Source organism: Talpa europaea (genome assembly GCF_964194135.1).
Source record: "Talpa europaea genome assembly, chromosome: 12".
Taxonomy (NCBI): Eukaryota; Metazoa; Chordata; class Mammalia; order Eulipotyphla; family Talpidae; genus Talpa; species Talpa europaea.
In genome coordinates, this window is record NC_140079.1 from 86435012 (window position 1) to 86500767 (window position 65756).

At 51.4% G+C, this 65756-nt stretch overlaps 6 protein-coding genes across 6 annotated transcripts; 4 read left to right on the forward strand and 2 right to left on the reverse strand.

The window, feature by feature from the left end:
• Positions 1 to 7405: 7405 nt before the first annotated feature.
• CORO1A (coronin 1A) lies at positions 7406 to 11510 on the forward strand (the record flags this gene model as incomplete). Its single annotated transcript, XM_084250901.1, has 10 exons — positions 7406 to 7603; positions 8804 to 8926; positions 9025 to 9154; positions 9244 to 9428; positions 9565 to 9684; positions 9920 to 10024; positions 10130 to 10275; positions 10371 to 10428; positions 10539 to 10754; positions 11079 to 11510. 10 exons carry the CDS (start codon positions 7406 to 7408, stop codon positions 11181 to 11183), a joined length of 1386 nt encoding a protein of 461 aa, XP_084107027.1. The 3' UTR covers positions 11184 to 11510.
• An 8101-nt stretch (positions 11511 to 19611) lies between these two features.
• BOLA2B (bolA family member 2B) lies at positions 19612 to 20287 on the reverse strand. The gene is made up of 3 exons (XM_084251565.1): positions 20222 to 20287; positions 20035 to 20132; positions 19612 to 19755 (listed from the first exon to the last, which is right to left on the reverse strand). The coding sequence occupies exons 1-3, from the start codon at positions 20282 to 20284 to the stop codon at positions 19656 to 19658; spliced, it is 261 nt and encodes an 86-aa protein (XP_084107691.1). The 5' UTR covers positions 20285 to 20287; the 3' UTR covers positions 19612 to 19655.
• Positions 20288 to 20733: 446 nt separating this feature from the next.
• SLX1A (SLX1 homolog A, structure-specific endonuclease subunit) lies at positions 20734 to 23348 on the forward strand (the record flags this gene model as incomplete). The annotated part of the gene is made up of 6 exons (XM_084248782.1): positions 20734 to 20921; positions 21390 to 21441; positions 21531 to 21845; positions 22758 to 22885; positions 23063 to 23150; positions 23232 to 23348. 6 exons carry the CDS (start codon positions 20734 to 20736, stop codon positions 23259 to 23261), a joined length of 801 nt encoding a protein of 266 aa, XP_084104908.1. The 3' UTR covers positions 23262 to 23348.
• Positions 23349 to 25674: 2326 nt separating this feature from the next.
• On the forward strand, positions 25675 to 28220 carry LOC311181197 (sulfotransferase 1A1). Its single transcript, XM_084249503.1, has 7 exons — positions 25675 to 25893; positions 25999 to 26124; positions 26217 to 26314; positions 26769 to 26895; positions 26971 to 27065; positions 27793 to 27973; positions 28061 to 28220. The coding sequence occupies exons 1-7, from the start codon at positions 25746 to 25748 to the stop codon at positions 28171 to 28173; spliced, it is 888 nt and encodes a 295-aa protein (XP_084105629.1). The 5' UTR covers positions 25675 to 25745; the 3' UTR covers positions 28174 to 28220.
• Positions 28221 to 28460: 240 nt separating this feature from the next.
• SGF29 (SAGA complex associated factor 29) lies at positions 28461 to 40048 on the reverse strand (the record flags this gene model as incomplete). Its single annotated transcript, XM_084250376.1, has 9 exons — positions 28461 to 28600; positions 29296 to 29458; positions 29559 to 29594; positions 29797 to 29943; positions 30013 to 30142; positions 30905 to 30969; positions 35543 to 35615; positions 36240 to 36315; positions 39974 to 40048. 9 exons carry the CDS (start codon positions 40046 to 40048, stop codon positions 28484 to 28486), a joined length of 882 nt encoding a protein of 293 aa, XP_084106502.1. The 3' UTR covers positions 28461 to 28483.
• Positions 40049 to 56673: 16625 nt separating this feature from the next.
• NUPR1 (nuclear protein 1, transcriptional regulator) lies at positions 56674 to 58555 on the forward strand. Its single transcript, XM_084249504.1, has 3 exons — positions 56674 to 56807; positions 57213 to 57362; positions 58246 to 58555. Exons 1-2 carry the CDS (start codon positions 56696 to 56698, stop codon positions 57347 to 57349), a joined length of 249 nt encoding a protein of 82 aa, XP_084105630.1. The 5' UTR covers positions 56674 to 56695; the 3' UTR covers positions 57350 to 57362; positions 58246 to 58555.
• The last annotated feature ends 7201 nt before the right edge of the window (positions 58556 to 65756 follow it).

The window sequence follows — 65756 nt, forward strand, 5'->3', positions numbered from 1 at the left end:
GAGTAAGCAGGAAACAAGGAAGTGGAGCTAGTGAGTGTAAATAGCTCTTTTAAGAGACTTGACTGTGAACATAGGGGTGAGATAGGGAAGTGGTTTGAGGTTGCCCAGTAGAGAGAGGTTCTCCAAAGACAGCAGGGGCTTGGGCATGTGTTTCTGTACTGAAAGGAGTGGGCCTGTGAAGAGGTGACGGGGCAGTGCAGGAGAAAGGGGTGCAGGAATGGGGTGAGGTCACTGAGGAAATGGAAAGGGCTGTGTCTTAAGAAGGGAGAATCAGCCTTAGGTCCAAGGGGGATGCCTCCTCTGAGATAACAGCTCAAGGCCCGTCATGGGAGCCCAAGAAACCATTGCTGGTGGGAGGAGAGGGGTTGAAATTGTTCTCACTTCTTTTCTCCATAAAGTAGGAGCACTGGCCAGCTGTCAAGGCGAGGAAGGCAGTCTAGAGTAGATGGCACGTGAGAAGTAGTGGGCAAGGTTGGCTTAGCCTGGGCCTATGGACGGGGCATCCTTATATGCCTCCTGTCTGTGCTGGGTTTGGTTCCTGACCGTGGGTCAGAGCTGAGCCTGGCGGGCATGGCAGACCACAGCTGAGAGACGGAGTGGAGGCCGTCAGGGGACCAGGCTGGCAGGGTACCTTCTTGCAAATTCGACCCCATCACTTCTCTATAGAGCTGGTGTGGGCTTCTGCTCCCTCCGAACAAATTCCTTGAGAAGACGTAGGTCGAGGCCTCTCACTGCCTGCCTCCTGCTGACCTTCCTCATTTTTTCCCCAGCATCTAAGGCCCCCATCATGGTGCAGAGCCCATCCTTTCCTCAATATCATCGCCGTGGTCTGGCCTTTATCACAGTTGCTTTTCTCCCTCTCCCCTCCCTTCTCTGCCTTGCCAACTATCATTCAAGATCCAGTTTAAATGTAACTTCATTCATCCCACCCACGTCTGGGACGTCTCTTAGGCTGTGGTGCTGCCTCACCCGGACCCATCTTCCCACCTGGGCACACCTCTGCTTCCAGAGGCCATCTGGACAGTGTGAATGGACTCTTGGGTTTCAGAGTCAAGCAGACTTGTATTTGAATTCCGGTTTATGTGACTTCAGGTGGGTCACATTCTGGTGGAGAGAAGTCTTAATAAGTCTTCTCCTCTGAACCTCCATTTCATCATCTGAAAAGAGGGACAGTGAACTACCTCTCAGCGCTGTTCGCATTGCTGTGGTGGAAAGTCAGCATGCTCCTAGTGCTGCCTGGGTGGTCAGGAGTCTTGGTGGGACATCCTAGCTAAAGAAGTCTTTTGAATCAGGACCCACATATTAAATGGTTGTTCTATTTCTCAAGACTCTTTTGCTATGTATCCCCTCTTTTTAATATAGTTGATTTGTTGAAGCCAGGTCGTTTGTCCTATTAAAATTTTCACATTCTAGATTTAGATAATTGCTTCCTTCTGGTGTTATTTAACCTGTTCTTCTGTCCCCCCAAGTTCCTATAAACTAGATCCAGTGACTTGATTAGATTCAGGATGATGATGAAGATGATGGTCACTATCATGGCAAGAACATCTCAAAGGTACTACTGCCTGCTTCATACTTACCACAGTTACGTAGGAGACACATGGATCCTGTTGTCCTACTTTGGGTGATGTTAAGTTAGACCACTGGCTTCTTTCTCTGAGGGAATCTTGGAAATTTGAACATAACCTACATATTCAGTCATGTTAAGAAATTATTGCTAATTTCTTAAATATAATTAAATATGGGCCTCCCTGGTGGCGCAGCGGTTGAGCGCTGGGTTGTGAAGCTGCCCGTAGCCTCTGCAGCGCCAGTTTGATCCCCAACCTCTGGGTGAGGGTCCCACATGGTGCGCAGACCTCTCCTGCCACCTGCTGCTCCCCTCAGCAGTGTACTTCGTCAGTCTGCCTGTTCTACTCTCTGCTCTGTCTCTGGTGAATTCTTTCACTCTCCCTCTCTTCTGACTATACCCAGTGCTTGTATAAATAAATAAATATTTAAATATATATATATATAATTAAATACTTCATAATGGCATTATGCTTAGGTAAAATAGAAATCCTTATCTGACATGGGTGAGTCTCAAAATATCATGTTGGCTAAAAAAACTCAAATCCATACGGTATAATTTCTCTTATATGGAACATTCTGGAACAGACAAAATTAATCTATACTGAAAGAAAACAGTGATTGCCTGGGGCCAAGGCAGGGGGGCACTGATTACAGAAGTGAATGAGGATACTTTCAGGGGCGATGGAAATATTTTGTATCTTTATTATGGTGGCAACTACATGGATATATACATTTGTCAAAATAGAACCATAGACTTGAAATATTTTATTGTATATAAATAATGTTGTTTTAGAAGGAAATAAAGAGGGCTGGGTAAATCAGGTAAAAGGGGTTCATTGAATGGTGACAGATGGAAATGGACTTTTATTGGTGAACTTAATGTAGTGTATACACATGTTGATTTTTAATAATGCACATCTGAAACTTACAGAATGTCATAATGCAATGTTATTTCAATAAAAAGAGAGAAAAATGAAATAAGGTTACAACTAGAGTAAAAATAATCCATTGGAAATAGCCAGAAAACAATAATGTATCTATGGGGGGGGGAAGATCTAATGATATATAATACCTTTACAGAGAGACATATAAAATTATAGTAAAAGACATAAAAGAAGACATAAACATATGGAGAAACATACCATAACTTTCATGGACGTAAGTCTTAATAACCGTCTCCAGTTATAAAGTTAATTCTTTTTTTTTTTTTTAAACAAACTCTAAGGGGTTTTTCTTTTAAGCCTGTTAGAAGTGAATACTGACTCATTTAAGTTGAAGTGCTGTGACATCTGGGATTTGTTTTAATAGATTTGTTTAATAGATCTATTTGTTTTAATAGATTCAAAGAAAATAATGGAGAAGAAGTGACTCAGTAGCCATTGATAATTGTTGAGGCTGGCAGATGCGCATCTCCGGGAGACAGTGAGCAGCGCTGTGCACCTTTCACTGGTGAGAGAACATAATAAGGCCCAGGGGGCAGGAGATGGTGAGCTAAGGTCCTCCTCCATCATGATCTATATAGTCTTTTCAGGGTGGACAGATCAGAGACGGCCTTACAAGCTTTGCAAAGGAGTCTGGACTTGATCCTGTGTTCAGATTTCAGTCCCTCTTTATTGTGTGTTCTGGTACCTTGGAAAGACATCAGGTCCTATCTCCCTCCCCGGAGGGTGTACGAGACCCTTTCAGTTGCAAGCACCAGAAATCCAACTCAAACTTACTGGTTTATGGGGGAAAAGGAACTGATACCTTACGTAACAAGCAAAGGGATTCAGCTTGATCCAGATACTCGACTGAGGTCAAGACTGTCCTCAAATCTTGCTTCTGTAGTCCTCTGTGTGGGCTCATTCTGGCAGCTTTTCCTATATGACAGGGTGGTTGCTACTCCTGCTGGCCTTTCCCCCTATTGGTTAACTAATCCCCAGTGGAAAGAGGGCTTTTTTCCAGACTCCAGAGAGTCTGCTTGTGATTCCATAGACTTGGTTCAAGTGCCTATTCTTAAACTGATCAGAACAGCTTGCTCTGACTGGGGAAGCATGGGCCCAGCACCTGCGCTGTACCCACTCAGGGAGGACCAGTGAGAAAAAGTTGGTTCCACAAAGGAAAATGCAGGTGCGGTCACCAGTAATGGGGGGATGGTGAGATGTTGGCCACCCTGCAGGAACTCCCTCCCAGCACCCCTCTCGAGACGCGCAGCCCCTTCTCAGAGGCATGGAGGCCACGTGGCAGGGCCTTCACCACCCACCACCAAAGTCACCCTCACGCTTGCGTTCACCGACATCTGCTTCCCTCTAACTTCTGCCACTGGCCTTGCCTCCATCTTCCGCAGCAGCCCCATGCCTGCCGGCCCCATCCTGTGCAGACCAACTAGAAGCTGAAAGCATCACCTCACCTCGCCCACCAGGCCTGTCAGGCTCATGGTCTCCAGGGACACAGCTTCTACGTGCTTCTTCAACATGAAGGTCCCTCACAACCTCGTCCTCTGCTTGGAAAGGAGGCACCCCAGAGCTGAAGGTAGTGTGTCCTCAGGCCCCTCTCTGTAAAACGGAGGTGGTTTCTGCCACCAGGGCGTTGTGGAGATTAAAGGGGTGTGGCGTGTGCATCAAGTTAGGACAGTTATTACACCTTCAGCCAGAGGCAGCACTCTGCAGTCCTCGCACACCCCACCCGGTGCTCTCCAGCAGCCGGGTACCACTCAGCCCACTGGTTTGTACAACTGGATAATCAGAGGAACATTCTCCCATGCATTGTATCTTTAGAGTCTCCTAACTTTGTGAGGTGGGCAGAATAAATTGGATTTGTTCCTCACTCACAGCTGACGAAACAGGTTCAGAGAGGTTAGGCCTTTGGCTCAAGATCACACAGCATCAGTGGTGGAGGTAGGATTGGAACCAGTCCCTGGAAGAATCATGTGCCTGGCCTTTACTCGGCTACCTGCCCAGACCGCCTCAGTCTTGCCTGTGGGCTCTTCCCGCCCTTCCAGGTCCAGCCCAGATGCCGTGTGAACAGCTGCACTGCTGAGTGCCAACAGCACTCCTGCCAGGCCAGGCCCATGCATGGGCTTTCCCTTCCTGTTGAGCTCGTGAAGGAGGTTTGACTCTGTTAAACAGGGTCAAATTGAGGCTGAGAGGGGTGAAGTGGCCTGTCCAAGGTCACTCGGTAGGAGTGCCAGCCAGTAATCAAAAACTCACAGTGCCGGGCCTCCCCGGTGGCGCAGCGGTAGAGCGCTGGGTTGCGAAGCTGCCCGCGGCCTCTGCGGTGCCGGTTCGGTCCCCGGCTGCTCCCCGGCCACCGGAGGAGGGTCCCACATGGCGCGCAGACCTCTCCTGCCGCCCGCTGCTCCCCTCAGCAGTGTACTTCGGTCCTTCTGCCTGCTCTGCCCCTCGCTCTGGCTCTGGTGAATTCTCTCACCCTCCCGCGCTTCTGACTGTACCCAGTGCATGTATAAACAAAACAAACAAGCAAACAAATAAAGAAAAACATGCCTCTATTAAAAAAAAAAAAAAAAAAAAACCCACAGTGCCCTCTGCCCCCGGAGCAGCCTTTCCTGCCCTCTGCCTCTACCTCCGTGAGGCAGGAGAACGACTCCTCCTTCCTCTGAGCGCCCTGCCTCTGCCTCTTCAGAAGCAGCGCTCTCCTTCCGGTAGGCTTCCTGGAGGGACAGGCCTGATGCATTCAGACCCCCGCAGACAACTGCCCGAGGAGCCTCTGTTATCCATATTACCCCATTTGTTCCCGGCCCCCGCAGAGCAGAGGCGCTCCTAGATGAAGGCTGAGTGCCGCTCCCCAGGCCTCGCGGCCGGAATTGCGGGACCTGGACCAGCCCCTTGGTCTGTGGGTGCAGGTGGGCGCGTGGCTCTCCCTCCTCCCCTCCAGTCGACCACGGGGTGGGGGGTGGAGAGCAGCCCCGGGCCCGGTGGGCGGGCCTGATGGGCGCCTTTCGGGTGTCGGGAAGGGATGGTGAGCAGGCTGGGGGTGGACTGAAGGAGGCAAGACGGAACAGGGTATTTTTGCATTTTGACATTAAGAAAGTGCAGATTAGCTTCGCGGCGCCCGGGCAGCAGCATCTGTTTCTGTTTGGAATTGGCAGAGCCGGGCGCTGAGCGGCGCGGCGGAGGGAGGGAGGACGCGGCGGGGCCGGGGAGGTGGTGCTCGGGAGGCCGGGCTCTGCTGGAGAGCTCCGCCCCTAAAGGGGCGCTGCCACCCTAAGGAGGCGGGCGCCGCGCTTCTCATTCATTGTCTTGACAAGAGCATCCTCGGCGGCCGTCCTGGGCTCCTGTAGCTGCTTCCTCCTCCTCCTCCTCCTGCCCGCCCTCCTCCATTTGGGGGTGTCCTTCATCTCAGCAGCAGGTAAGACTGGGCTCCTGGAAAGGGACAAGGCACCCCTGGCCTGGGCCACCTGTGGGGCAGACGTGAGCTTGTGAGAAGCCACTGTGGGGGCGGACAGGCTGTCAGAGCGATGTGGCGCTTGCACGGGGACAGCGCCGGTCCACTCCGAGTGGAGGGGACTCGCGGAGCTGAGGGCGGGCGTGGGAGGGCCCCTCTGTGTGTTGAATAGCTGGGGAGAGAGAAGGGTGAGGGGCCACCGCAGCCAAGATGGAGGTGGGGGAGTGAGGGTCAGGACACACAGGGGCCCTGACTGTCCCCAGAATGGGAATCTTCGGTGATGGTGGAGGTGTAGGGTGTGATAAGCCAGCAGCTGCTCTCAGCTTGGGGACAGGAAAGGGCTGAGAGCAAAACAAGTTCCCCTTTTAGTGGTTTCCGGGCCTGGTACCTGCAGTGGGGAACGCAGGGTGGGGCAATGGCTTCCTGTCCCCCAATCTCTGGTTTGGGGCTCCCCTCTTCCCAGAGCAGGTTTCTCACCTGGGACCGACCCTCACACCCCCCAGCCCCAAGACTGCTTCTCCTGAGCACATGCGCCTCCAGAGCAAGCAGGGGCTGGGGAGCCTTCTGAAGGGTCTAGGATGGGCAAGTGGGCCTGGAGCCCCAGTGAGAAGGGCCAGGCCTGAAAGGGGGCAAATGGGTAAAGCTGGGGAGGGGGAGTACAGGCCCTGTGGAGGTGCCCCCAGCTGGCAGCACTGGCCCTACATTGGGCAGGAGGGGATGCGGTTGGTTGCCTGATCAGGTCCTGGAGTCCAGGGAGCCAGGGTCGATTCCCTGCTCTCTGCTTGCTCTCTGCCCTGCCACCCACCCCAGCTGGACCTCAGAGAAATCAGCCTCTCCCTCCCTGCGTGTAGTTTCAATGGGAGTGGAGATGGCACCAGGGCACCTGACCAAGCAGAGGTGATAGGCAGAGGTGTGGGGCGGAGATACTGGGACCCGAGCCACTGCCTGTTTCTGGTGCCCGGAGACCTGCTGGGGAAGCCACCTTGCTGTTCACAGCCTCCTGGGCAGGTCCACATGCCCAGCCCTCATGCCCAGCCCTGTGCCAGGAAGCGAGGGAGGGCCAGCCTTTAGGGAGGGAGGTCTGGACGCTAAGAGAGAGAGAACCTCCCTTCCCTTCGCTGCCCATCAGCAGAAAGGAAGGGCTGAGCAGGGGCAGTCAATTGGCAGATGGGCACTTGGCTGCCTCCCGCCGGGCTCTGCGCTAGAGGCTGAGTGTACAGAGGGGGGCCTGGGGGCTGGCGGTGGGCTTGCAGGTTAGTGGGGAGTGAGGGCATGGGAGGCCGCCCTGGGGATATCAGGATGTGTCAGTTACAGAGCAGAGATGATGCTGGGGAAGGTAGCTGAGCCACAAACCCCACCTGGGGCTGAGGTGTGTCCTGGGGGAGAAGGGAGTCGCTGAGAGGTCATAGTTGACCTGAAGGGAGAAGAGGTCTCAACCCCTGCATTCCCCAGGATGAGCCGGCAGGTGGTCCGCTCCAGCAAGTTCCGCCATGTGTTTGGACAGCCGGCCAAGGCCGACCAGTGCTATGAGGACGTGCGTGTCTCACAGACCACCTGGGACAGTGGTTTCTGTGCTGTCAACCCGAAGTTTGTGGCCCTAATCTGTGAGGCCAGTGGGGGAGGGGCCTTCCTGGTGCTGCCCCTGTGCAAGGTGAGTCCCCGGAGCCTGGAGCAGCGGTCCTCCATCCAGCCGCCCCTCTGGTCCAGATTAGGTGCTTGTCACCAAAGCCCTTTGGCAGATGACAAGGGCTGCAGCACTGTCATCTGTAATATGGAGCTGAGTCAGATAAGCCTCGACTTCAGTCAGCTCATACATGCAGCGCCCCTATAAAAACTGAGGCGCAGTGGGAGAGGTTATGAGAGGGGTCACACAGGGAGTCCTACGGTGCCAGAGCCAGGTCTCCCAATCTCAGCCCGGTACTTTCTCCCTCTGGAGCACAAAGAGGGCTAGAATGAGGTCTGGGTAGGCCCAGCAGTGTTCTCGGCTTGGGAGGGACTCCGGTCTGGGCCTGTGTGAGCCCTTGGGAACCCAGGAAGCTCTGGCCCCCAGCTCACAGGGGATGATGATGTAAGAGGTCTCTCCTCCCCATCCCTGCCCTCCTTCTGCTTTTGTTTCCCTCCCTACCTGCTATCTGCTGACCCCCACCCCCAGCACACTCCTGTGCCCTTGATGGGTGAGACAGGAAGAGGAGATGAGTTCTAAGTTGTTACCTTAAAAGGGCCGATGGAAGCAAAGAAAAGAGGAAGTGGTTGTCGGGGTGAGAGCTGGGCCTGCTTTTCACACAGGAAGCCCTACTAAAGCAGCTGTCCCCGGAAGCAGCCATTTCTAAACCTCTGCTCTCGTCTAAGGGCCAGTTACAACAGACTTCCCAGGCCCCCTCCTTTTGCACCAACCCATGCTCACAGCACCATCATTCACACATTCGCCCTTGGGAAACTCACCCCACGGCAGTCTACTCCCTCAGTTTCTTGGGTGCAGGGCCTTGTAGCCTCTGGTGCCCATGGGAGCCTCAATCTGAGAAGCTGGGGTGAAGGGGGTGAGATGGCCCTCAGGGAATGGATGAGAGCCTGAGATGGAGACCCAGGATCTCTGCCAGGGTCTGATAGTGAGGTAGCACCAGGACCCGGCATGACCCTGGCGCCCAGCCCCACACCCCATCCTGCCCCTGTGGCCAGCATTCTTGAGTTGCCTAGACAGTTCTGGCCTGGGGCACAGGACAAACTCTCCCACCTAGTGTCTCCTCCCAGAGACTCCACAGTCTTCTCTGTGCCTCACTGAGGGGTATGGGAGGTGGGATTGGGTTTGGAGGGCAAAGCACCTCGGCCTCAACAGCCCTGCTGTGTCCTCTAGACTGGGCGTGTGGACAAGAATGTGCCCATGGTCTGCGGCCACACAGCCCCGGTGCTGGACATTGCCTGGTGCCCACACAATGATAACGTCATTGCCAGTGGTTCTGAGGATTGCACAGTCATGGTAAGTGGGGATGAGGGGGGCTCAGGAGGGGACAGGAGAGGCTCTGGGACCCAACCTGACATTTACAGCTAAGACTCACTTACCCCCCTTCCCTGCAGGTGTGGGAGATCCCTGACGGGGGCCTCACATTGCCCCTGCGGGAGCCCGTCGTCACTCTGGAGGGCCACACCAAGCGTGTGGGCATCGTGGCCTGGCACCCCACCGCTCAGAATGTGCTGCTCAGTGCAGGTGCCTGGGGGCAGGTGTGAGGGGTGGGCTGGTGCCTGACCAGGAAGGGCAGGAGGCTCATGGCTTCTGACATTGGGGGCATCACCCAGGTTGTGACAACGTGATCCTGGTGTGGGACGTCGGTACTGGGGCGGCCGTGCTGACGCTGGGCGCAGATGTGCACCCGGACACAATCTACAGCGTGGACTGGAGCCGAGACGGAGGCCTCATCTGCACCTCCTGCCGCGATAAGCGCGTGCGCATCATCGAGCCGCGCAAAGGCACTATTGTAGCTGTAAGTGCCCATGAACCCCTATCCTGCGACCACTGCCTGCCTACCCACCACCAACCATGCCCCTAGTAGCTGCCCCCAACTGGAGTCTGGCCCTGGTGTGTGGGGGGGCTGACCGTCCACCTCCCTGTCCTTCCAGGAGAAGGACCGGCCCCATGAGGGTACTCGGCCGGTGCGCGCTGTGTTTGTGTCGGATGGAAAGATCCTGACCACCGGCTTCAGTCGCATGAGTGAGCGGCAGGTGGCGCTGTGGGACACGGTGAGTGCGGCGCCGGGAGCAGGGAATCAGGTTGGAGAGTCTGGCCCTATTGCCAGACTATTGGGCCAAACTCTTCTCCGGCCCTATTGCCAAGGGTCACAGTTTACCTACCATGAGGTGGGGGTTTCTGTCAGTTGATCTGTGAGCCCCCCACCCTGGTCACTACTCAGTGACAAGCACCACCCACAGGCCTGACATAGTCCAGCTCACTGTTACTTCCCACCCGCCTCTGCAGAAGCACCTGGAAGAGCCGCTGTCCCTGCAGGAGCTGGACACGAGCAGCGGCGTCCTGCTGCCCTTCTTTGACCCCGACACCAACATTGTCTACCTCTGTGGCAAGGTGGCCTACTCAGGCATGGGTTTATGGTGGGAAGGTGGGGGTAGGGTTGCTTGGAAAGGCCCGCAGCTGGAGGCTTCTGATCTTCCCTTTGCATTCCACCTGCAGGGTGACAGCTCTATCCGTTACTTTGAGATCACTTCCGAGGCCCCCTTCCTGCACTATCTCTCCATGTTCAGTTCCAAGGAGTCCCAGCGTGGCATGGGCTACATGCCCAAACGCGGCCTGGAGGTGAACAAGTGTGAGATTGCCAGGTGACTGACCCTCACTCTGACCTGAGCTTGCACGCTCCCTGCTCACCCCTGGCCCAGCCATGCTGTGGGCGCTGCTCACCTCCCTGTTTCCACAGATTCTACAAGCTGCATGAGCGGAGATGTGAACCCATTGCCATGACAGTGCCTAGGAAGGTGAGAGTTCTGCACCCCTCTGGACTCCAGGCTGGTCGCTAACCTGGGGGCGTTGCAGGGTGGCCGTGTGGCCTGACCACTCTCTTAACCAATCTTGGCCTTATCCACAGTCGGACCTGTTCCAGGAAGACCTTTACCCACCCACTGCAGGGCCTGACGCTGCCCTCACTGCTGAGGAGTGGCTGGGGGGTCGGGATGCAGGACCCCTCCTCATTTCCCTCAAGGATGGCTACGTACCCCCCAAAAGCCGGGAGCTGAGAGTCAACCGGGGTCTGGACACAGGGCGCAGGAAGACAGCGCCAGAGGCCAGTGGCACTCTAAGCTCGGTGAGAGGCAGATGGGAACAGAATCAAAAGGAGAGATGGGGCCGGGCTGGGAGCATTGATACGGCCGTCATCCCAGGGAAGGAGATCAGTGTCTGGAACACCCTAAACTCACAATGCTGGGATTCCTTTGGGGACCAGGAGTGGGCAATCCTGGGGCCTCAGAAAAGAGTTCCAGGCCTATAGGTCTGTAATTATCTGGGCAGCAACTGGTGGAGAGACATAAGGGTCCAGGCCTTGGGCTCTTAGAAAGAGGCTTAAGGGATGTCAGGGAAAGGGGGAGTCTTGGGTTGGAGCTGGGGCTTAATAAAGCGTTGGATCCCCCAGGATGCTGTATCCCGGCTGGAGGAAGAGATAAGAAAGCTCCAGGCCACGGTGCAGGAGCTGCAGAAACGACTGGAGAGACTGGAGGAGACGGTCCAGGCCAAGTAAAGGCCCCAGGGCCTTCAGCTGGGACCAGCAGCATCCCTCCCCCGACTCCCACTTTACTCTTCAGACTGCCATTACTCATAAAGAAATAATAATAATAAAATGGCTTTATTTTCTGGTACCTCTCAGACTCTGAAGACTGGTCACCTGAACTGACCTGCCCTTGAGCTTCCCACTAGGTAGCCTTGAAGGTACTGCCATTTGGCAGGGGCTAAGGGACACCCCCAAAGGCCCTAGACTGCAGAACAGGTCTCGGTAGGCAGGGCTTGCCCCATGAGCTCGTGGGTTTGGAGTCTGCTGTTTCCCAGCTTCTTCTCAGGGCGAGTAGGTCTGAGCTACTCAAGCATCTAACCTGGCACTCTGTAGTCCCGTGTTTACCCAGAGCCGCCTTCCCTGGACAGCCACCACATCAGGTTGCCTGCAGATGGCCTGACCGGGTTGTTTGTGGGGAAATGAAGCACTAGCACTCACATGACTTTCAAACTGTCATGTTTCATCTTTCAAACTAGGCGCAAGGGATCAAAATAAGGGGAGGTTTTGTGAGATAAATCTCAGCACCAAAGCAGCCACGCAACCCTCGTTTACAGGAGATGGAGGCACAGCCTGGAAAGGGGTTGCTGAGGGCAGATCCTGAGTCCTCCCTCCCCTGCTAGAGCAGAGCCCTCCCCCAGTGCTGCTACCTCTATGAGAGTGGGACCCACACAACTGCTAGGCCCAACAGAGCGGGCCTCGGAGGGGCTTTCCAGTGCCAGCTGAGCAGGTAAACTGCTAAGGTCCAAAGTCCCTATCTGCCCATCTGCGTTTTGCCCTCTCCACAAGCCACGTGACCCTGGGCAACTCACTTCTCTCCAAGCCTCCAAGCCCACCTGTAAAATGGGCAGGAATACCCAATGTCACATAAGGTGAGTGGATCCAGTCAGGGTGTGGACGAGAGAATCGGAAAAGCAGGACCTAACTTCTTAAAGAGGTTCCTTCTCTAAGCCTCTACTGCTCCGTGGGGAGGATGGGCCCTTCAGGGTCTAGTAGACTCAGTCATGTCTTCTCCTGGCCCAGGGGACTGAGAAACAAAAACTCAGGAGAGGATCCCAGAACCCAGAAGGGTTAAGTGGTCATCACCATGACATCAGCGTCACCAGCTCATTCTCCCTCTGATGGGAACAAGAGAGGGAGGTGAGGTGGAGGTAAATTAGAGGCTAAGAAACTGACCTTGAAAACACTGGAGAACAGGGTAGGTGGGATGGCTGAAACCTGCAATTTCTCACTCCCAAAGGGCTCTGGTTCTAACTGGCTGTCACTTGCTGTCGCTCCTGGGTCTTGGGGACCTCACCTGTGCAAGGCCTCACCACCCCGGCACCTGTGTCTCAGATGGGTACTAGGAGCGATCATGTCTGAGTGGCAGGTGGTGGGGGCCAGGGAGGTGTGTGCTGTGGACGTGATGCTTCAGGGTCAGAGTCTCTGTGAGATGTGAGGGTGTAAACCCGCCCCTGACATCTGGGCTTGTGGCTCTGGCTCCGATTGTGTAGGCGAGGCCCAGTTTGTGTTATTGTGTGTGTGTGAGGACAAACCATTGTTTTGTGGGGCACACTAGCTTTGTGGGATGTGCCCTTATATGTGAGTGTGGGGGAACCAGTGGTTTTGTATGTGTGGTTTTGTTCACAATGATGCTTTAGCTGTGGCTGCTTTTGCCCAATGGCAGAATTGAGTCGTTGCAACAAAACCCAAATGCCCCACAAATCCTAAAATCTTTACTGTCTGACCCTTTAGACCCCAGTTTTGGGGATTCTATACTTGTGGGGGTAACCACAGATATAGTAAATGTATCTATGTATGTGGTAGGGGGAACAAAATTGCCACCCCCCAAATATGTCTCTTTGGCATAAGGATCATTTCATAGGCGGGCTCTGAAGGCTGGATGGTGCTGCCCCTTTGTAAGAGACATTCATGTGTGTAAAAGAAAAGGCCCCTTTGTAGGGGCGTCTCCTCACTGCACCAGGAAGACTAAATGTCTTCAACTTTTAACAACAGCGGCAGAGAAGGCAGCAACTTAAATCTGCATAATGGTCATGCCCTTACTACCCTTGTTGGCTGTGCCTTTCCCAGCGACCTCCCACGGCTGACCCCAATGTCCTTTGTCTTTGACTGGAGTTACTTGAAGAGATGACTTACGTCATTTTGCTGGGTGGGCTATTCAGTTATACAGCAGAGATACATGTTGTCATTTAGCTACTCTTTGGGATCTTGATTTTATTTTGGTGATTTACCAGCCAAGCAGAACCCTGAGGGGACTCACCCTCCCTCCCCCACATACAGAAGCTACCCTTTGTGGAACTGTGTGCTGTACGTGTGGCCCAGTCTTTATGGGTGTGTACGGGGAGAACACTGTGACCGTGTGTATCCTTGTGTGTGTTAAGACCCAATTTTTCTATTTTTGTAGGTGTCTGTATATACAATTGTGACTCCAATTCTAGTGAATCCCCACCATTAAGTAACTGGCCAACACTGGGTATCCTGTAGTGCATATTTGAACATTGTCTAGCTGGCCATAGCATCAGATCCCACAGGTTGAGGACTCAGCCCCCAAGACGGTCCACCTCATCTTCAGATGCCAAATGCAAGTCCAGGTTATTGTCACCTGTGCTTCTGACCTCCCTGCTAGGGATGGATTGGAGGTTTCAATGGACCTCCCCCCCAGCTAGGCCTTCTTAATGTGTTAGAGCGGCTGATAGAACCAGAAATTTTACGTACTTGAATTATTATAAAAGAATGTAAGTCATGAACAGTCTGATGGAAGATGTGGGGGGCAAGGTATATGGGAAGAGGCAGGTGACCAAACTTGGGTCTTTGGCTCATGACCCAGAAAGCCAAACTCTGACCCATAAGAATAGTCTACCTTTTCAGAGTTTATTCGAGGTGGCCACCAAGGGAGTCAGTGGAATTGACACCTTTCAAAGACCAGTTTCCCAAATGGTGGGAGTGCTGTGATTCTGTAAGGGGTGGGAGGAAAGTGAGGGGGTGCAGAATGTAAAGGAATTGAGGCCTTTGAGTTTCTCAGTGAGGAGGTGTGGGCAGTATAGACGTCTTGGGGTTTCAGCTTGGTGGGTGGGAGATTGTCTCCTCGGCCATCATGTGACAGCTGTCAGCAGAAGTTCATTTTAATGTTACTATCAACCTTGAGGATGTAAGAATCAATTTTTCAAGTTCCTGGGAATGCAGCTGCACAGACAGGCATTGCCTGCAAGTTGGAGGAGGGTGGGAAGAGAGAACCCAGGTGGTTAGTTTAATTCCACTTAGTCTCAGTTTTTAGTCTACGGGAGCTTTTGCTAAAAATGGAGGAGGTCTGGCTATAAAGTGGCTCAGATCTCCCCGGCCCTCTGAGCACACAACTCTCCCAGCACCTCCACATGTTCACCTGCCCCGAAGCTCTCTGAAACCCATACTTCCGGGGTTTCATTACACAGCCAGGACTGAATCCTTGGCCGTCAGTGACAGCTCAGCCTCCACTCTCTCCTCTCCCCAGAGGTCTGGGCGTGGGACTGAAAGTTCCCTGGAATCTCTAGATTTGGTTCCCCTAGCAACCAGCCTCCACCCTCAGGCCACCTAGGGGCTTTCTTTAAATCACTTCAGTAACAAAAGACGCCTTTTCTTTCTTTTCACTTATAAAATGTCAAGGATTTTAGGAGCTCTGTGCCAGGGAAGAAAAAAACTCCTATTTTCATAAATCACATTTTCACAGCCTGTGTGAAGGGGAAACCCAGGGTTTGTTGGTTGCACCAGCGCAACCGTGTGAGTGCGTGTATTTCTGGAACTAGGTATTGGGAGTGGGATGAGGGAGGTTTTGGTTTCCCAATGCTGTGACTCGGTAGTGGTTATAATCAAATAGCAGCCAACAGGTATCATGAACTAGGACTTTCACCATGACCACCACCACCACTATCAACACTACCTACACCTCCAGCGCCAACACCAGTACAACGCCATTACTAGCAGTTTGCGCTTACGGATGGCTGTCCTCAGTCAAAAGTGATTTTCCATTTTGAGGTTTTATCCTTTTAACCCTCCTCTGGTTCTTCTTGTGAAGAGATGACGTAAGTGGAGCTATTTTAAGATGGGCCCAGAGATGACACCACAGAAAACCACTTTGCTCTCCTGTTTGAATTGGGCCACAAGAATTTTATTTTATTTTATTTTTTGTGGGACCCTCGCCAGTGGCCGGGGAACCAACCGGTGCTGCAGAGACTGCGGGCAGCTCAGAGCCCAGTGCTCAACCGCTGCGCCACCAGGGGAGGCCCCACAAGCAATTGTTTTAAGAATAAACCATCAAGGGCCTCCCCAGTGGCACAGCGGTTGAGCGCTGGGTTGCGAAGCTGCCTGCAGCCTCCGCAGCACCGGTTCGATCCCCGGCTGCTCCCCGGCCACCGGAGGAGGGTCCCACATGGTGCGCAGACCTCTCCTGCCACCCGCTGCTCCCCTCAGCAGTGTACTTCGGTCCTTCTGCCTGCTCTGCTCCCCGCTCTGGCTCTGGTGAATTCTCTCACCCTCCTGCGTTTCTGACTGTGCCCAGTGCTTGTATAAAAAAAAAAAAAAAAAAAGAATAAACCATCAAGCAAACAACTGCTCAAGCATTCATTCCTACCTTAGGACTGAGGCTAACAACATTTTTTTTTTTTTGGCCAGAGGATAGAATCAGTAACCAATTATGTACAGCCAAGAAAAGTTTAAACTTGTTAATACTAATTTACTTTTTTTTTTTTTTACTCTCCAAAAGGGCAGGTTTATTATTTTTAAAAAAGGGGGTGAGGGAGGGAGGGATGCTTGCACAGACACCAGCAGGCACAAAGAGCTGCTCCTGAGAGGGACAGGTTTGTTGAAAGAGATGCCTGTGGGAGGGCAGTCACAGGCCACAGCCTTGGGAGGAGGTGCCTCCGCTATGCAAAGAGAGAAGTTCAATGAAGAGAAACCCCTGCATGTTTTCTTAGACAACCTCCCGAGTGTCATTCTTTCTGTGTCTAGGGAGACTTTTGTGGGAAAGGTTGGGAAGTTCTGGTTCAGGAAAAAGCTTTATGCAGCCAGAGACCTCATAGCCACAGACCAGCATGCTGGAGGCCAGATGTCTGAATCCTCATCGGCCTATTTTGCTTGGCATCTGAGAGACAGCCTTCCCTGACAGACCCCAGAACTGTCTAAGGCAGTTTGTCCCAGAACCAGGCCTCGTCTTTGATTCAGTTAGCTCCCAGCTGGCCTCATGACCACTGCTGACGTCTTGAAGTTCATCTGCTGTCTGGGAAGGTGCTTTTCCCCTAGGAAGTCTCTGCGGCGTGGGCACCCACAGGCCTAGGGGAGGTGAGGAATCAGAGTCTCCAGTGTCATGTTTTGGGGAGCTGCAAACCTACCTGCAGAAAGACCTGCTGCTGTGCTGGAGGCTGTGCTTGAAGATTGTTGCAGGTGAGCCAATGAGTCGTGCTTGGGGCTAGGTTTACCATCGGGCCTGGGGATTGTGTTACTGGACGAGACCGAGTATGGGGTTTATTCAAAGTGTGGTGGTTTGCCTGTATGTGACTGTAGCTGGTGTGCACATGAATATAAGGCATCATTGCTTCTTCAATGGAGCCAATGCTGTTTCCCTCTTTAACAGAGGGGGAGAGAGGGGCCCTGGGCCACAGGTAATTTAGGGGGTTGCCAGCCTTGGATTTACAGGGCCTTGTAATAGGGTGGCTCTCACCTGAATGCACTCTCCAATCTGCCCTCTCTTCTGCTGACTCCTAATAAGCCCCCTTTGTTGTTGCAATTCTGATTGCCTTTGTTTGCAGTTAAGCTCTGGGATTGTGACAGTGTAGCTGTGGCACTCCGTGGGGCTGCGGGTGGCCATATGTGCTGGGTGCTCAGCTGGAAATGTAGGCCTTTAGCAGCAGATGCCCCAAGATAGTTCCCTTGTTTCCGGAGTTGACAGAGTTCAGTTTGTGTGGGAAGAGTCCCCTGTGCTTTGCGTATGTCACAAAAAGGGCTGGGTTGCTCTTGGGTTCATTACACCCTCATTACTGTGGCCTGACATTAAGAAGATAGTGAGATTTAGTTTCTGGTGCAAGTATTCCACTCTGCTGTTGCCCAAAAGTGGCCATAGAAGGGCCTCCCCAGTGGTGCAGCGGGTTGAGTGCAGTGCTGTGAAGGTGTCCACAGCTTCTGCAGTGCAGGGTTCGATTCCCCGCCAGCCAGGGAGATTCCCACATGGCGTGGCAGACCTCTCCTGTTGCGCCTGCTGCTCCCCTCGGCAGTGTATTTCAGTACATCTGCCTCTTCTGTTCCCCACTCTCTCTGGTGAATCCTCTCACCCTCCCACGCCTCTGGCCTGTAATCCTGCTATTGTACAAATAAAATAAATCTTCACCAAAAAAAAAGTGGCCATAGAAAATACATAAATTAGTCTATGTTCCAAAAGACTGGAAAACAGATTTGGCCCACAATCCCTGGACTAAGAGTCAGACTTCTCGGCACCTTAGTCCCTAGGGGAAAATGTCCTCATCCGTTTCCTGAATACTCGGTTGAGTGAAGACTGAGTGAGGGAAAAGGAAGAACTACTGTGTGCTCAGTATTTCCTTCACTACCTCGTGAAGTTACCACCTCATAAAACACTTGGCCTCATTTTACAGGTGAGGAAAATGAGGCTGTGCAAGAACCACGCAGTGATCCCACACCGTCTCCCAACAGGCGCTGCTGTTAGGAGAAAAGACTTGACCCAACAGTGATCAGTGCTCAGAAGGTATGAGGTCTGGACCCGCGGGTGCCGACTCCAGTTGCACCTGAGGACCACTTGGAGACCTTATAAAATACTGACATCTGGGCCTCCCCGTGTAGATCCTCATTCAGTTGTTCTAGGTGTGTGGCCCAGGGATGGGTAGCTTGAAAAAGGTCCCAGGGGACTCTACATGTGTGCAGCCAAGGTTGAGAACCAGGGGCCTAGAGCTGCCTGTGCTGTCCAAGATGGTGGCCTTAGTCACATGTGGCTTTTAGTATTAGTTAAAACTAAAGGAAACATTCCTCATTTGCACGCTTCACATCCCACATCAGTAGCCTCGTTTGGCGGCCGGCGGCCATGCTGAGCAGGGCAGGCATAGGATATTCCATCCCAGCAGAAAGTTCTGTTGGATAGTGTTGACCTGGGAGGAAGAACTCGGCATTACAATTCAGTTGAACTGGCTTCTAGGTCAGGTCCTGTATCCCCTTTGCTCTTTTCTTGGGGGGCTGGGGAAGGGGGTACTGGCAGGTACAGTGTGTTTTAATACTCATAATTGAACTAAGACTTTCATGTCAGCCCTGCCCACCCCTACTTCCTTTACTCTGATCTGACTGAAGGAGGAGTCAGCAGCATCGGCAGGGGCAGCCTTTTATCTGTGGCACTGCTTACTACAACCCCGAACTTTCTTTTACTCACGCCCGAGATGAGTTTTCCATGCCTGTCCTTCACATATTATCTAAGACCTACTTGTCTTTGTCTTCCCACCCAAACCTTTAGAGAGCAGGGCCCTCGCCTGTCCTGTGTCCGGTGCCTGTGAGCCTCACGGAGTTGAGGACGGCCCCAGCCACATGTCCCTGCCAACAAGGCAGCCCCTTGTCTGCCTCCCCCAGACACCTCACTTCTGAAGGTGGAGACCTGGGCTCAGGCGGCTTAGAGACAAGAAGGCCCTCGGTTTGTCTCTGAATTGGGCCCCTCTCCCCAGAGCCTCATGGCCTCTGTGATCTTCGTTCCCTCCAGGAAGCTTTTTCTCAAGTAGTCACCATCTGGTTCCCTCATATTTTACGGGAACGACCAGCTGACATCTCCTAGGCCCGTACCAGGCACACAGAGGGCTACTCTAAGTATGAAGGCCGAGCTTGGGTGGGCACTGGACTTAAGGGGTCTGGGTTGCCTTTGCCGGGTTACTTCTTAGTCAGCACCAGGAACCCCCAGTACATGCTGCTGCTCACTTCATGTCATGTCTTGAGATAAGCACTGGAAGTGGACATTTCTCACATCATCCTCCAACCGCCCCATGCGTGGGCACTGACATTAGCTCAGTTTTGTGCTGTAAGAAGACCCAGGGGTATAGTCATTGTCACTGAACAATAGGGATCCATTCTGAGAAATGCTTCGATAGGCGATTTTGTGGTTGTGCGGATGTCATGGTGTAATCACACGTATCTCAGTGGTTGAGTTCAACGCACGTGCGGGCTGTGGCAGAGCCCATTGGGACCACGGTGGTATATGTGACCTGCCAATCACAATGTCACTATGTGGCACTATTTTACGTGTGTTTCTGTGCAAATGATGCTTCCTCAGCCTACTATATGGACTTGCCCAAAGGAAACAATGACCAGTAGAGTGGCAAGGAGAGGCCAGGCCCTAGACACAGCCCAGCGCCCCTCCCATTCTCCCACACACAACACAGTGACACAGAGGCTGGCCCTGATTCATAATTTAATGGCTGTGCTGGTCTCGGCCCCTTATTTCTGCTGCTCACGGGCCCACTGCGCTGGGGTCAGGGTTTTCTGCTCAAAGGCATGGATGTGCGGGAGCTCTTCCGACAGACAAGCGTTTACCAGCCTGGGGTGAGAGATGGGGTTAGGAAAAGGCAGTCTAGGGTCTAGGGTGCAGTCACGAACCTAGGGTGAACACGGAGACTGTTGGGGTCTCCCAGGTCGTAATGACCTGGGAACAAGATGGGTGGAGGTTCTAAGTCTGACCAAAGCAGGGACCACGAAGGTAGGATCCTCGTGTTTGTGGCCCAAGGTGCTGGGCCTTGGCGGGGGTGAGGGTGTTACAGTCAGACTGGGGTCCCGAGGCTGGGACTGCACTGAGGGGGGGGTGTTCTTGGGGTCTCACCGGTGTCTCTGAAGCAGTGGTTTGCCTTCAAACTTGACCGACACTACCAGGACTCGGAAGCTAGATGCGCAACGGTTGGGAGTCGTGTCCTCCACTTCCTATGGGGCAGAAAGGCGTGGATGGTAACAATCTGCCCCCCCAGGAACGCTTTTCCTTTCGTGGAGTGAATTCAGGCCGCTCAACTTACCACGTGCTCCGCCTCCAGGTCTCGCTGCAGCTTCTCCCGGAGGTACTCCGCACTGAGTTCCATCGCGGCGGCCGGGGGCGACAGCCCAGGGGGTGGAACCCCTACTCCTACCCGTCCACACTGCTTCCGCCCTTACTGGAGCCACTTCCGCTGAGGAAGCTACTTCCGCCCTTACTAGGCAGTCCGTACACCCGGCACTTCCGCCCTCACACGAGCCCGGTTTCCAACGGTCCGCGGCTTCGCGCTTATAGTCAGGCAGCGGGTCCGCCTGTGCATGGGCCGAGTCGACGCCAGTTGCCGCCCGCCGCCGGCACAGCAGCCTGGCTTGGGCGCCCTAGCTGCAGCCGGGAGTGGGTGCAGGAATCTGCATCGCTGCGGCCTCCAGGGTACCTCGGGATCGCCCCCTAGCACTTCCTCCAAGACTAGCGTCTTGCGGCCATAGCAACCAGCCCTCGCGACGGGCCGCAGCAATCGATCAAACCCCAGCTGCGGCCCTCGGCCCCCGAGTCTCCATGGGCCCCGCGGGGGACGCGGGGGGCCCCGGGCGCTTCCTCGGCGTCTATCTGCTCTACTGCCTGAACCCCCGGCACCGGGGGCGCGTCTACGTGGGCTTCACCGTTAACCCCGCGCGGCGCGTCCAGCAGCACAACGCGGGCCGCAAGAAGGGCGGGGCCTGGCGGACTAGCGGGCGCGGGCCGTGGTGAGAGCGGGCGGCCGCCGTCGGGAGCAGCGCTCGGGGCGCGGGAGCCGGGCGGGCGGGCGGGCGGGCGGCGGGGGCGGGCCCGGGGTCTGGGCGCCGGCTCAGGGGCGGGGCCTCGTGGGGAGGCGGCGCCCTGGACACACCCCGCGGGCCCCGCGGCGCCGGGTGGGGGGGCTGCAGGTCTGGGCTCGGTCCGGGACGGTGGGCGAGGCCGGGCCGCGAGAGGGAGCGCCTGGCAGGGGGCCGAGCTGAGCAGCGCGGCTCTTACCTGCCGCTGGAGGCGGGCACCTGTGGCCGGGGTGGGCCGGTGCCAGCGGCCCACCTTCACGAAGGGGGCAGGGCCGGGGCTCGGCGTGAAGCCGGGTTTGAGTCCACCTTCCCCGAGGCCTGCAGCTGAACCAGGGCAGAGGGGTTCGGCTTGACCCGGGGTGGGGCGGGAGACTCAGCGCCCCTCGTTCTCTTCCCCAGGGAAATGGTGCTCGTGGTGCACGGCTTCCCCTCCGCCGTGGCCGCCCTTCGGGTAAGAAGATGGGGCGCGGGAGGACCGGCTGACCTCGGCCCGGGCCCCCTCCCGGCAGGGCCCTGAGACCCTTTCCTCTCTGCTCGCAGTTCGAGTGGGCCTGGCAGCACCCGCACGCCTCGCGCCGCCTGGCGCACGTGGGCCCGCGCCGGCGGGGCGAGGCCGCCTTCGCGTTCCACCTGCGGGTGCTGGCGCACATGCTGCGCGCGCCGCCCTGGGCGCGCCTCCCGCTGACGCTGCGCTGGCTGCGCCCCGACTTCCGCCAGGACCTGTCCCCGCCGCCGCCGCCGCACGTGCCGCTGACCTTCGGGCCCCCGCCGCCCGCCGCCCCGAGGTGCCACGCCCGGCCCGCCGCGGACCCGGACGCCCCGGCCCCCTGCGCCCTGTGCGCGCGCGCGCTCCAGGTCGGCGAGTGTCCAGCGCGCAGACGACTTAGCATCAGGCCGCCCCACGGGCACCTGCGCCCTGCCCGGCGCTCTGGATGGGGAGGACAGTGGAGCTGACGGCCGCTGTCTCTTCTCGGGGCTTTGCCCTTCCGCTCTGACTGGAAAAAATTGCAATTTCATGTGCGCTTCCCTGCCTCTCCCCCACCCCCAACATTAAGGCTATTATCTGACATATATGTATATTTTTTTAAAGAAATGTTTATTTATTTATACAAGCACTGGGTACAGTCAGAAGCGTGGGAGGGTGAGAGAATTCACCAGAGCCAGAGCAGAGCAGGCAGACTGACGAAGTACACTGCTGAGGGGAGCAGCGGGCGGCAGGAGAGGTCTGCGCGCCATGTGGGACCCTCCTCCGGTGGCCGGGGAGCAGCCGGGGATAGAACCGGCGTCTCAGAGGCCGCGGGCAGCTTCGCAACCCAGCGCTCAACCGCTGCGCCACCGGGGAGGGTAGCTCTTGTTCACTGTGTAGAGCCGACCGAGTCTGGTACACAGCAGATGGCCAGTAACTCTTTAATAAATGAACAGGGGATGCACCTGACTTCTGCTCAGTACATGTAAATAAGGTGGGTGCTCACCAGAGCTCAAGTAACCCACCTGCTATCACTTAGCCCCAAGGAACTCTGGCTCTGGCTGTAGTGGTCAGGATCACTGCAAAGGCTCAGAGAAAACTGTCCAGCTTAGTCCCTGTGGGCAAATATTGTACCCTCTCTGTGCCTCAATTTCCTCCTCTGTAAAATGTAACTCGGTGTCCATGTTCTGTTGAGTTATTTTATGTAAAGCCCCGGGAACTGTGCCTGATCCATAGAAATTCCCTGAATGTTAGCTACATCATTATGCCCCATTTTCTCTCTTGCCTGCCACCTGTGACAGGATGAAGAGGGCCCCCTGTGTTGCCCACACCCTGGCTGCACCCTGAGGGCCCACATTATCTGCCTGGCAGAGGAGTTCTTGCAGGAGGAACCAGGGCAGCTTCTGCCCCTAGAGGGCCAATGCCCTGGGTGAGTGTAACCCCCAAGTCCAGTCTGGTATAGCTCGGGAGAGATGGTGGGTGCCCAGCTGTCCAAGTCCAGGCCTGGGGCAGCTGGGGATGGGCCTCACCTTGGCACCCAGGCCTAGCCTGAAAGGAGGCTTATGAAGCCTGACTCTGTGTCTCCTACTAACTGCACTCCTGGTAGCTGTAAGAACTCACTGCTGTGGGGAGACCTGATCTGGCTGAGCAGGATGGGCGCTGAAGAGGAAGAGGAAGACTTGGAATCAGAAGAGGTGAGCAGTGTCTTTGACCCCAGCCTTCCTAACCCACCTCATCCCCTAGGCTCCCTGTGACCCGCCCTCTTGTCTCTACAGGAACACTGGACAGACATGCTGGAGACCTGATCCCCACTCTCCCCACCCTGCCCCCTCCCATTCTTTTTCTGTGCCACCCACTGTGGGTTTGGGCATTTTTACTTGATTACAATAAAGACTGAGTTAAGGGTACCTTCTGGTGTTTGATGGGCATGGAGTTATGAAGCAGAGGCCTTGAGCACGCGGGAGGGGCCACTGGCCCAGCTTGGACCTGTGTCTCCTCTGCCCAGAAGCCTCTTGCTCGGTGTCCCCCATGGTGCCTCTGAAGTCACGATTCTTTGAGGTTTTGGGAGACTGACACCCTGACTCAAGTGTTCACCTGTCTCTGATGCCCATTTGACTTTGAACTTTAATCTAGATACTAGGGACAAAGGTCAAGGAAGGGGTGGGGGGGTGCCCTCCTTGCATGGGGCCCTGACTCCTGAGTCCATTGCGAACCCAGGGAAAGAGCACTCTCTTCCGGGGCCATTCTTTCTCTACCCATGAGGCTCCACGCTGTCACAAGGGGGCCGAGGAACTGGGCTCCTTCCCCCAGCACCAGCTGCCTCACCAGGAGCCTGCCCTGCTCTGCTCCGCCCCCAGCCACTTCACTGACCATCTGTGTGGCTCCGGACGGCCGGCCGGTGGTCAAAGCCTGCCTTCCTGAATTGCCTGGGCTGTTGGGCCCGCAGCCAGCGGGAGGTGAGTGGGCTTGCCCATGCCAGCTTGTGAATGTTCACCTTTCCTGTCCACGCCTCTGACCTCTTTGGGCTGGGTCAGTTAGAAAAGGCCTGCCCTGCTGGGGTGGAGTTCAGAAGGCAGGCAGGAGCCAGATTACAGCTCAGAAAAGAACAAAAAAACCCTTTGGGACCCTTTTGTCTGATTTCAATCTTATATTTTCTACACATTAAACCCATATCTTGGCTTTTCGGGTCAGTCTAAGCTTGACTCCAGCTGAGATGCTAAGGAGGGTAGCATAGAAGATCCCCCACCCCACCCCTTCACCCCCACCCCTTCACCCCCCACCCCAAACTCCACCCTCTCCTTCCAGGAAGACAGCCAAGTCCCAGCCTGGCTCTAGATCCCTCCCACTTCGGACCTACAAAACCTTCAGCTCAGAGAGCAGCCCTACATTCCCTGCTCTGCACCCATACCCTGCACCCCAGCGGACTCAGGTCCAAGAGGTGAGGTGAGTTCTAGGGCTGGGTAGGGGAGGACCTGTCTCTCACTGCTAGCTCCTCTCCGCTCTGCTCTGCTCCCGCCCCGACTCTAGCACTTTCCTGGTAGCCGTCCCACCCTGTACTGCGGGCTGCCCCCAGCCTGAATCGGCTCCCCTCTTTTGATGAGTCATCAGTTTTGCTCATTCAACACCAGATTCCCACCGCCCAAAGCTGCTCGGTTGCTCAACTGGATGTTTATCCTCCCCAGGCCAGAATGGAGTGTGGCTGGGCACATGGGATCAAGGATCTGAGGCCTGGCTGGGCCTTGGGAGGTTTTCTTTTTTCTTTTTTTAAAGATTTATTTATTTATTTTATTTTATTTTTTTTTTTTTAAATATTTATTTGTTTATTTATTTATACAAGCACTGGGTACAGTCAGAAGCGCGGGAGGGTGAGAGAATTCACCAGAGCCAGAGCGGGGAGCAGAGCAGGCAGAAGGACCGAAGTACACTGCTGAGGGGAGCAGCGGGCGGCAGGAGAGGTCTGCACACCATGTGGGACCCTCCTCCGGTGGCCGGGGAGCAGCTGGGGATCGAACTGGTGCTGCAGAGGCCGAGGGCAGCTTCGCAACCCAGCGCTCAACCGCTGCACCACCGGGGAGGCCCTTATTTATTTATTTATACAAGCACTGGGTACAGTCAGAAGCGCAGGAGGGTGAGAGAATTCACCAGAGCCAGAGCGGGGAGCAGAGCAGCCAGAAGGACCGAAGGACACTGCTGAGGGGAGCAGCGGGCGGCAGGAGGGGTCTGCGCGCCATGTGGGACCCTCGCCGGCGACCCGGGATTGAACCGGCGTGCAGAGGCTGTGGGCAGCTTCGCAGCCCAGTGCTCAACCACTGCGCCACCAGGGGAGGCCCTTGGGAGGTTTTCATCATGTGAGGGGCCCCGGGAGCCCAAGGAGGAGAGGACAGGAGAGGAGCCCCGTGGGAGTGGCAGGAGCCGCAGGCAGTGGATGTAGTAAGAGAAAGAAAACTGGCTGGCAGTGTGGCCAGAGTGTAGTAATTTTCTCAGGTGCACTGGAAAGCCTCCAAAAAACTGTTATCTGGGCCCCAGCCCAGAGGGTGAGTGAACTGTTTGGAGTGTGACCCACATACCTGGGATTTCTAAGGCAATGGAGGTGTCCAGCCGCAGCCAGAGTCACGACGCGCTGTGCTGCACCCACCAGGTTTTGGAGTCGGGCTCCACTCACTGGCTGGGTGAGGTTGGCAGGTCGCTGGGCCTCCCTCAGCCGCAGTTTCCTAATCTTAGAGTGAGACTCCAACAGCTGGCCTTGTTATTAAGGGAAGCAGGCCCCAGCCCAGCCCTGACGCAGCAGCATGGAGCAGGTCCCGGACACCTCCCGCCCGCCACTGGAATACGTGAAGGGGGTCCCTCTCATCAAGTACTTTGCAGAGGCACTGGAGCCCCTGCAGAGCTTCAGAGCCAGGCCGGATGACCTGCTCATCAGCACCTATCCCAAATCCGGTAGGTGAGAGGACCACCCAGCCCATGCCTGAGCTGCGGCCCCTCCCCGGGGCCAGCAGTGGCCTGTCCTCAGCCCTGCCACCTCCCTTCCCCCTTCCTCTCCAGGCACCACCTGGGTGAGTGAGATCCTGGACATGATCTACCAGAACGGCGACTTGGAGAAGTGTCGCAGGGCCCCCATCTTCATGCGGGTGCCCTTTCTTGAGTTCAAGGCTCCAGGGCTTCCCTCAGGTGGGTGAAAGGGCACTGGGCCAAGTGGAGCAGAGAGAGGTGGGGCCTGGGCTCCAGCTCACCAGCCCTGTCCCCACCTCACCACGACTTAGGTATGGAGACTCTGAAAGATACGCCAGCCCCACGGCTCCTCAAGACGCACTTGCCCCTGGCCCTGGTCCCACAGACGCTGCTGGATCAGAAGGTCAAGGTGAGTGGTAGAGGAAGCCAAGGGAGGAGGCTGCTGGGGCCATCCCAGCTTTGGCCCTGTCTTCTGGGAAGGTCCCGTTTCCTCCGACCTCATGTTCTGTGGGGTCAGGTGAGCAGTGAAGATCAGACCCTGTGTGCAGGGGTGCTCCCACGCCTGTGGGAGGGGCTGCTGAGAGTCCAGCACACTTTGCTTCACATCTTGGTACAGCGGCATCAAGGGGATTAGATTAGTGTCAAATAGGGCTCTGGGGGCCGGCCAGGATGTTGGCAGGAGAGCAGGGTCCAAACCAGCTCACCTTACCCGTACCCCGGGGCCTGGAGCAGGGCAGCCTCTTGGCCTAGCTCCCCCTTGTCCACAGCAAAGAGAACCGCCCGGCCAGGGTGCGCTGGAAGGCAGAGGGCTGGTGGGTGCCGTGTGCTGATGGTGCCGGGGCGGGGGTCCTCTGCCCCTCCAGGTGATCTACGTTGCCCGCAATGCAAAGGACGTGGCCGTCTCCTTTTACCACTTCTACAACATGTGCAAGGTGCACCCTGACCCTGGCAGCTGGGACAACTTCCTGAAGATGTTCATGGCTGGAGAAGGTGGGTCTAGCTGGAGCAAGGAGGCGAGGGGGAGGGGCAGCCTGCTGAAACCAACCACCTCTGCCTGTTCCTCAGTGTCCTACGGGCCCTGGCACCAGCACGTGAAGGAGTGGTGGGAACTGAGCCGCACCCACCCTCTGCTCTATCTCTTCTACGAGGACATGAAGGAGGTGAGGCCACCTGCTGCCACTTCCCTCCATGTCACCTGCAGGGAGGTGGGACCCTCACGGGGACCTGCCAGGGCCCTCTCAGCCCCTCCCTCCAAGGCAGCTGCCACATGAGTTTCCTCGTCCCCCCACTGAGTGTCCCTGCCCAGCACTTAGAGCCATAGTGGCACCTGTACCGCAGGGTGCTGTATGGTTCTCCCCTCCTAGTACTGAGTCAGCCACCAGCCACCGGGCTGTCACCAATCATCTCTTACTGGGGCATTTCTGAATGAGGCCCAGCCCTGACTTCATCCTTAAGGAAATAAAGGCAGCTTTTTTTTTTTTTAAAGATTTATTTTATTCATGCATACAAGAACAGAGGTGTGGGGGGTGAGAGGATTCACCAGAAACAGAGTGGGGAACACTGAAATACACTGCTGAGTGGGTGAGACAGGAGAGGCCTGCTGCACCATGTGGGTCAGCTCCCTGGCCGGGGATGGAACTTATGCTGCAGTGACTGCGGGTAGCTTCATAGTGCAAGACTCAACCCCTTGTACCACCAGGGAGGCCCCGCAGCTTCTTAGAGTGCAGGGCAGACAGTAATGGAATCTGCCCCAGAGGAAGAACAGAATCCAGGTGTGAGGCATCTCTAAGCTGAAGTGGCCAGATCCCCACAAGGTTAGAGGGCCCTCCTTTCTGTTGGCTGAATGAGCAATCCAAACCTCCACTGAAGAGCTCCTCTGCTGTGCAGAACCCCAAAAGGGAGATTCAAAAGATCCTGAAGTTTTTGGGGCGCTCCCTGCCAGAGGAGATTGTGGATCGCATTGTCCAGCAAACATCTTTCAAGGAGATGAAGAAAAACAGCATGGCCAACTACGACGCCATACCCAATAACATCATGGACCAGAGCATTTCCCACTTCATGAGGAAAGGTGAGTGCCTGCCCGGCTGTGTGTTTGGGGAGCCAAGGGTGGAAACACCTCTGTGCCTGGACCTCCAGCCCCTACTCCTTTCCCCAGGCATCGCCGGGGACTGGAAAAACACCTTCACTGTGGCCCAGAATGAGTGCTTTGACGCTGACTATGCTGAGAAGATGGTGGGCTGCGAGCTCAGCTTCCGCTCAGAGCTGTGAGTGGTGCCTGCCAGGATGGATTCAGAGGGAGGGGTGTGGGGCACGCCCGGGAACCAGCTCAAGAATAAAGTGCGAGTGGTGGGAAATGGAGAGCCTCTGCTGGCGCTGCGAGCAAACCTGAGCTAGAGTAAATGCCTAGTGGGATGGAATGAAGCCTGCACTTCCTCAGCTTGCCCTCTAGGGGACTGGGAGGAAGGGTCTGGAAAAATAACACTCAGGAGACAAGGGTGAAGGGCAGAATATTTATTGGCTCACACAGTCTGTTGCATTCCCCCCGGACGGTGGCAGGAGATCTCGTCTGCCAGGTGCTTCACTTTTTCTTGGGCTCCTTGCACGCCACCACGTACCTCTGGGCCACATTGAGCGGGGGGGAGTAGCCGTCTGCATAGGAGGTATCTTCAAACAGGACTGAATAGTCATCCTGGGGCTGTGGCAGGGGCAACGGGAGAGGGTGTTCAGAGAGGCCCTCCCCAAGCCTAGACTGATGCGAGCCCCCAGTGTGTGGGCTCCCCACCTCTTTCCTATCCTCACTCAAGAAGTCTAGACATTTCACTCAGTGCCTGTGGCTGTAAAGGTCTTTGCTCAGTAACAGAGGCCCAATCAGGCCACCAAGCAGGAAGCAGGGTGACCAGAGACCTCCATGGTGAGCCCCGGCTGGAGTCTGGTGCCTTGCAAGCACCTGTGTGCAAGGGATCAAGGATAACCCAGAGGCCAGCGGGTGGGGACCATGAAGCAGAGGAGAGATCAACCTTTAACCTGCTTCTTGGGTGCTGGGGACCAGTCATGTCCTCAGAGCACGACGGAAAGCAGGCCTGGGCCAGGAGCGGCGCGGGAGCTGCTGCCCACCTCAGTGCAAAAGTGAGGCTGGACCAGAGGCAAAGCAGGTCCCTTCCAGTCAGCACTTGCTAAGGCTGAGGTGGCGCTGCCCTAGAGGACAGGGCTGCAGTGGTGTGACAGGGCAGATTGTAAGCAGAAGAGGAAGGCCAACTCACAGGCCCCTCCTTGCTCAGCTAAGATGAGGTCAAGAGGGGACAGTGGGAAGATGCCCCCATGACTGGTCAGCCTGTTCTTGGTGTCGCAGGTGATCTCTCCCCGCGAGAGAGTGGGTGAGGGTTGCCTCACCCGCTGTGGAGGCGTGTGGATCAGGGCACGGTAGAAGCAGGTGGTCTGGGGGTACAGGGCCAGCACGAGCTGCTCCTTCTGGAATAAGGCTTCAGGGTCCGTCTCAGGGTTGGCCTTCCACTGGGGCAGAGGGATGATGCGCCGCCGGCTCAGGGTGTGTCTCCTGGAGGAGGTCTTAGGTCAACTGGTGGCCAAGATGGGGACACCTTCCCAGCAGCCCAACTGCCCCAAGGTGCCCCAACCCTTCCCTGAACAGTACTCACTCTTTGCCTTCTTCATCAATGTCATCTACCTCATACCTATAGATGAACAGAAGAAAAAAGATGAATATAGGGAGGTGCATGTCCAAGCATGCCATGGGGCAGGGAGGAGCCCAGGGGGGCTCCCTGCTCATAGGCCACCCTTAGCCCCACCTTGGGGGACCACTTTGCTCATTGTGGAGGGTGACTGCATGGCAGATGTGCTGGTGGGAGGCAGCCCAGGGGCTGGCTGGTCACTCACTTGTTGGTGGCATGGCTGTAACTGACCACCTCGGCCAGGATCCACTGCTCATCCCCATCTACAGCCTTCACCCGGGCAGCCACCTTGTCCCCGGGTTTGGCCACGTAGTCCCCAGAGGCTGGAATGGCCCCACACAGAGGCGGGGGCCTGAGGGTAGAAAAAGTGTTAGTCCCAGTCTCTCCTCACCAGCTCCCCCCGCCCCAGGCCCGCCCTCACTTGTCACCAGGCTTCCCGATCCATAGGGGCAGGGTCATGGCTGACTGCTGCAGCAGGGTCATCAGCACCCCCCGGCGCATGGTCTTCCGAGGGGGCTCCGAGTCATTGTACAGGCCTGCGATCTTGGCCGCTGTGGAAGGAAGTGTGCCCCTGAGGCACCCAGGAAAGGTGCACCCCCAGACCCACTCAGCTCACCTGTCAGAGCAGCCCAGCCTGGATCCCCGCCTTCCTGGTGAGCCCTGGGCCCCCTGGGATCCCTGTCCTTTCCACGGTGAAAGACACTGCCAGGCTGCACTGACAGATTAGTGGGATGTTGGCTTGGAGATTCCCTCGGGGGCAATGAACTAGAACGTGGCAAAGGTGTCTAAAGTGCGGGTCCTATCAGTTCAGTTAGTGGAAATGTCACTGACCTGTACGTATACTTTTGGGTACTTTTCAATTCATGTATGTTGTAACTGAACAAAAGTAAAACAAAAAACCAACAACAAAAAACCCAAAACCCCAACAAGTTTTTGATGGGTGAGGAGTTGGCCCACTGAGGGTTCCCTGAGAGGTCACGACAGGGGGGAAAGCCAGGCAGTGCCAGGAGTTTGTGGCAACATCATTTAAAAGCAGCCGCCCAGGCACCAAGGCGTGGCCTGCACAGAATAGCCCGGCTTTCCGCTCTCGCTGCAGGAAGGAGGAGCAACTACCCAGGCAGTAGAGGGACAGAAACTCGTGGGGCCAGTTCCTGGAGGGCTGCAGGAGAGCTGGGGAGAGGCTCCCCTGAGCCCCGGGAAGGGTCTCCAGTCCTTCCCAGCAATCCGGGTGGGGTTACAGGCTCCCCTGTGGGGGTCAGAGGCTGCTCTCAGGCTCCTGCTCTCCACCTGCTCAATGCGGAACTCCAACTCACCGATCCGCCGTTCTTCCAACAGAGACTTGATTTCCGCGATCTTATCTAGGGCCTTCCGGAGGATGCTGAGGGCAGGGAGAGGGAGAAAGGAGGTCTGGATGAAGCACAAACACTTCCTTCTCTGGTTACAGCCGTGGGTACTTCAGACCAATCCTACTGCTGAAAGCCATAAACCCTAAGTATGTATTTTTTAATCTTAAAAGCATAAAAGAATTGATGAAATGGTAGGAAATAGCAGGCCATAAGGTTTAAGAGGATCCCTGAAGATAAGCAGAGCTGAGTGAGCTGCATTTGCCCCAGTGTGACAAATCCTGAAGAATGTTGCCGGGAGCCGGCAGCCCCGAGACCTGGGGAGCAGATGTTAAAACTCAGGATCTGCCCCAGTGAAACATCTGAAAAGAGACACCCAGAGGGATGTGAGAGCTGTCTGGCTCAGAGCAGGGCTGAGCTGAGGATGCTTGATCCTGAAGGGCCGTGGCCACAGGAGGCCTCTGGACTGAGGGCAGGGGGCCAGGAAAGGGCAGCAGCAGACAGTCCTGGCTGGTGGGACGCCTCCTTTAGCCCAGACCTCGGGGGATTTCCCCCAAAGAACACTTCAACACTGTGCGCAAGCGGCACAGACTCCACTGTGGGTCATTTCTCCTCTCCCATGGCCAAACCCCAGTTCACGCCTCTGGCAAACCTCTGCAAAAGCCCACATGGTTCTGAGGCCTTCCAGCAGGAAGAGGGAGACACTTGAGAACACGACATCGCAGAAGGTGTCCCGGGGGGCGTGATGCAGGCAGCTCAACCGTGAGCAGAAGATGGGTAGGGGCAGCCTTGGCAGAAGGAATGGGCACACCACGGCAGCCCCAGATGTTCAAGCAGTGCAGTTCAGCCTGGCTAATGAAGGATGCCGGGGGTTCAGAGTCTCCACAAGCTTGTGGGCAGGCCTGGGACATGGAGCAGTTAGGCCTCCAGAGAAATGAAAGACATTGCTGCCGGGCCCGTTGAAGGACGCAGTAGTCTATAGCCTGTCCTAAGCTGTTTGCTGTGAGATACCAGGAGGGTGCTCAGCCCTAGCTGGGCCACAGAATCCACTGGAGGGAGCTTAGAAAATTTCTATTTATTTAAGGCAAGAATCATAAACAGATGTGGAAACCAGTGGGCCTGATGTGAAACAGGTATTTTCACAGTCTCAGAGCATCTTCCTAGAAGATAGTATCAATTACACAATGGAAAACTGCAGTAGCTGACATGGGAGAAGCCTGGGAGAGGCCGCCTGAACCAACAGGGCAGTAGCTTGTGCCTTCCAACACTCAGGACATCACTTCCCTGCTTTGACTGCCAAGAACATAAAACCGAATCCAATCGTGAAGAAATGCAGACAAACCCGTACTGGGGGGCATTCTACAAAATCACTGGTTTGTAATCTAAGATGTCAAGGCCACGAGAGGGAAGGCAGCCTGGGAACAGCTCCAGACTGGAGGAGGCTGAGACATGCTAACTCAGCGCAGTGGTCATCTGCATGAGGAAAGTGTGTCCTGCTGCTGCGAAGGACAGTAGTGGACAGGCTGAAATCTGAATAAACTCTGTGGCTCAGTTAATAGTTTTCTATTGTTAGTATGCTGATTTTGAGAAATGCATTATGACTGCATAGGAATGTCCTTGTTTTTAGGAAACTGATCATTCAGAGGTCAAGGAACATCATGTCTGCAATATAAACAGCTCAGGAAAAAAACAATGTGTTTCTACAGAGAGTGATAAAGCAAAACTGATAAAACATTACATGTATATAAGTCTGAAATTATTTAAAAATATGAAGTTGACCTAATACCATGTCTGGGCTTCACCCCAATTACATTAGAACCTCTGGGCACATCAAGACCTGGAAACCAGTGTGTGAACGAGTTCCACCACCAAGCAAGTTTGTGAAATAATGAATTAAATCATTACCGCAGATCTTGGCAGAGCCCTTAATACTTTAATCTGCATTGTGAATCTGCAGGGGAGGTTCCTGGGAAGCTTTAGAAAAATTCCTAAAGTTGAGGCCGTTTCCTAAAGTTACAGCAGTTTCACTGAAGAGATTTGAGGAAAGATGCCTTAAGATCATTTACTATTAAAAAACCCAGTGTTCTGGAACTGAAACTTCTCCATCTCAGAACTGTAAAAGTTTCATGCCATCTCTATGCCCTCCCAGGCACACAGGGTGCGTCCCTACCTTCTGATGAGCAACGAGCCTGGCAGCAACCCTTAGGGATGGTGCCACTCAGAGCCCACTTTGCCTGGTGGAGGTGAAGGGCTTCTTTCTGGCTGACATTGCTTTGAATGCAGTCAAGAGTCCCAAGCCCTAACCTTCCTCCCCCCAGCAGCTCCCCACTGCCCACACCTCAAGGTTTTCATTCACCAATTTACAGAAGTGTGTTTCCAAGAGCTGGCAATAAGGCCCACAAGGCAATTCATAGAGTCATGTCACTATTTTGGTTTCTCAGCCATGTAAAGTTACCTTACACTGCTGTAGTCTACTAAGTGTGCAACAGCATCGTGTCTTAAAAACAATGTGCATGCCTTAAAATACTCCATTACTAAGAAACAGTAAAATCTGATGTGCCTGACTGAACACTTGAAGTCTGCAGAAGTGAAGCAGCAGCAGTAGTGCAAGATGCAAGACGTAGCAGCAGTAAACAACTGCAGTTATGAAACAAGCTTACAAATGTTTAACTCTGTGTGAATTACCCTGGAGCAAGCCAACAGTGAACTGATTTCAGAAGTAGTCACCTCACTTTGCCAGCAGTTAGCTGGGAAGGTTTGCCTTTTACTAACAAATAAGCATGAGTCACTCTTAATTTCTTATGTGAGCCAAACTCCAGCCCAGGGGAATGGGAAAGGGACATCTAGAGTCAGATGATAAAGCTGCAAGTCAGACAGAAGGTGGGGATGAAGAACGGTCTAGAGAGCCAAGAGAAGGCAACTGACCCTTTTGTTCTGCCCGGCAAACTTCCATAAGGAACCTCATCAGATCCCTCTGTCCAAGCTGAAAACCCTGGTATTTTCAATTCTATTTCTTGCAATTGGTCTGCCAGCTCAGTCTCAAAAACTGTCCTTGAACCCATCCCTGCTTCTCCAGCTTCACTGCCCTTGTCTCAGCTCACCTCCATCACTGCCTTTGGTCTGGTCTCTTCACTAGCCTTGAGTCTTACCCAATCTGCTCTCCATGCAGCAGCCAGGGATTTCTCCCCTGCTTCTCTTTATTGGGTTCCCTGTGGCCTCCAAGATGAAGTCCCTGCTCCTGCAGGCCCTCGGTGTCCTGCCTTCCCCTTCCTCTGCACATCATCCCTCCGGCCTGAGCTCTCTGCCTTGTCTGCCTACCAATCCCCAGGTCAAATCTCTCCTACCTGAGACTGTCCCAGATCCCAGAAACTGCAAACCCCATCTTTGCTGGCCCCCCGTCCTGCAGTGTGCCTGCAGAGAAGGGTTCCTCTCCTCCGCTTGCTCTTGAAGTCAGGATACTTGCTACCCTTGTGTTTCTGTGTGAAGACTGCCTAGCACCAGGCGCAGGGTAGGTGCAGGCATAGGTCTGCAGAATTGCTGGCAGCAGGCAGAGAAGATATGGGACCACAGCAAAGACAGATGGGAGGACAGTCACTAGTAATAGAGTCACTAGTAATGCTTAGGGCCCTGTCTAAGCTGTCACCCCACCAGGCCCTGCATGTCAGCCATGACCCTGTGGTACAGGGCAGTGTTATGTAAACAGCAGAGTGAGACTCAGTGGTGAGACCTGAGATAAATTTCTTAGGTAACACCAGCATTTTTTAAAAAATAATGTACATAGTAATGGTAAAAGCTTAATTCTTTCATAATATATCCAATTCTGTCCCCCCAACATACACACACACAACACAATGTGTGTGCTGTGTGAAAAGGCATCACTCCACCCTTCTGGCATGGTATTAAAAAATATTTCCTTAGGTTTAAAACTCGGCTCCAGACACTTACTGGTTATATAACTTTTGGCAGTTATGTAACCCCTGTTTGTTTCCTCTGCAAAATTCTGGTTGCTCCAAGGGTCAAGTAAATACATCTTAGATTACAGTCATACCAGATGCCCAAAGGGTGAACTCACATTTGCCGAAATGATTCCTGCTTTTAGCATCTGACAAAGTCAAATGGAAACCTGCAAAACTGAATGTCTCCCTCTATAAGACATTTTGGTTGTATGGTATAGTGATTTGGGCATATAGTAAGGTCTAGGCTACAATATTGAGAGAATGTATTGCCAAGAGTTTGAAAAACCCCAGTTTTAGGTACTTTAATTGCCTGATCCTATTCTGTACTGACAACTCTGTAGATGATTATTATTCCTGAGCCTGAGACTGAGCAACTGAGTCTCAGCTGAAGTGAGTGCCCAAGAGCAGGTGACCAGTAAACGGCAGTGCCGGGATGTGCCCACACCGCGTTGGCGTCTATAAACAGCAGGGCCGCGGAAGGTGCACACTAAGGGAGGGGGATCCGAAGGCAAGTCTGGGGAGTAGGAAGCAGCTTATTCATGGGAGGAAAGGCAGGCTGGGACTGTGGCAAGTAGGCTCCTGCAGCCTAGGCCTGGGGTGGAGGGGGTGGAGGGGAGCGTGTAGATGGAGAGGACAGGGGAACAGTACTCACTTGCACTCGGCCTCTGCATCGGCCTTGGCAGTTGTGTACAGGCCACGCAGCTTTGTCCGATAATAGGGAGAGACTGCAGAGTAAAGACAAGGGAAGAAGCATGGGAGGGGGCAGCTGGCAGTGAAGTGGCACCGCTTCCAGTACTTTGGAATCAGACTTTGGGAGGTGCAGAGAGGCGGGGGACCTCAGTCTAATCTTTATTATCTTAGAAGGGCTCCCTGAAGATGATACCCCTATGTTCAGTGAGTTCACATTTTCATAAGGTACAAATGCCGTCACCACATCAAGGAGAGGACTGGCTGTGACACATGCAGAGAGCATCTGTCTGTACACTCGAAGCTGCTCAGAGTTGGGAGCACTGGCCCAGGAGCCTGACCCTCTGAGGGCCTCAGGGACCCAGCAGAGGCACCCAGCGAGAGCAGCTGTCTCAAGAACATCAGCTAACTGGGGTGCTTGTGTACTCTTAAGGGGTTTCCCTAGATACAGTCTGATTTCATGGACTAGCTAGTCCCTGGAGTTGGGGGATTTAAGGTGACTTAGTGCTCGGCTGTCTATCACCTGTTGCCTGGGCCACCCTAGGTCATCCAGCCTTATGAAGACACATGCAAAAAGTTCCCTGGGTAATGGTAAGAGCCTGATCCCAGTCTTGCCCCTCGCCCCTTCAAATCCCCCTTCTCGCCCGAGCCCAGGGACTCACTCTTGTTCTCTGTCTGCATCCGCTCGTGGGTCTTCTGGATGTTGACTAAGTTGTGTTCGCTCCGTGAACGCTCTTCCTGTGAGGATGAGATCAAGAGGACGTGAGGGGGCCTTTCATCCTGCTGTGTGCCCTGTATCCCAGGCCATGGGCCCCACAAACATGGGCTTCATTTCTAAATCCAAATTCAGGATAAGTTCAAAGGCTCTAACCCCCTGACTACTGCAAAAGCATTACAAAAAGGCTTTGAAGTTAAATCATAAGCTATATATTTAATGACTTTATCAAAGAGACAAATTGATTGGCCGAGTCTGTGCCATCCTTATCAAAATGCCTGCTGATTTCTTTGTAGAAATTGGCAAGCTCGTTCTAAAGTCATATGGAAATCCAAGGAGCCTAGAATAACCAAAATAATCTGGAAAAACAAAATTGGAGGATTGACATTTCCCATTTCCAAAATTCACTAGAAAGTTATCTGCTAGTGTAGTACTAGCGTACAGCTCAAAGGAACAGAACTGAGAAGCTAGAAATGAGCACACACATGGATAATCAGTTCCCCAGGAAGGGTGCTGGCACAGTTCTTCCCGTCAGTGGTCCTGGGCCCAGGGCTGCAAGGGAAGATGTAGTGCTGATCCCCAGGAAGAAAATGACTATACCCTTTCAACTTATGTCAGAATTTCTAAGTGCCTGAGCGGGTAGGCTGGACCTTCACTCCATCTGGCAAAAATGGAGCCAACCGTTACTGCAGCTACTACCTAATGTCAAAACAGTCCGCTAGCCCTAGCCCTCTGTACCCCACCTACACGGACAGGGATGGAGTGAGGGCTGGACACCCGCTGGACTAGAGTCACTGCCTGTGCAATGGTTGAACCCAAACTCCCTTCCAAGGGTAGAAAACTATGGTAAAAATCAATGACAGATGGAGAGAAAGAGAAACAAATAAACAGGTTATACAATGAGGGAAATGCGGTATCACATTAGCACCTCGAGAGAGGCTGAACAAAGGAATAACAACATTACCAGTTACTAGCTCAGTTATACCAGATGCCCGAAGGGTTAACTCCCATTTGCCAAGATGATTCCTGCTTTTGGCATCTGACAAAGTCAAATGGAAACCTGCAAAACTGAATATCTCCCTCTAAGAGACATTTTGGTTGTATGGTATGATGATAAACTGCACTAACTGTTGACAAGTGAATGTAATTCAGGTAAGCTGCCATTTCTTTCTCCTTATCTTTTCTAGGTTTACAGAAAAATTGAGCAATGTAAATTGAAGTCCATAATTTACATTAAGGCTCACTATTTGTGTTGAACAGCTCTGGGGTTTTGACAAATGCATGTCATGTACCATTATGGCATCACATAGAATAGTCTCACCTCCCTAAAAATCCCCAATGCTCCCCTCCTCATCCTCCCTCCCTCCAAGCCCCTAGCAATCACTGATCTTTTTATTCTCTCCAGTTTTGCCTTTTCCAGAATGTCCTATAGTTGGAACCATGCAATAAATAACCTTTCGGACAGGGCTCTTTCACTTAGCTATATGTGTGCTAATATCTTTTGATTCTGGTTTTTCAGGTTACACCCCACTGTGAAGACTATCATGTGGGAAGGAATTCCCAGGACCTGCTCCCCCAGGGCCGTCAGCTGTGTGGAGGACTCTCGCTGCAGGCTGATCGCTGTATGTGGCTATAAACCTGGGTGTGAGTGTTTACATATAAAGGTCCAAGGTCCCTGTGTGTCCAAGGACCCACACCATACATATCACCCTGGCTTTTGTGAATGAAAAGCTTTTTTAAAAATAGGGGGGAAATCGGTTCTTAAAGGATTAAAACAGCAGGCATTGTAAGGTGGGTCCAAATTCCACTCCGGAACAGCTCCATCCTGAGAAAGGGAAGGTTAGGAAGGTTTTGGGAGGTCAGATGATACACTCAAGCTAAATCAGACATGATTATCCCTCACTAAGCTTAGTGAGGACCCCAACTCTTTGGGGCACAAAACATGTCTCTTAACTGCAAGGCCACTGATACATAATGTCAACAAAATGCAGGGTGAAGGAAACAAAGCTGGTCCACAGACAGAAAGGACACTAAGGGAAATAGGTGTCTGCCCTGTGGGACAAGCTGAATTCACTTTTAATCAAAAACAGCATTCAGAGGAAAAAATTTGTTAATAGGAATAAATACATTAAAGAGAGCTTTCTTGCAGGAGAAAGGCAAGGGCAGTCAGACTGGAAAGGTGATGATGAAGCTTTAGTGAGACCCTGAGCCACCAAGGCCTCTTGACCATTTTAATTCAGAGGGAAGCAGAAGTGGCCACAGGGCAGTGGTGCTCCAGCCTAGCTGCTGAGTGGCCCAGGACATAACTGAGGGAAACTTGTGGACTTCCAAACCTATGGAAGCCTCTAGGGCACTTGTCGTGGATGAACCATGACTACCTTGACCCCGATCAGATCAATGAGACATATTCTGAGTGGGCAGGAATAGAATTTTCTGCTGAATAAAACCTGTGCACTCCCCAGAGGCAAGAGGTAGGTCCTGGCATACAGCAGCACACAGTGGAAACCAGTCACAGAACAAGCTGAGACAGGGTGACTCAGCTTTGTTCCCAGCAGATTTCAAGCCTAGAAATAGCTGAATCATGGTGAACTGTGCAAAGTGTGTCCATTGTAGTACCTGGTAAATGGGAAGACTCAATTTCGTTGGAAAGGCTCAACAAATAGCTCTGTAATCCCTACCAATTTGTTCTATAAAAAAAACTAAGTTTTACCATGACCATACTTAACACTCTGTGCTGTTGCTAAGATTCAGCCACCTTATGTAAATAGGTCATATGGTAATATTGAGATTGAGGACCACGTGTACAGGGAATCAAAGCCTTTCTATACCCAGCACTGATGAAATGGCAGGCCTGATCAAGAACTGGATTTAGCTCAAGGGTTCTAGACATATTTACCATAAAGATACAAATAGTGGAAGAAGAAGGGAGAAAACAAGAAATCAAGTAAGTACCAAAAAAATATGAAAGTGTATGTAATGGCTCTCTAGGACAGATTAGTTGTTTTTTTTTACGTCTATCTCTACCCCCACACTGGTGCCTCCAATTGATGGGCACATCCATAGGGTACTATTGCTGTATCTGTTACATAAATGTCATACTCAATATAGAGGCTCAAACAAGATAGTTTTGCTCTAAGGGAGGGGCAAGGAAGGGCGTTTGCCTGTGCAGAAGATTAACTCAGCAGTCCTGGATTTTCAAATGTGCACACTCCCAAAAACCTTTGATCGCTGACCAGCTCTTGGGAGATAACTTCTAAACATTTGGAATGTACAGATAGATAACAGCACCTTTGTTTAGCTGGGGCAACAGGGTGAAGGGACAGGGTCACGACTGCTTCTGGATACGGGGCAAATGTTCTGAAATTGACAGTGGTGATGGTTATACAATTCCTTGAATACACTAGTCACCACTGAATTGTAGACATCAAATGGGTATATTATATGGTATGTGAAAAATATTCAATATAGTTATTATTAAGCAAAACAAATTATGAAATCCGGCACATGCGGGGAAATCCTATAGGAAGAGCAGTCAACCCAACACTCTCCTCCGCTCATCTTCAGACATCACCTGGGTTCCTGCATGTCCCAACTCTCTGACCATAACCCCCACCTGCCCCTCCACAGCTTTGCATCACAGTCCATGTTTCTCACCAGAAGCAGGGGGCTGTGGATTTTTACCTGGGTTTGTTTGATCAGCTGATGGAGCTCTGTGAGAAGTTCTGCAATTCTGGAATCAGCAGATACAAGGGCCATTGTTTATGGGGGTGCCTGGGGTGGAGAGGAAGAGAAGCCTGTTAGTAACTGTTGTGGGTTATGGGTTAATGAAGGCCTCTGAAAAGATACGCTGAGGTCCTAATCCCTGGTACCTGTGAATGTGATCTTATTTGGAAATAAGGTCTTTGTAGATATAATTAAGATGTACATTAAGGACACGCTGGATTAGGGGAGGCCCTTATTCCAGTATGACCAGTATCCTTAGGAATAGTGGAATATGGTAAAGGGCATCTACGAATAACCCATAGAGAACATTATACCTAATGGTGAAAGACTGAACTTTCTCCCTTACGATCACAAACAAGTCAATACTGTTCTGGAGTTCAAATCCAGGGCAAATAGTCCATAAAATGAGATAACAGAATCCAGATTGGGAGGGGCCTCCCCTGGTGGTGCAGCAGTTGAGCACTGGGCTTCGAGGCTGCCTGCTGCCTGCAGCCTCTGCAGCACCGTTAGTTCCCCCGCTGCCGGTGAGGGTCCCACAAAAAAAAAAATAAATAATCCAGATTGGGAAAGAGGAAGTAAAACTGTCCCTACTTGCAGATGACATGACCATATATATAGAAAATCCTAAGGAATCCTGTAAACAACTATTAGAACCAATACAAAGGTTAGAACTAATAGCAAGACTGCAGGATATAAGATCAGTAGACCAAAAAAAATTGTATTTCTATGTACCTGTAATGAAAAATACAAAAGTGAAGTTATAAAAAATTCCATTTTAGCAGCATAAAAAAATTTAATGGGAAGTACACACTTTTAAGCTGCACTTTTTAAAAGTAAGAACTACAAAATCATTGATAAAAGAGATTAATACCTAAATGAACGAAAAGCTATCTCATGCTCATAGATCAGAAGACTAAATATTAAGTCAGAAATACTCCCCAAATTAATCTATAGTTTCAACGTAATCCCAAATGGCTTCTTCACAGAAATTAAGATTCTCACCTTAAAATTCATATGAAAATTCAAGGGATCCAGAATAGCCAAAACAATCTGGAAGTTTTCCCAATTACAAAACATGCTACAAAGCTGCAGTAAGCAAGATAATGTGGTACTGGCCTGAGAACAGACATAAAGATCAAAGGAATAGAATCAAGAGACCAGAAATAAGCCCTGGTATCCACGGCCAATTGGTTTTCAACATCTGAGTGTGTCCGGACAATTTAATGGAAAAAGAATAGACTTTTTGATAAATGGTGCTAGGACTAGATGTCCATATGTGAAAGAATGAATCTGGGTCCCTCCTCTAGACCATATTAACAGTGATCTGAATAGTTTTCCAAAAATTATATATAAATGGCCAACAAGCACATGAAAAGATGCTCAATGTCATTAGAAATCAAGGAAATGCATGTAGAAACCGCAGGGAGATCCCACCTCACATTCACTGGGGTACAATCAAAGAGACATAATAACAAGTGTGGGTGAGGATATGGAGAAATTGTATGAATGGATAAAGTGTGGTATTATGCGTACAACAGAGTCTGTACTTGACAATACAAAGGAATGAAGTACTGACACAACGTGGATGAACCTTGAAAACATGCTAAGTGACAGCCAGACACAACAGACCACATATTGTATGATTCCATTTATATGAAATAGCCAGAAAAGGTAAGTCCATAAAAGGTGGGAGGCAGAAAGGGGAGTGACTGTGGATGAGCAGGGGGTTTTCTGGCCAGGTGATGGTATGCCCTAAAATTGACTGAAGTTGCACAACTCTGAATATATTAAAAACAAATGACTGTACATTTCAAACAGGTGTATATCCCCATCTCCCCAAGTCCCAGGCAAACACTAATCTACTTCCTGTCTCTGTAGCTATGCATACTTTGTTCTTCATTTTCTTTTATTGATGAATAATATTCCACTGTTCAATTATGTCATATTTTGTATATCAGCTCATCAACTAATGGACATTTGGGTTGGCTATTTTTTGGTTATTATGAACAATGCTGCTACACACACTCATTTTTGAACATTATGAATACATGTTTTGGGTGGACATGTTTTCATTTTCTGAATATAAATCTAGAAGTGGAATTGCTGGATCACTTGGTAACTCTGTAACCTTCTGAGGCATGGCCAGACTGCTTCCACAGTGGGAGTGTCATTTTACTTTCCCACCAGCAAGGTATGAAGGTTCTGCGATCTCTGCATCTGCACAAGATGTGTTATTATCTGTCCTTTTTATGATACCCATCCTACTGGGTGTGAGACGATAACCAGTGGCTTTGATTTGCAGTTCCCTGATGACTATTGATGCTGAATATCTTTTCAAGTATTTAGTGGCCATTTGTGTATTTTCTTGAAAGAACTTCCCTGTGCTCATTTTTATTGGATATTTGTCTTTTGTATTATTCAAATAATGTCTCTTGTATTATTGTGTCCTTTAAAGCACATTTTCAATTTTTATGAAGTCCAACAAATGTTTTTGATTGCGTGTAACATTGATTTGTTTTTTCTCATACATACGTGCAACAGTATTTTTAACACTCCAGTTTTATCACCCCCCCTTTTTTTTTCAAATATATATCAGGGGAGAGTGCAACACAGTCCCCACTACTACAAATTATGCAGTCCCATTTCCCACATAGGGAAACCACAGGGGTTGGACCATCCAGAGTGCAATGAATGAGCCTCACCCTGGGAAAACTATCTTCGTGATCATGGTATCTCCTCTGCAGGTAAGTACAGGTAAAATAACTTATACATAAAAAATCTGGATGCCTTCTCTGTAGCTGTCCTCTTTCCAAGATCAGCCTCTGTCACATAAGGCATTAAAAACAGGGAACTCCCCAGTGCTATTGTTTTCTGGGGTCAACGTCTCTCCAGTCACTGCCTGGTTTTGGTTGCTATCCAGTACCTGTAGTTAGTGGTTTTTATATTTTGTGCAGTTTGTAATCAAAATATCTGATACTTTATTCTAAAATGACTGTCATAGGGCTGAGCACAATAAGAGCTTTTTCTGGTGCTAAGGGAAGCTGTGCTTCTAAGTTGCAACGCTCAGATACCACGCCCTCAACCCAGCCACCATCAAGAATGTAGATTCCTATTCAACAACTTGTTTTTTAAAAATTAAGATGAAACAATGATTTTTCTTGCTATTCTGTATCATGATTCTGCACCAAAGCTTACATGAGTGGTTCCTTGTAACCTTACATCAATCCTATAAGCACACTCTCTTGACAGTAGGGGAAACTGAAGTACAGAGAGATTACGCTATGGAAATGCAGGTAGTTGAGCTGGGATTCCAAAGCTGCAGACTCTAAAATGTTCTTCCTCCTCCTGATTCCAAGTTTTGTCACAATTCCAGTGCTCCCATCCCAAACATGCACAGACTTTCATGCTCCTGTGATGCCTGCCGAACCTGTTATGCCTGCCTGGAATGCCCTTTGATCCTACCCCCTATTTCCCTCCAGGTCTCTCAATTTACTCATATCTCATGGCTCAAATCAAATGGCAGACAAGTTAACAGCTTTAAGCAGTACTTGCGATGCCCTTTCATGTCATGTCATACAGAGAACATGATAGTATCTGCATGGCACTCTGGGGTAAAAGGACAAAACAGCTCACAGCCCAAAATGATTGGCAGGGGGATCTGGCTGCCCTGGACCCTTCTCTGCCAAGGACAATCAAAACTTCTGGCAACTTACAGAGCACCCGAAGCAAACTTCAATTCTTCCACTTGTCACAGATACAGTTTCCCTTAACGAGTCTCTCCCATCAGACCACAAACTCTCAACAGTAGGGGATGCAGTTTTATTCATCTTTCTGTTCCCAGCAAGTTGTACAGGGTCTGGAACCTACTAAATCCTAAAAATGGAATTCTGAACTGAACCTCTTAAACCAGTCTTTCAAAATACAAATACTGCAGCAAGTTTTAAACTGGGCTATTCAATATTTTCTCCTCTGCCACACCCCAAAATTAGTTGCTATCAGCATACTCTACGAGGGACTAATTCCCTCCCACGGAGAAGAGATACTTCCCCTTGAGGGAGCCATTCACTCTTCCCCAGCCCCTACTCTGCACCAGGCAACAGGGATGCACAGCAGCGACTGAGACCGGCAGACCCCGCCGCGCGGGTCCACCAGCGACCGGCGGGTAGAAACTGCAGCCTGTGCCGGCAAACGGGGGCAGACGAGGAGGCAACTGAGGTATCTGGAGGAATGGAAGCTGCTATGCCAGAAGGGCTACGTCTTGACAAACAGTAAAAGCTGCCAGAGCTCGGGGACTGCCGTCCGCCCTCGCCTCCCCGTCCCGTCGAGCCGGGGAACGCGGCAGCCCAGGGCCAGCCAAGCGCGCAGCGCCCCGCGGCCGCCGCGCGCACGCGCAGACCCGGCCGGGCCTCCCGCCCAGCCCGCGCCGCGCCCCGCCCCTCCGCGCCCGGGCGCGTGCGCAACGCCCTCGAGAGCGCCGCGGCGAGGCCGGAGTGTGGGGACGCAGAGGGGGACCCCGGCCTCCGCGCCCGCCGTCCCCCGGCGGGGCGGGGGGTGGGGCGCCCAGATTGCGACCCGCCGGCACCTACCGCGCCACGGGCGGAACGAGCACGTCACGCTGGCAATTGCTACGGTGGGCCGGGCGCGTCCCTGGAACGCTCCTTAGAGTCTGTGAATGACAACGCGCTTGTGTTCGAAGATTCTCGTGTGTCGAGAACCACACGGGCTTTTTTGCCTTTTATGATCCTAGGCGCAACGCGGAGGGCCCCGCTACGCACGCGCCGTTCTTACTCTGTGACGTGCCGCGCTGCCCCTTGGGAAATGTAGTTTTTACTTTGGCACACCGTTTTAGGCTCTAAAGCTGAATGAAACTTAATGAACTAAGGTTCCTTTGTGTTTTCAGCATCTTTTTGCATTCCGCGTAGTCTCTATAAAATAATATATTTTTTTAAAAAGCAGAGGGCCTCCCTCGTGGCGTAAGGGGTTAAGACGCAACCTATGAAGCAATCCCAGCCACGAGTTCGATTCCCCCAGCCGGCCAGGGAGCAACCCACATGCTCAGCAGACCTCTCCTGACTCTCAGCAGTGTATTTCAGTCAGTCTGACTGTTCTGTTCCCCACTCTGTCTCTGGTGAATCCTCTCACCACTACCCCCCACCTCTGACCTGTACCCCAGCTCTTGTATGCATAAATAAATAAATCTCAAAACAAAAAACAAAAAGCGAAAAACAAGCAGTTTGTTGATGGTGGGGGGCGGGGAAAGAGGGTATGTGAGTACTCGCTGCTTTTTGCCTCAATTTTGCTGTGAACCTGAAAGTGCTCTGAAAGTCTTTTCTTCTTTTTTCATTTAGCAAATAAAAACCAGATTTGTAGTTCCAGAAAGCAGGCCTTATGGAGTCTTCCCAGGGACATATTAAAGGTATGGGAAAATATTTAGTTATAAATGGTTTACTTACAAGTATCTTGTAATTTCTTACATAACCCTGTAACAGGGTGGTCCCCAGGAAAGGGGGAGGTTCCCTGCCCCACCCAAGGGAGGGTGGAGCTGAGCAGGAAGAGGAGAAGCAGAAGAAGAGACTGAGGAGGGAAGCAGGATGGAGCCAAGAGACCTGGAGGAGGCGCATGGAGCCTAGAGACACGTGAAGAAGCTGCGCTTGTCACCTCCCCATGGGTCTCACCCACATCTGTGTCACCCCGTCCACGACCAAAAGACAAGCGCAGCTTCTTCACGTGTCTCTAGGCTCCATGCGCCTCCTCCAGGTCGCCTGGCTCCATCCTGCTTCCCTCCTCAGTCTCTTCTTCTGCTTCTCCTCTTCCTGCTCAGCTCCACCCTCCCTTTGGTGGGGCAGGGAACCTCCCCCTTTCCTGGAGACCACCCTGTTACAACCCTACCAAAGTTTATTGTTACAAAATTGTTTATTTGATAAACTTGCCGGCTCAATGAGGTCAGGAGCATCTGTTTTGTTGATCTATATATTCCCAGTTCCTAGCTCAGTGCCAGGCATATAATAGGCCTCAATACATATATTTTTAAAGATTTATTTGTTTATTTATACAAGCACTGGGTACAGTCAGAAGCGCAGGAGGGTGTGATAATTTACCAGAGCCAGAGCAGGGAACAGAACAGGCAGACTGACGAAATACACTGCTGAGGGGAGCAGTGGGCGCTGCAAAAGTCTATCGTGCCATGTGGGACCCTCGCTGGCGGCTGGGGATGGAACCAGCACTGCAGAGGCTGTGGGCAGCTTCGCAGCCCAGGGCTCAACTGCTGCACCACCAGGAAGGCCCAGGCCTCAATATTTTTGTATTTGTTAAAAGAATCTCAGACTTTAACACAGTTTCAGCCCAAAACTTAAAGCATTATTTTCTTCCATCAAGATCGCTTTTCTGGGCCTCCCCGGTGGCGCAGCGGTTGAGCGTTGGGTTGCGAGGCTGCCCGCGGCCTCTGCAGCGCCGGTTCAACCCCCGGCTGCTCCCCAGCCACCGGAGGAGGGTCCCGCGTGGCGCGCTGACCTCTCCTGCTGCCCGCTGCTCCCCTTAGCAGTGTACTTCGGTCCTTCTGCCTGCTCTGTTCCTCGCTCTGGCTCTGGTGAATTCTCTCACCCTCCCGCGCTTCTGACTGTACCCAGTGCATGTATAAACAAAACAAACAAACAAATAAATAAAAAAAAATGCCTCTATTAAAAAAAAAAAAAGATCGCTTTTCTTTCTGTGGTCTTGTGGGGTTGTAACAGGGTGGTCCCCAGGAAAGGGGGAGGTTCCCTGCCCCACCCGAGGGAGGGTGGAGCTGAGCAGGGAGAGAAGAAGCTGCAGAAGAGACTGAGGAAGAAGGAAGGAGCAGGATGGAGCCAGGAGACCTGGAGGAGGCGCATGGAGCCTAGAGACACGTGAAGAAACTGCGCTTGTCTTTTGGTCGTAGACTGGGTAACACAGATGTGGGTGAGACCCATGGGGAGGTGACAATGGCAGCTTTTATCTTGATGTTGATTTTGCTCTTTTCCTTCCAGGCTTGTTTGGTTGTTTGTGACCCTTTTCTGTGGGTCCCCACTGGAAGATGCTTTAGACTTGTGGCAGGCTTTGGGGCCTTGTTCTGGGCCGATCCCATATGGATGGAGTTTTACCCACGAGGGGACGGGTAACTTTAGGTGCTTCATTTAGAAACTAGACTCTTTGCCTTACCTGTATTGTTTCCTAGTTTTATTAAAGTTCCTTCCCATTAAAGTCTCATGTGTTTTGTGTTGATGCGGCGGATGGCCGAACCCATTTAGAATAGGCAGGTTTGCGGGGTTTGGGCTGCCCCTCTCCCTGTCCTATAACAGGGTCAGTCTCCTCAAGAAAGTCAGATAGGCTTTTCTCAATTTGCCCAGAGTAGGCCTCTTTTTAGCTTGGTGTGGGAAATAGATATCAATTAAGGTGAGCCTTGCAAGGGCTATCACCATTACTAAGAGACTGCAGACTGTTTCGGTTTTAGAGCAGCAAGAGCTCTGAAAGCTACCAGAAGCATCTGTCTCTGCCCATAGCCTTCTCCCCTTCTAAAGCTTAGAAGAGATACCTAGAAGAATGTAATTTGGAAGGTCTCACCCAGTTCTCCATTTATCGTTAACATGCCCTCTCTAAGAATCACATGTTGAGGTACCCCCATCCTTGTCTGCAAGTTTCTCTTTCTTTGTCCTTGATGCCCCAGATCCCAAAATGCAGGATAAATATTCCTGGTCTATTCCATTATTCTTTAGAATTTATAACCATGTAAATTCTCCATATGTATGTTATTGAATGGATTGTTTTTCCATTGCTGTCTTCTACTGCGTTTTTTTTTTTTAAAGATTTATTTATTTATGTATACAAGAACTGGAGTACAGGCCAGAGATGTGTGTGTTGGGGGGGATGAGAGGATTCACCAGAGACAGAGTGGGGAACAGAACAGGCAGATCGACTGCTGAGGGGAGCAGCAGGCATGACAGGAGAGGTCTGCTGCACCATGTAGGTAGCTCCCTGGCCTGCTGGGAATTGAACCGCGCTGCAGAGGCTGCAGACAACTCCACAGCGCTGCACTCAACCTGCTGCGACACCAGGGAGGCCCATACTGCGTTTTGATTATTGTCTAGCCCAAAAAGAACCCAGAGGGATACCGGGCTACTGGACAATTTCCTCTTGTGCCCTACAGTTTCTGTCTCAACAAATACCATATCATCCACCCTATAGCTTGAATTCCCACTAACTCCTGTTAGTGGAGTTTTGCAAATTTTGCATTTGTAAAAGTGTCAGGAGGTATCTCTCCTGAAAGTCAAATATCTTACTCCTCAGGAGAGGTTTGGAGCTCACCACTGCCTGGATTTTTCTTAAATTTCTGATTTCTTTAAATTTCTACAATAAGCATGTATTACCTGATTAATTTTAAGTGTTTTAGAGTGTTGCCCATGTGTAAGGGATAACTGTCTTTCCCTTCATATCCAAATTTTACAGAAGAATCATCATTTTCATATGTTCACCTCCCAGACAGTGGCCTGAGGCAGGACCGGAGTTATCCTTGACTTCACCCTTCCCCTCTCCACCCTTATTCGATCCATCGCTCTGTGTCTGCTATAAAAATAGCAACTCACATTTGTTGGGCACTTACTGTTAAAAAAAAAAAAGTAGAAAGAACAGTCCCAAAATGGAACACTAGATACCAGCTTCCCCTAGACTTGATACCTAATTTCATTGCAGTTTCAGCCTTTCACAAAAGTGTAATCCTAAACCAATCAATACGGAGTTTCCAGATCAGTAATATAAGACACTGCTGTTTGCCCCAGGGAAGATGATTTTACTGGAAATAATCTTCTTCTGCTAATAACCTTACTTCATCCTCTTGCAGTCTATAAATACCGTCCATTTTGTGTAACCTCTTACAGAGTCTAGGTAAGATACTACCCAATAAATCCTTATAATAAGGACAGTTAAATCTCTAAATATGTGAATTTTGTCCTTTAACACTATGCATAAGGCACTTATATGCATGTTCGCACATTCATAGAACATAGGCCCCACCCTCGGCCAAGGTGCTTCTGCTCTTGCCCAAATAATGCAAAACTGTCTTTATTTTTAATCTCAGGCCCAACAGTTGGATTACTTCATCATTGTGCTCTGCACAGCCTCCCTGTATATATCATGGCCTTTTATCCCTTTCTTCACTCCTCCTACCTTCCCCTGTGGAATTTGGGAGTGTCTTCTTAAAACCTGCATGTTGCTTAGTGTGCATGTATTTTTAATTCACCTACATGGTATTGTTCTATAACTCTCATTCTATTTCTCATTTTTTCCACTCAGCACTATGCTTTCAAGACCTGTCCTTGTTGTATACACCTGGCCTATTACTTCTCAGCCCACTGAGTTATATGGAACAAGTTAGAACTGTGGGACTGACCAGAACATTCCCTTTGCTTGGGGGGCACAGTGGCTTCCTGTGAGAAAGCCCCAGCATGGCCAGGAAATCTGGGCCTGTCCTAAGTCATTTCAAGAGTATCACATCTGAAAGTCATTCCAAAGAGCTTTGAAAAGTCACAGGGATTTTTACTGAGGTCAAGACATAGGGATTTGTAACAAGCACTCCACAAATCCCTTCCTTCCTGCAGAGTTTCACTGCTGAGGGCAATACTCTTAATCTCTCCTTCTTATTTGCTTCCCACTATGCCCCCCCCGCCATGTTGCTTTTTTGCATGGTAGCTTTGGGCACCATCTATGTATAGTCCGCCACCAATCTCTCGGTTTATACCTGTCCACACCCACCCATCACCCCACTTCAGTAAAACAAAAGGCTCTCACCTTGAATCTGACCTCCCAGGACAACCAGGTAGGGGAAATTTTAACTGTCAACTTCAAAAATAAATAGCCAAGACTAACCTAGGCAGTGGGGCTGGGAGAGGGCAGGCAGGCAGGCTCTAATCAGTGAGGTCTGGGGATCTTGGGGGTGGCAAAGATGGAAGGGGGTGATAAATAGCCGATTATATCTTCTAATAAAAGGACAAAAAAAAATGAGAAATCATCCCACACTTCCAACAAGTGTTGGAAAGGATTTTGGAAAAAAGGAACCCTTAAACTTTGTTGGTGGGGATGTAAATTGGTACCACCATTTTGGAAAGCAGTCTAGATCTATCTTTAAAAATGAAAAATGGAAACACCATATGATTCAGCATTCCCACTTTTGGGTACTATCTGAAGAATTATGTGTTCCTCAATGTTTACAATAGTTAAGATATGGAAACAATCTTCGTATCCACTAGTAGAGGATTAGATAGAGAAGATGTGGTATAGCGACACAATGGAATACTCTTCAGCTATAAGTAAGATGAAACCCTATTCATAGCAACATGTAAGCAACTCCAGGGGATTATGTGAAGCAAAGTAAGCCAGAAAATAAAGACAAATATTGGACTATCTCACATATGAGTAATATAAAAAACACAAAGCAGAAAAAATGATAAAGCAAAATAAGTATAAACTAGCAGACATTGATAACCAAACTCAGGTTTCCTAGGTTCAGAGGGAGGGGGTAGGGCTGAAGGATAACAGGGGAATAAGGGAAGGTGGTGGGGAAACAAAAATAAATAGCTAGTTATTTTGCTGGGGAAAAAAAGTGTATTCATGAATAGCCAGAACTGCAACTCAGAAATAAGTTATGCTATGGAAGACCATGGGCAAATCCTAATGCTAAGGATAGGAGCTGCTTTATAGAGGAAGGGGGTTGGTTTGGGGAGGGGCTATTCTAACTAAAAATTCATTGGGTGGAAATAAGAGTTCAGCTTGGTGACTGCTGTGCATTGGCTGGACTTCAGGCTTCCCATTGGTGGAGCTGTGATTTCCTGTTTGAAAGTGCAAGGAAATGCTAATTCCTGTGGAGGGATGCAAATGAAGCTGAGCGCCTGTAAGTAGCTGCCAATGATAATCTGTGAGAGCTCCCTCTACAGGCTTTCTGAGCTCAACTTTAGTTGGGGTTTCTTTCATTTTCACACAGTGATTTACGTTTAATGAAGATGGTTTGTTTTTTTTTTAACTGTTCCCAACATGTACCAGCAAACCATAACATGACCGGAAGGTGGCAGAGTATGCAAGGAACCTAAGCTGAAATAACTCTTGAAAGTTGCTTCATTCCAGAAGAGGCATATACTGTGAAAATTCAAACATTGCTGAAATCTAGAATTTGTAACAAAGAAAGTAAAAGTTCTCCATATTTTCTGCTCATGACTATGCCTTTGTGACATTCCAGGAGATTGCCAGGCATACCAGTGTGATCTGCCTGGAGGAAACACAGGGGGCTGGGAGACCTCTCAGGACACCTGACTCAGTGGGAGTGTATCGGGGGCTGGGGAAAGGATCAGGGCAGACTTCCTAAAGGGGGTAAAGCTCCAATAAGAATGACAGTGAGGGTCTCCCTGGTGGCCAAGGGGTTGAGTCTCAGCACTTGAAGCTGAGATAATCCCAGGATAGTACAGTGCCACTATTTGGTTCCTACTGAGAGTTTGGTACATATCACATATCCCATTGCTCTCTACGCCATTTTTCCGTCAGCAACTAGATAATTTTTCTTACAAAAATAAGACATTAGATGTGACATAGTCCATGTAGTCGCAGGCTGTGCGCGGGGATCTCCCACCGCCTATGTAACTTGCAAAATGCTGGTCGTCATCAGCGAGAAGTTATTTGAATAGATTTTCCTCTGCAAGGATGGAGTGATGCAAGGATGTTTCAGTTTGAATAATGCACCAGTCGGCATTTAAAGATTACCCTGCCTGGCCCCCAGTTTTCTCTGGACATTCCTTCAGAGCATCACCTTTGTAGGGCAGTAGTCCTCGAGGCCCCAGGAGCACATCAACATGTGGGAGTGATCAGTCAGAAAGTCTGTTAGATGGAATTGAACCTGGATTGGCATTTATATAGTCAAGAATTTTTGTCCAGGGCTTCCCCGGTGGCGCAGCGGTTGAGCGCTGGGTTGCGAGGCTGCCCGCAGCCTCTGCAGCGCCGGTTCGATCCCCAGCTGCTCCCCGGCCACCAGAGGCGGGTCCCACATGGCACGCAGACCTCTCCTGCTGCCCGCTGCTCCCCTCAGCAGTGTACTTCGGTCCTTCTGCCTGCTCTGCTCCCCGCTCTGACTCTGGTGGATTCTCTCACCCTCCCGCGCTTCTGACTGTACCCGGTGCTTGTATAAATAAATAAAAATAAATCTTAAAAAAAAAAAGAATTTTTGTCCAGGTACAGGTCCCCTTCATCCGATATCAGTGTGATATTGTCCACTTGGTTTTCCAACACACTGCTGGATGCAATGACCTTCTCTGGGGAGGGCTCAAAGCCTGGGCTAGTGCCCTTTACGGCTTGAATGTGCTGTTCTCACATGGCTTATTACATGGTATGATAATTCCCTGCCAAGGGACCCTAACATCCACTCACTCCTGAGCCCCTGGAGAGGGGACACTGTATTCTGCTTCCTTTTATAGCTCAGCACCAAGCAAGTAACTAGCCTATAGTGAGTGCCCTAAACTTTTGTAGAATGAAGAATGCTGCCTCTCTTGTTCATCTGTCCTCATCTATTAAATGGCATCAGGTTTGCGGGGCTCCAGACTTCCAGTAACAGAATCTATTTTTTGAAAGTCTTGCACTATTATTTTACCATCAATTTCTCAGTCACCCAGAGAATGTGTGCCACACATTATTATGCCCAACACAACGTATTACTCATAATTAACTATTAATTCAATAAATGAAGGCCAAGATTCGGATTATAGTACATGTATAGTAATGTTCTGCAGCTTTCTTTTTTCTTTTTAAAGATTTATTTATGCATACAAGAACTGGGGTATAGGCCAGAAGGGGGAGGGTTGAGAGGATTCACTAGAGGCAGAGTGGGGAGCAGTACAGGTGGATCTACTGAAATGCACTGCTGAGGGGAGCAGTGGGCAAGAAAGGAGAGGTCTGCTGCGCCATGTGGGTCAGCTCCCTGGCTGAACTTGTGCTGCAGTCGCTGCTGATAGCTTCAAGTGCTGAGACTCAACCCCTTGGCCACCAGGGAGACCCTCACTGTCATTCTTATTGGAGCTTTACCCCCTTTAGGAAGTCTGCCCTGATCCTTTCCCCAGCCCCCGATACACTCCCACTGAGTCAGGTGTCCTGAGAGGTCTCCCAGCCCCCTGTGTTTCCTCCAGGCAGATCACACTGGTATGCCTGGCAATCTCCTGGAATGTCACAAAGGCATAGTCATGAGCAGAAAGTAAATAAACTTCCTCTTCCTCGTGGCTGACATATTAGACACACCTGGAGACTGAAAAAACAGCTCTTGACTTTCCCATTGAGTCACCTTTGGGCCTTACAGGTCCATGCCAATGGATTCCCAAAAGTCCCTTCTCTCTCAGCCCCCCCTCCCTCTGCCCACCCCTCTCCCCAGGGTCCAGGCTTCCTTCCTCCAGCACCTGCATGGTCAAGGCCAGGGAGAGTGCCCGCTCTGGATCTAGTGAGACTGGCTGCAATGTCTTCACAGTTCTCTATAGGACTAGAAATGCGCCTCACATTTCCCAGCTTCCAGGTATCTGGAAGCTGAAAAAGCAGAACGGGTCTTGGCAAAGTTTCATGTATTCAGTGGGTCATTTATTGAACAATAACTCGAGCACACGATAATAAGATCCTGTCCTTGTGAACAGCTAACATTTTCTGGCTACTTACTATGGTCTAGGAGCTGCACTGGGCCTTTAAGAGAACTGGTCCTTTATTTTTATTTAATTATTTATTTTAAAGATTTATTTATTTATGCGTACAAGAACTGGGTACAGGCCAGAGGTCTGTGTGTGGGGGGTGAGAGGATTCACCAGAGACAGAGTAGGGAGCAGAACAGGCAGATCTACTGAAATACACTGCTGAGGGGAGCAGCGGGCGAGACAGGAGAGGTCTGCTGGGCCATGTGGGTAGCTCCCTCACTGGGGATTGAACTTGTGCTGCAATAGCTGTGGATACCTTCATAGGTTGCATGTTAACCTCTTACGCCGCCAGAGAGGCCCAGAACTGGTCTTTTAATCCTCACAAGAGTCCCACTAGGTAGGTAGGTACTGTTGTCAATCCCATTTCATGAGGAGCCTGGGGCTGGGAGAGGGAAAATAATTTGTCAAAGGCACCCAACTTGCCGATGGCAGAACCCAGCGCAAGATGCAGGCAGCGGGCTGTGGCGCCCCTCCTCTACCCAAAAGGAAACCAGACCAACCACTGCATTCCAGCGGGGCCACATCACAGAGAAGCAAACAAATTAAAGAGATATTCTGATTTGTGATAATTGAAAGCAAAACCAAATCAGGGTTATAGAGGCCTGGGAGTTATTCTGGATTGGAGCGTGGGCCCAACTGCTAACGATTTACCTCCCCATCTGACTGAGATGCCAGAGGTCCCTGTCTTCAGCATCTGCCTCGTCTAAGGCAGGCGCTAAGGAGGGAGGGAGGCAGGTATCTCTGACAGGTGCCTCCACACTCACAGCTGCTAAACCTCTGCCCATGTTTGCCCAGCTGTGCTGACTTAGAAGGAACCTGGAGCTGGAGTAGGTGGCCAGGGAGGGCCTCACCACTTAGCACCAGCCATGTGGCCTTGAACTAGTTGTTCACTGAGCCTGAGTTTTCCTCCTTTGAAGAATGGAGGCAACAGTACAACGTCACTTGCCAAGCTCTGGACGAAACCCTTTCACCCATGGGTGCTGTTGCTATCCTCTCTTTATACACGAGCACACTGAAACCCAGAGGTGAGCCCAAGGTCTCCCCGCTGGAGAGAGGAGTCCTGGTGGTAGAGGCGAATGCACCAAAGACCGCCCCCTAGGGGCAGCGCGGGTACTTACCGGTGTTTTGGTTGCCGGCCCCCCACCCCAGGGCCGTAGCCCACCAAATTGTCTCCCGGCCTGCTCAACACCTGACTGTGCCTTTACACATCCATGCGGCTAAGGAACTTCTTTACAATGACTGAGCCTAGACCCTACCCCACCCACGTCCTGACAGAAAGAAACGAGCTACTGTACTTGCTAACGAAGCCCACTGCTGGCAAGGCCCCGGGTTAACTCATTTTCTCCACTTAATTGTCTGGGTATTTGTTATCTTTTTCTAAGGTTATTTGCCACTTTTTCTTGCCATCCAGTCTGTTTGTTTTTATCCCAGATCTTTTTTATTCATGTCCCCCCTGTGTTCTCTCTCATTTCCTGGGTGTTAAGGACTCACAAATCACCCAAATTTGGAGGACAAAAGCTAAATTTATTTGTGACCCAGGTCAGGGAGTCACGCAAGAGGAAGTGGACATGACTGAGCTATTCGAGGCTTGGGGGGAAGGATGGTGTTTAGGTAACAGCTGAGATGGAACCGTGTTTCAGTGGACTCACAGGAAAGCGGGGGTGAGGACAGAGAATTAACAGCTGGGCTGGGTGGAGAAGGTCCTGTTGCACCAGAGACCACAGAGTTAAAAGAAAGTGGGATGTGGTGTCTGCCCTGACCGTGGGAACTGGAGCTGGGGCACAAGCCTCCCCTCAAGCATGGGTGGGCAACTCAGGTTGGGGCCACTCCTGGCCAGTGCCACCCACATGGGCAGATCCTTCAGGCAAGAGTAGAAATTCCACTCTCATGTATGTATTTGAACCCCCTCCCTCAGTTGATATTAAATAGGTACAAGTAATCTGTTTATTTCATAATGTCTTCTACCTACTTATACCCACGTTTGAAATATAGAATACATCTTATTTTGTTATAAATTAGTTTCTTTTTCTGTCTCCTTCACTTTGCAGTGAGGACATGATATCGGGCTTTTTGGAAACTGTAGGATTCGCTCTCACAACCGTGTAAACTGGCCCAGGCATGTGGCAAGTGCCCGTCCACACATCACGTCCTGTCGACCTCTCACCAGCCTGCAGTGTCAGTGCGGTTATTATTACAGAGAGCTAAAGTGACATGTCCAGGGTCAAACAGGAAGTAACGGGCCCAGGGTTTGAACCCAGGGTGTCTGGCTTCAGATTCTTCATTCCTAACCACTCTGCTGGCTTTCTCTCAAGTGAGAGAGATTATCTAGCCCCCCCCCCCAGTTCAGGATATTAAGGGGTTCTGATTTTAAAAGGGGGGTTGATGGGGTGAGATCTAATGACCTAACACATAGTGTGTTGCTCTCCTCTCCCTCTCTTTCTTCACCTCAAGTCCTGCCAACATGGCTCTGAGTCTGAGCCAACATTGAGTTGGCAGGGAGGGGGCCGGGGAGCAGCTGTGTGGCCAGGCCCGGGAGGGGAACGTGGCAGAGGGAGGAGATGGACAGGAAGGAGGCAGCCAGGTGAGAACCTCAGGTCCCTGGGGGTCTTGAGGCCAAGGACTATTCCTGCCCTGATCCTGCCTCCGTCCTCCTCCTCCTGCCTGAGGGGTGGGGATCTCCTCTGTGGAAAAATACCCAGCTGGGCGAGCCCCAGAGGGAGGGAGGAGGCAAGGGGGAGTGAGACTCAAGACAGATTCCTTTTCCCTCTCGTGACTGGTGTTTACTGGGCTGGGTTCTGGGAAAGCGTTAGATTGCATCAGACAGAGCCTCCAGGGCTGGAACCGGGAGGCAGGCCAGGAAGGAGGCCTGGCCTTATAAGTTGGGGCCAGAAGACTTGGCGGTGTCAGGAAACCAGACACAAACAAAGTTTTAGAGAGGAGAGACAGGGAGAGTGAGGCAGACAGGATGGCCACCTTCCCTCCGGCAGCCAGCTCTTCCCGGCAGCTCCCAGGCCCAGAGGATGAAGACCCCTGCCTGGATGAATATGACCTCTACAGCCTGGCCCACTCCTACCTGGGTAAGACCTGGCTCTGCCACCTTTCTGGTCCTTCCACTTCTGATCCCCACCCCCACAAGTGACTGGAATCCCCCCCAAGGAGGACCCCTCAGTGGACTTCTCCCTTCTTGGACTCCTCACTTTCTTTATGTCAGCATGTTCCCTTGACCTTTCAAGTCGCCTTCTTCCAGCCCCTTGTCCACCCGGTGTGTCCTGGTCAGTCCTGGGACCCTACACTCACCTGGAGACCACCCAGAGCCCCTCATTCCTAGAGGAGGATACAGGGACCATGACTGATGCAAGACTGCCTTGCCGCACCCCACCCCCCACCCCCCAGCCTCCCTGCTCCACATCGGCTCTTTCCGCCTTGCACTCCCGGCCTTCTGCCCCCGGTCACCTCACCTCAGACTCTGCCTGGCTTCCCAGGAGCGGGAGGCCGGAAAGGTCGCACCAAGAGAGAAGCTGCTGCCAACACCAACCGCCACAGCCCTGGTGGGCACGAGAGGAAGCTGGTGACCAAGCTCCGGAACACAGAGCAGAAAAAGCGAGGGGCACGGCCCTGAGGCAGACCTGGAGGTGAGGAGTCAGGGCCCGGGGCTTGAAGGAGTCCATGTGCCTTGAAAGGACAGATCTGAAGGTGCTTGGTTTGGGGCATAGAGGGGATACGTGGTCTCGCCATAGAATGAAGTGAGTCGTGCATTTGACTCTGAGATTCCTAGTGAAAGTGTTATAGGACAGGGAGAGGGGCAGCCCAAACCCCGCAAACCTGCCTATTCTAAATGGGTTCTGCCATCCGCCGCATCAACACAAAACATATGAGACTTTAATGGGAAGGAACTTTAATAAAACTAGGAAACAATACATGAAAGGCAAAAAGTCTAGTTTCTAAATGAAGCACCCAAAGTTACCCGTCCCCTCGTGGGTAAAAGTCCATCCATATGGGATTGGCCCAGAACAAGGCCCCAAAGCCTGCCACAAGTCTAAAGCATCTTCCAGTGGGGACCCACAGAAAAGGGTCACAAACAACCGGACAAGCCCGGAAGGAAAAGAGCAAATCAACATCAAGATAAAAGCTGCCATGGTCACCTCCCCACAGGTCTCACCCACATCTGTGTCACCCAGTCTACGACCAAAAGACAAGCGCAGTTTCTTTACGTGTTTCTAGGTTCCATGTGCCTCCTCCAGGGCTCCTTCTGGCTCCATTCTGCTTCCTTCTTCAGTCTCTTCTCCAGCTTTTTCTCTTCCTGCTCAGCTCCACCCTCCCTTGGGTGGGGGACCACCCTGTTACAAAAGGGGGAACAGACCCTGTCCAAGTGGAGCAAAATTTGGTTTACAGATAGAGGGGAGCTGAGGCCCAGAGAGGGTGGGGTCCTTCCTTGGTGTCACAGAGCAAGAGACCATAAGAGGTAGAATTAGCACCCAGGCCTCTGTCCCTTTCACACCTGCTTTCCTTCATCAGATGAGGCTGGAACCCGGACACCACACCTCGATGGCGACAGGACCGCAGTGCAATCAGGACCACAGAGGAATCGGCTTGGGGGAGAGAAGGGCAGCAGGACCCAGGCCTATTGCCCCCACCCCACCCCCAGGACTTACCCTGCCTGACTAAGGCTCCGAAGGGCCACCAAGGAAGCATCCCCCTCCCAGAAAAAGGGCAAGATGGGGAGCAAGAGGCTGAGATTGGAGAGGCAGAGTCGGAAAGGTACCCCCAAAATGAGAAAGAGGGGAAGGAAACAAGCTTTCCAGGGTGGCAGCAACAATAAACAAAAAACAGCAACTACAGCTTGTGTGTTTTCGTCCTCTCTTCTGTGTTTTCGTTTGCACACATTTCTGCCCATTTGTGTCTGCAGGTGCATGCACCAATAAAAGCATTTTTTGTTAGTGTTTGCATTTGATTATGTACCTGCAAGGGGGGTTCCTGACTGTGTGGGCGTGGCACAGGTAGAGGTGAGCATGGTGTGCTGTTTGTATGTTTGTGTTTTGATGTGTAGATTTCTGCCATCCTGATAGGGTGCAGGGAAATTTCCCATTTCTTTGTAATCCTGCTCATGAAGCAATCCCCCTCTTTTTTGTTGATTATATTTATCCACATAAAACCACCTTTTGAAGTAAATGTTATTTATTGGTGCCATTGGCAGACTTAAAACATGAAGGGACTCAGCCCAAGTTACTCAAGGTTCGAATTCAAAGATGCTTATTGTCCTCAAGTAGGTGGTGGGTCCTTTTGCCCCGGAGGCTGCCAGGATAGCTCATTTGGGAGGCCAGCTTGGGAGGGAGATTCTTAGTGTGAATCAGTTTGAGAAGCATGTGGGACCAGTAGGAGGTGTGACTGGAACAAACAGGATTCACTGATTGAGAAAACAGTTTACTAAAAAGAAATACTCAAGCAATACTCTCTCACATAAGAGTCCCAGAGTAAACACCCCTGGACTAAAATGACAACTCCACTGTATTGGGTTCCAGCTACTTTTAGCTGCTCATTCTGCCCCCTCAAAACATGGCTTCCTCTTTAACATTCAAGACAGCCATTAGGTCTGCACCTCAGCCTGTGCAAAGAGGGCAGGAAGGGGCAAAGGAGCTACACCCATTCATTTGTGAGGCCGAACCTAAAAGCAGGACATATGACACCTACTCAGAATTTAGTCACATGGCCACACCCAATTACAGGAGAGGCTAGGAGATGCAGAATTTAGCTCCTTAGGCATCAGTTAGCCCAGATTTGTGGGGATTGGGGTTTTATTATTAACGGAAACAGAGCAGAGTGGCTGCTGGAAAAAAACAGCAAGAAACATTTTTCACAGTCTCAACATAGGTGGGGGAGAAACTCCCTAGTTCTGGCCCTGGGCTGGGCCTTTTCTGTCATTTCCTGCCCTTCCTTATAAACCCAAGACTGTGAAACTGGAGCCAAATGTTCTCCAGGCCCAAGATCATGGACAGAAGAATGGGACACCCATAGGAGGAGTCAGAGATGCACAGTGGATCACCAAGGAGTAAACCTTTGGGCTGCTTTACCATCACCCCCTCCCCCGTGTCCAGCCCAGTAACAACCACAGACTCTCTCACTGGGAAGGGCATTAAAAGGCATCGAGTCCAAACCCACCCCATCCTGGGGTCACCCCTGCTAGTGTGAATACCACTAGGGATAGAGATCTTGCTGCCTTTGAGTTGCCTGATTGCAGACTCTTCATCTGTTCCTGAACAAGATTTGCTTTTTCTGGTACTTTCTATCAGAGATGTCTTTAATCCCACCCATCTGGCAAGGTTTATTTCAAATGCCTCCTTCTCTTCAAAGTCTTCCTCCCAGTTGCCCTACACTCACGCCTCCCCCAACCCCAGTCCGGGCCCATGTAGCAAGCCTACATCCAGAACTTCAGTGATCTTGTCATAGTTTCTGCAGATTTCCCCATGAACCTCATGACAGTTATTGATTTATTCATGTTTAATGGATGTCCACTGTATTACCAGAGCCTGGTCTAAGGCATGGGTGGCAAGGAGGGACAAATGGAACCCTGGTTTGTTTGGAATCAAACCTTAGCATAACTGTCGGCTCTTGAAATCAGGAGGCAAATGGCAGAAGCAGCCCTGGGCAGTGAACTGTCCACCCAGCATAGATCTGGCACGTCAGCTTCTGGTAATCAAGGCAGTGGCTCCCTTGTATTGAGCTACTACTCAGTGACATGTGTCTTACAGGTGGTAAGTTACAGGCATAAATAGGCGTTACTTTAATTCTGACTGTCACCCAATAAGCACACCATTACTAACCCCATTTTACAGACCAGAAAACCGAGGCTCAGACAAATTCAGTAACTTGTCCAAAGTCACACAGCTGCAACCGGTAGGAGCTTTGGGGTTTTGAAAGTGGGATTTTGAACTTGGGTGGATCTGGCTTTGGATGCCCAGGTTTTTCCCTTTTTATTTATTTTGCATAGAAGAGGTGGGTATAGGCCAGAGGTGGATGAGAGGATTCCACCAGAAATAGAGTGGGGAGAAGAAAAGGTGGATTTACTGAAATATACTACTTAGGGGAACAGCAGGCAAGACAGGAGAGGTCAGCTGCGCCATATATGGGTCAGCTCCCTGGCCAGGGATCTAACTCAGGCCACAGCGGTGATAGTGCTGAGATTTAACCCCTAGGCTACCAGGGAGGCCCGGCTTTCGCCTTTTTTACCACACAACTGAAGAGAATCATGTACTGATAATGAGGGAAGTTTCTGGTCCATTACTCCTTCAAAGCCTCAGTTTCCTCACCTGTCAAATGGTGAGACACCTCTCTCCTACATGTACTTTTAAAGAAAAAACAAAGGTGAGAAAGTGCTGTGTCCCTAGCTGGATGTGGCCACTCTGGTGTTGTGGGTCCCTTGACACTCCCAGGTGGTCCCACACTCCACCCCCGCTCCTGGCTGACTGGCCTTCCCTGACCTGGTCCTTCCTTGGGGCAGCCTCTGCCTGGGGAGTCTTCAGGGCCTGTTCCTGGAATCTGACGCTTCTCGGAATGAGAGAATGTTTGGATCTGAAAGGACCCCTTCGCAGAGGGGAAATCAAGGCCTGGGGTGGAGGGGGTCAGGTCTGGCTTACACTCACAAGGAGGACGAGGGAGTCAGTTGGGGCACCCCCAGAACCTGTTCTCTCACCACCCCCTCTTAACTCCCTTTCTTTTTTATCTCCTGATTGCACGTATTATCTGTTTCCCCAATTTCTTGGGTTCCTCCTGAGAAGTGGAGAAATGACCCGACTCTCTGTCCCCTCAGGGCTTACGGAAATTTCCCTGTCAGGTTGCCTCAGTTCAAAGGACTCCTCATGCATGCAGAGAATTGGGAAACCTCTCTGGGGCTTCACAAACACCATGGTCCCCTTCTGCCCACTCCCTTCTTAAAGGTGTATATTTTTAAATTTCAGAGTCACCCAACAGACATTCAACCAGCGCTCCTTCGAGACGTTTCTGGTAACAGCCAGAGCACGGAGCTGCCAGGGCCGCTGTTCTGCCTCAGGGTTTCCCCAGCTCTGTCCTTCACGCAGTGCTTGATGATGTCTGTCCTCTGAGCACTGGGGCGTTGCCATTATTTACTCAGCATTTAAAAAATTACCACCTTGCCTTTTTTACTCAAATGCATAAAAAAAGAAACTAGTAGCCACCAAAAATGGAAACCCACCATCGTTTGTCATAATCAGAAGATAACTGCAAAAAGAAACACTTGACTATGGCCATCTGTTAGGCTTCACACCACCACCGCTGGACTCGGGGGCTGAGTCCTCAGGGTCACAGCCAGACGTTGCCTTGCTGTTGCTTGGCAGTCAAGAGGGAAGGCCTCCTTGTGCCACCAGGAGAAAAGAAAATACCCGTAGCTGACGGCCACCCCCAGAGATTCTGTTTTCGTTGCTCTGGGGGAGAGTAGGGCCCTAGGACGTTGAAAGTGATTCTAATGTGCAGGGAATTATGGGGACCAGTGAGAAGTGCTGTCTCTGATTGCAGTGACCAGAGCTCCCATGGCAGGAGCACCCACCCCACGTCTCTTGACACGGGCCCATCAGATGTGGCACAGGACTGTCCCCACCTTTTGGGAGGCCCCATGGGTCTGCCTTGACTAATGGAGAATGCTGGAGGAAATCCAAGAGGGCGCCCATAGAGAAATGACATGGCAAAGCCACATGTTGTTGGGGTTCCAGGCTTTAGCTGAGCTGAAGTCCGAGCTGGAAGTCATCTCAACCGCTGGAAGTGTAAGTGATTCCCGTCCCAGATGTCAGATCAACCCAGCAGCTGAGTCCTCCCAGATGAGGCATGACATTGGGAAAGAGGTCAGCCATCTTCAATTCCCAACCTGCAGAATCCAGAGGCAAAATAAAATGGGTGTTTCACACAGCTGTATTTGGGAGTGGTTGGTTACACAACCTTGGTGACAGAAACAGCCTTTGAGTCCCCCAAGCCTATGTCCAGATCCTGTCTGCAAAGTTGGCTGTGGCCTGGAACAGATTATTGTTTAATCCTGCATCTTTATTTCCTCTGCCATAAATAGGTGTTAAAGTTTACCCCCACCTTCTGGACTAGCTATAAGAACACAAGGAAACTGTATTTTTTCAAGCACTTACCAGGGTATTTGATGCTGAAAAAGACCTTGAGGAGGCATTAGATTGAGGATACTAGCTCTGAATGCAGACTTTGGGGTTCAAGTCCCAGCTCTCTTACTCATCTGTGTGACTGTGGGTCAGTTACCTGAACTTTCTGTGCCCCAGTTTCCCCAGGTATAAAATAGCAATACCAGTAACATTCAGGTTGAGGGTGTTGCTGTGTTTGAGTTGGTATAAAACATAAGGCGAACGCCTTCGGAGTGCTTGATGAAAACAATAGTACATAGGCCTGGCGAGGCTGTGCAGGAAATCAAGCCTGCTATTATTTACATAACTTGATATTTCCTGCCCCTTTTTTTCCCTGGTGTTAGGTACTAATGGAGACAGTTTATGGCATTTCTCTTCTCTTCCCTAAGTTGCTCAAGAGCAGAGCTGGAAAGAGGCACGGGATCCTCTTAACCTCTGCATTCCCTTGGTGCCCTGGTATCTGCCAAGATGGGCCCCCTTTCTATCTGTTCCTTACTGTCAAACCACACAACCTCTACTCTTAGCCTGTGTGATCTGGACCACGTCCCACAGCCTCCACCTCACACTGGGGTACAGAGGCACCACTGGGGTCTGTCCACCTGGCAGAGGGGTACAATCCCTTCTGCCCTCAGATCTTGCAAAACTATTCAGAATGAGTTGGGCTTGAGAGCCATTTCTCCTGGACACATCACTTGTTTTTTGTCCAAATTGCCTCCTTCCTTGCTTGACAAGGGAGTATTTTAAAGCTTGCCCCCTACATCTGATGTGCTCTTACATCGTCTTGACTCTTGATATCCCTGACTCTCCTTGAGTCCCCAAAGCTTGTTAAACTAAAAATGAAACTGCACAGACATCCTTTCACCATAGCGATGAAAACCACATGGACCTCACTGATTAAACAGGAATGGGGTGGGCGTGAATGGGAATATGGGGAAACTCCACTTGGTCTGTATATAAAAATATTATTCAGTCACAGTGATTATTATCATCACACCAAGTATTTACTAAAACTCTTTAGGAGGAAAAAGACCTGGGTCATAAGTTCATCGCCTATCACAGGGGAGCCAGGAATAGGGCAGATGTGCTGACACCTAGACCCAGGCTTTCCAGATAGTTCTGTGGTCTTGCAGGGAACTCCAGAGAGGGCAAGTAAAGGAGGGGCCCTCAGCAAGAGCCTCTAAGACCCTGAATCTCTGTGCAAGCAGCCAACCTTGATGTAGGCGATTCTTTCCTGGGGCCAGACCCAGAACCCAGGTCTTCTCTGTCACCTGTAAGAATTTCTGCTTCTTTGTAAAACAAGATATTCTCTTTTTTTAAAGATTTGTTTTTATTTATTTATGCATACAAGAACTGGGGTGTAGGCCAGAGGCGGGAGGGTGGTGAGAGGATTCACCAGAGACAGAGTAGGGAGCAGAACAGGCAGATCTACTGAAATACACTGCTGAGGGGAGCAGCAGGCAAGACAGGAGAGGTCTGTTGCGCCATGTGAGACAGCTTCCTGGCCGGGGATTGAACTTGTGCTCCAGTGGCTGTGGATAGCTTCATAGGTTGCATCTTAACCCCTAGTGCCACCAGGGAGGCCCTCAGAAGTGCGGGGGGTGAGAGGACTCACCAGAGACAGAGTGGGGAACAGAATACACAGATTGACTGAAATACACTGCTGAGGGGAGCAGCGGGTGAGACAAGAGAGGTCTGCTGCGCCATGTGGGTAGCTCCCTTGCTGGGGATCAAATAGGCTGAAGCAGTGATAGCATGAGAGTGCTGAGACTTAGCTCCTGTGTTACCAGAGAGGCCCCAAAACAAAGTATTCTTAGCTTTTTTTAATTACAAAAGCATTTACTGCTGTGGAATCAGAAGATTTTCCAATTCTGGCCAAATACTTCAGTTAAAAATTTGAAGTTCGTTTGTCATCACTTGATAAAATGCTTACTCCCCCCTTTGCAACCTTACCCTTTCTTTTCTGGGGAGTTGGTTTGGAGAATTTTTGTTTTCTCTTTTTGTTAATGTATTGAGAAAATAACCATTTATTCTTTCAATGAAAGGTTATTGAGTCAGAGAATATTTTTAAAAGCTGTGGATGTGGCAGTAAGTGGGTTCTTCCCTCATGGAGCTTCCTTACATTCTAGTGGGGACAAACAATTCCGAATAAACAAGTCAGCGAGGCCTGTGAAATTTGGTTAAGGAAAGTCTCATCCAGAGGTGGCATTTAAGCAGAGGCCAGAAGGAAGTGAGGGAGTGTTTCACGCTGAAATTCTTGTTTCCTTAAGACCACTTAGTGCTATCTGACCTGCTGTATATGTTACTTATTCACCGTCTGGGGAGAGGGGTGGTGACCACTCTGACTGAGGAACCTCAGGCAATGAGAAGGGCTGAGTGACCGCAGGCTGAGATCCAGGTTGGAGTGGGCCATGGAGACCAGGCCTGAGTCTAAAGTGTCCTCCTCTGCTTAGGCCCAACCCCCGCTGTCTCCCCATTCAGGTGCTGCTGCTAGGTCCCTACCCCAGGGCTTTCCTGCTGCCACCATCCTTCCTAACCTGACTCCCCACAGTCCATCTAACACAGCCCATGTTCTTGAACATGGCGGCCCAGGACCTCAGCCACCTGCTCCCAGCGTGCATGCCTTCTGGCTTCTCTCCTCAGGGCTGCACCTGGCCTAGGGAGGACACCGTCCAGGTTCATGAATGATTGTGTCAGAGACAGTCTTGCTTCACACCCTCCTTTCTGCTGGGGACCTGTAGGGTAAGTAAATGATACCCGGCTTTTCTGCCCTCCTGCCGTCAGAATTGATGATGGATCCCTGCGGTCCTGAGTGCAGGCCTGATGGCGGGCACCTGGAGTAGGGTGTGGGCATATGTAGATGGGATTCACCTAGGCTAGGAC

Excerpts from the sequence above, each read along its gene's own strand:
- BOLA2B (XM_084251565.1), bottom strand. The coding sequence starts at position 20,284 with ATGGAACTCAGTGCGGAGTACCTCCGGGAGAAGCTGCAGCGAGACCTG. Across the intron at positions 20,133-20,221 it reads ACCTGGAGGCGGAGCACGTG|GAAGTGGAGGACACGACTCC; the intron begins GTAAGTTGAGCG and ends TCTGCCCCATAG. Across the intron at positions 19,756-20,034 it reads CCACTGCTTCAGAGACACCG|GCTGGTAAACGCTTGTCTGT; the intron begins GTGAGACCCCAA and ends CTCTCACCCCAG.
- LOC311181197 (XM_084249503.1), top strand. The coding sequence starts at position 25,746 with ATGGAGCAGGTCCCGGACACCTCCCGCCCGCCACTGGAATACGTGAAG. Across the intron at positions 25,894-25,998 it reads CAGCACCTATCCCAAATCCG|GCACCACCTGGGTGAGTGAG; the intron begins GTAGGTGAGAGG and ends CTTCCTCTCCAG. Across the intron at positions 27,974-28,060 it reads TTCCCACTTCATGAGGAAAG|GCATCGCCGGGGACTGGAAA; the intron begins GTGAGTGCCTGC and ends TCCTTTCCCCAG.
- NUPR1 (XM_084249504.1), top strand. The coding sequence starts at position 56,696 with ATGGCCACCTTCCCTCCGGCAGCCAGCTCTTCCCGGCAGCTCCCAGGC. Across the intron at positions 56,808-57,212 it reads CCTGGCCCACTCCTACCTGG|GAGCGGGAGGCCGGAAAGGT; the intron begins GTAAGACCTGGC and ends CTGGCTTCCCAG.